This window comes from Pezoporus flaviventris, unplaced genomic scaffold (assembly GCF_033815535.1).
Source record: "Pezoporus flaviventris isolate CSIRO_AGI_PZ_B2104156 unplaced genomic scaffold, CSIRO_AGI_Pfla_v1 ptg000035l, whole genome shotgun sequence".
NCBI classification, from domain to species: domain Eukaryota; kingdom Metazoa; phylum Chordata; class Aves; order Psittaciformes; family Psittacidae; genus Pezoporus; species Pezoporus flaviventris.
In genome coordinates, this window is record NW_026892583.1 from 4273527 (window position 1) to 4344335 (window position 70809).

Genomic DNA, 70809 nt, shown 5'->3' on the forward strand with positions numbered 1-70809 from the left:
CCCGTTCTACTACCCAAACTGCAGCTCTTCAGGTAACACCATCCACACCACAGGTGCTGACAGAAACCTTGCAAAAGGGATTCCCTCCAGATCTACAAAGCCTTCTAAGACATCACGTAAGAGATTCAGCCTCCCCTCCCTTTGCCTTCTTACCCCCCAGATCCAGTCCCAAGCATGCCACGTACCAACTGAAATAATTTGGATGACAGCATAGAGCGGGTTAAAGACATTTATATATTAAAAAAAAAATCATATTTACAGACCATTGCCCAAGCATGAGGCTCTGCGAAGGACAGAAGTCACAACTTCTGTAACCTAAGTGTACAAAGTGCACGTCTTCTCCCTTTCTTCTCTCTGCCGCAGAAGGGGTGTCTCTATTTCTTCACAACTTTCTACCCCCAAGACAATGGGAGTAAGGTCTGGGTCAGAGTGAAAGGGACAAAACTTGTTGAGTACTGGGTTTTCCACCAGGCAGGCTTTATGAATAGAAGTTTAGAAGAAAGTAAGAGCAGGGAAAGTATTTACTTGGTCAATCTGCTCAATGGATTCCCTTGCAAAAAGGAATCTAGGGTCAATGCCCCAGGGAGATGAGTGGGAAGGAAAGGTTATTCAGCTATTCACTAAGTTAACTCACAGACCCAATTCAACCACTTCAGCTTTCCCAGACACATTTGAGTCACTTTCTATTTGCAGCCCCATTGCTCTGGGCTCAAACATGGGCTCCAAAATGGAATTTGATTATCCCAGTCGGAGTAGGAGATAACTCCTGTGCTCCCCAAGCTGTTCACTGAGCAATTCACATATAGTCCCATGTTATCTGTTCCAGGCAGGGATGAAAAGTTTTGGACAGCAAATGAAAACAGTGCCAACAGCAGCCCATTGCCTAAGACCAGCTACTTGATCTACTCCCTCTTTAGAACAGCCAGAAGACAGGCTCTTCGGCAGTACTACCCTCCCTTCCCCTCTCAGATGGGAAGGCAAGTAGAGGTGCTCTTCCAGCACTGTTTTGAAGTGACATGTAACAGGACTGGGCCAAGGAGTGTATGGTTAAGAGCCAGGAAAGCTACACAATCGTCCTGCTTGACTACAAAGCACCAGCACAAATGCATATGGCCATAAGGAGCAGTGTGCAGGGCAAGAGGGACTGGAGTATACTGTGTAGAAACCTGAAACACAGATGCCAGTGCAGGAAAGAGAAAACAGAATGGACACACAGAATGGATAAGGGACTAAAACTGACGAAGACTCACTTCAAGGAGCTGATGTGTAACACATCCCCTATCAGTACGAGGCACTCACAGGCTACACACCATGGTTGCTCCATCTGAGAGAGCTCTTGCTCAGGGAAGGAAATGCTCTAGAATACAGGGGCACAGATGTTGCTTCCTTATTATCTGGACCAGCAAGCTTCTGGGAAACTACTTTACTCCTATCAAGGCATGTTCTTATTCTCTCGAGAATTTCTCCTCTCAGACTCCCTCCCACCCAATGTCAAAGTGCTCTGAAGCTGCTCCTTCCAGACAACAGCCCATGTTGCAGCAGCGAGATTCTTCTGCAGGGAGAGTTTTAAGTGCTGTTCAAGAGTACAGACAGTTTGGTTCCCTCTGTTCTTGTGCTACAGTTGTCCTTCATTTTCTTTCCATCCCATGAGTACCACCTTGATTTACTCAGAAAGCATTTACATCTCCGCCAGTCTAGACTAATGAAAGAAAACCTGAGTTTCTCCTGCTCTCTCGTAGGATGGGTACTCTATTTTTAACACTGTAGCAGCTTCCTTCTCAACTCCTACTATAATTTGAATTAATCAGCGCCACTCACTGCCTAGTATTAGTGATGAGAAAGGACGTTCACTACTTGAGATGCGCAGATGCTGCTCCCTACATCAATGCATCAAGCCACTGTCAGAAAAGAAAGATACACCTGGGACTGCACAAGCTGATAGAAGGCTCTCCCCACCTTAAATGTGGTCAGATTTCGGACATGGCTGAGGAGACATATTTGGCTCTCTGGAGACCAGAAAGCCAAATAGTCCCAAGCACAAGTAACGCAGTGCCTTTTTGTGGCAGCTATTGGAATTACACATTTATATGAGACCCCGGATTTTCTGTTGCGGATCACAAGTTCCAGTCCCTCCATGGCAGCAGTCCCTACTCCTCTGGTCACCTCTTCAGCACTCTCCCTCTTCACTTGCAAGGTGCTTGTTGCTGGCTGTAGGAAAAAGCAAAAGAGAGAATTTGCCTCAAACTCACTTTTCATCCCGGGAAGTTGGCAGAATATGCAACCAGTTCCTTCCCTCCTGGAAGCATTTCAGGAAGATGACTGGACCTGGTTGCTCTCCTCCTGTAGCCTGTACCCTTGCCACATGGGCAAACCTGGCTGCAAACCTACCCTGTGGAAGGAGAAGCAGCCTCACTAGAGCAAACCGAAGAACTGCTCTGTGACTGTTCTAGCAATAGGGTACTGCTCTCTGCTGGACAACTGAGTTAACAGCTTGTCAAGCAAAAGCAAAACAACCTGAGGGCAGCCCACTGCCAAATTGCAGGGCTATAGAATATACAGTCAGCAGCCATCTCCCTCCATAAGCAAGTCCATTTTGCTCATTAAAATGCAGGGAGCAAATGGACTGAGCCTTGCTATCTGCCAAAACAAGGCAGTTTAAGCCAGACCACACTGGGGACTACTCACAGTCATAAACTCTTGCCAGGGACCTCTGGAGCGGGGAGACCTGTCACTTTGGCTCGTTTGAACAGTTCTTCAGTGCACGGCTCTTCTGCTCCCTCGTGTTTGCGCTTTGGAGAAGCCTGGTCTGCTTGCGACAGCCTCACTGCTGTAGAACAAGAAGAGTCATTGCAACAGTTCCCCTGCCTTTAAATCTCATGAGTACACCCTAGCCTAACCTGTCACAGAGGTGGGAGAAAGAACATGCAGCATACAAGCACAGACACGTTGCTACAACCTCCTTGAAAACTGTTGAAAGACCTTTGTTAAAAGCAGAATCAAGTCCCCCAGAACACACACAAAACTATTCTCCTTTGCTGGAGAACAGCTTCATTACACCTGACTGGCCCTACAGTAATCAGCACTTCTCCCTGAAGTGGCTGCATATGATCCCATACAGGCAATAAAAGGTTCGCTTTAATCAATTGTTCTTCAGCCCTTTTAGAAATGAAGGCTCACTGGGACTTCTGAAAAAGCCTAAAGGAAGGTGAATGAGATCTAGGTATTCCTAGCTACACACTCTCTTCTTATTAGAAAAGGATCTCTCCCTCCTCCTGCCCATAGCCTGTAAGTCAACATGAAACCATCTCAGAAGCACAAAACTCCACCTCACCTGTACTCGTGCTGCAACCCTGCCCTGAGGCTGAGTCTGTAACTGGGCCACTGAGATCTTCCACACATGAAGGGACTGATGCCAGTAAACCTAGAGAAACACAAGAAAAATAATAGTTAAGAAACACTTAACTATGGTGGTGGGAGAAACCTTTCACATGGAGACATCTTAGTGATGACCAACCAGCGCATCCATGTACCAAAGCAGGATGAATTCAGAGATGTGCTCACCCAGTGCTGGCCACAGACATAAATCCAGAAGTGTATTTATTTAACATTCTTTGCCTAGTTTTTTTCCCCACAAAGTGAAGAATGGACCATTGGTGGCACAGGGATGGTGCTGTGCCATCACCAACTCTCAAAACTACTCAGTGGTATCTATTTTAAACCACTACCTTCCCTCCTAGCATTTTATTTCCTATTAAACAAACAGTCTTTTGCAATTATTGGTACTTACAGAGCCCTCTGTAGCGTGACAGCTGCTGGTAGATCTGCTTCATGCGCTCAATGTTCAGTCGACTGGTCTCTGCGTGGTTCACCATGGGTTTGGGGTAATCCACCCCGATGATGCACTTGGCTGCCTTCTGCACAGACTCTGGGGCATTCCATGGTTCGTAGATGTAGCGTGAGGGGAAACCCTTTAGTTTTGGCAGATACCGCCTGCAACACAGGTAAAAAGATGCATAAGCATCACTTAAAGTGCAGCAATGCAATATTCACAATGCACACAAAGTGCTTATACATCCGTCAATCACTGAACAACTTAGGCTCAGAGATCAAGCAACAGAGAAGCTCTAGACACATCACTTACTTAACGTAGTCACCACTGGGGTCTGTGCGACGTCCGAAGCCCACAGGGCAGTAGCAGTGGAAGAACTGTTGGAAAAACGCACTGCAGGAAAGCCACATCCAGCTGCCTGCATTCACACTGAAGTCTGCATCCAGCAACAGTTCATCAAATACCTGCAGCAAGGGGAGGAAAAGGCACTGAGAGCTTCCCCACACAGGACTTTGTGGCAGGGGGACCCAAGATGCCAGTTCAGATGGCGGGTGCTGAGCTGTGAGCACAGCCCCTAGGAACCAGAGCAGCAGCAAAGAGGCTATGTGCTGGCTGAAGCCAGATGGCTGGTCAATAGATCTCACTTCATGATGCTCTCACATAGGGAGGCTCTGTCTGCTCACACCAATAAAGTGCTGCCTTATCTCTCATGCAGCTAGAGACTAAATCACTACCTAGTGTTGCAGCAAGCCGTGGGTATTGATCCTAACCTAGGAGGCATAACAAGTGCAAAGCACCAATCATGGGAAGCAGGCAGATGCTGCAAAGAACAAACACCAAAGCAAGAAGCGCTCTGAAGGTCACAGAGCACGCTGCCACTGAGAGGTGAACAGGTTTCAGCAGTAACTTATATCCATGCAGACACTGCACTTTTAGCATATGACCCTATGATGCACATTCTGCTACGTGCTCCTTTGTCACCTTTGTGACAAGACACCTCTCCCTCCACTTTGTGTAGGGCTGTGTGTACACTGGATAGGTTCAAGCTGTCTGTCCCTTCAGATGGCCCAAGAGGAGGGTCTTTTACCTCTTTCCTTGAGAGACTCTAGACTCAGATTTCACAGTCATGGAGCATTCCCTGACCGGCACGGTGATGGATTATACAATCCATTTCCATGAGGAAAAAGGTCCAGTCATAAAGTGACACTGAACTTGCAAAGAAAAGAGATGGATTGAGAGAACTTTTATAAATTAAAAGAATAACCTAAAAAGCCCCCAGGACCCCAGACCATATTTACCAGTGTGTCCCCGTAACATTCAGTTATGGTTACTGGAGACTCTTGATAGTGTCAGAGCCCCATGGTAGAAGGCAGAAAGAAGTCATGCAGTTGGCAGGCCAAAAGCCTCTTCCACACACAAAGCAAAAGCCATACCTGTGTACCCATCCTTGCAGAGAGTGCCAGGGAGACTTTGTTTTCCATATGGACTCCTGCAAGCCTCTGGAAATGCCAGACTCACCCTGACTCCTGACTCCCAGCTGATCCAGAGGTCGCCCCTGGTCAGGAAGCAGGCCACCGCATGCCTGGCCAGATGATGGATCCAACCTTCCTGCCTCAGTTGGGTCATGATTGCATCGATCCAAGGGAAGCCTGTCTTGCCCTCTGCCCACTTTGCCAAGGCTTCAGGATTCCTGTCCCAGGGGATTTGGATGCAGATGGGGTTCCCCTCCATGCGATCAAACTTTGGGTTGTTTGTGGCTGCTGTGTAGAAAAACTCCCTCCACAGCAGCTGTCCATAGAGAGAGAGGGGTGGTGTGCTGTTCCGCTTCACCTGTGGAGCAGGGAACAAGGTATTCGCAAGCAGGGGAGGACTGCCTTTAGTAAGTTGTAAAGTAAGCCACCCATGCATTGAAGTTGTAAGCCACTCACAGATTCATACGTAATTCCAAAGTCAGTTACTAGCAACTGCCATAAAGGAGCTCAATTCCAGATCATCCTTTACGAGAAACCCCAGGTGGTAAAGTCAAGAGTACTGCTTTTAGCTCAGTACACTGACAAGTGACTTGGATGACACAAAACTAACAGGAAAAAGCTCTATTTGGCTCATGACACAAAAATCCAGACTGAAGAACAAGGTGCCAGGAGATTTAAGATCTGCTTGACTGTATACAGGAGAATCCCTTTTCCTCACACCCAAGTGCCTCCTCTTTAGTGTCAACAGTAGCCCAACGATCAAACACAAAGGAGGCAACAGCAGCTTCTGCAGCTGTTCTGGCACAGACTGGGAACCAGCACCATGCTACCTATGCTCACATCCAACCTGCTCTCCAGATGAACCTGTTGTCTTACCTTCTTATACAGCTCCCAGAGACGATAGTAAAACAAGCGGCATGACAAGCAGCCAAAACGCAGGTAGGGACTGAGTCCTGTCGGGCTGGCCAGCAAGGAATTGGCATTCATCCTTGGTCTTTCGTAATTCGCAACCCATGCCTAGACACAGTCAGGAGAAATAAGCCAAAAAATTCCACATTTTGGGGACATTGCTAAGGGCAGGCCTCTGTGCAGGTGCTGAGGCCACTTAGGTCTGACAGCAAAGTTTCTTCTATTCTCCTCCAACCACTGTTGGGAGAGATGTCAAGTGGGTAGTCCCAAACCCTATAACCTTTCCAAGACATGCAAGACCTTTGCTCTAGGATCTAAACCAGTTACTTTGGCCAAGAAAAGGATTAAGCTTGCTTTGTATTCAGGAGCTAATAACCCTAAGAGCTCCTAGGGATACAAGCTAACACAGCTGTTTATGTTCAGGTACCTCTACCTTATTTTACACCTTAAAAATTCAGACCTTTTTGTGGAGCACGATGTTGACAGTTTATTCCCCTTTTAGCATAAGAATTCATACTCTGATTTCTACAACTGCTCCAAGTCACCCAACATTAAAAAGATACAAAATTCTTAAAATTGAGCTGGGTCATCTTTTCATTACTTTGAAACTGTTTGCCTTGTGTGTTATGATCAAGAACATGTGCCCCATAGAAAACATGTGAGTATTTCACCAAGGGGCTCAAGTAATGCCAGCCAGTGTGACAACACATTTAACAGGCTGATGTACAAGGGGAAGGCCTACTTTTATAAGCAGGTACTTGCACTAATCCCTCAGCTACAGACAAAACAAGATAGTGTGTAGCAGTGACTGAGCAACTTACAAGAGTTTCCAAGTTTGCAGTCCTCTAAAGGAAACTGAGGGGCAGAAACAAGGAAGAAACCCTCTGTGCTTCAAACAGCAACACAACTAATACACAAATATACTTCTTTGGGTCAGAGGAAGCCCAGGAGCTACCTGATCCACACACCACAAGACCACAGGAGCGCTCCAACAACACCAAACATTCCTCCCAGAGGTGAATGCTGTGACCATTGCTAGAAGAGCAGGGAAACCGAGTGATGGCCAATGCTCAACGTGTTTCATTTGGAGGCACAGGCTGCAGGAATTACCACTTAAATAACAGGGATTACCTTTCTTTCCAAGTGTTTATCCAGCCGTGCTAAGGCTTCTGTCTCCCCTCCTTGCCAAACCGCAGGGGCAAGACCATCTGTAGGAAAGCCTGACAGAAAGAACTTGGTAAGATTCAAAGCCATGCCTGACGTAGCGTATAGATGGAATTAAGCAATGATAACAGCAAGACAATACATACTGCAGTTGCCTAACATGGCTTGCCTGCTGCTGTACTCCTTGTATAGCAGGCAAATCACACGGGTCGAGGAGAGAACCTGCTCAAGCCAGCACTCTCTGTGCTGTATCAGCACTTACCCACAGGGCTCTGCTCCAAAGGGCAGAGCAGCTGGCAAAGGAACACCTGATCCACAGCTCCGCCTTACAAAATACTTGCCATGGACACCAGCAACACACTAGGTAGTCTGGCTGCTCCCTGTGAGGCTTTTACTCTGCTGGACGCTGGTGCTAGGGAAGCCTGGGGAAGTGCTGAAGAACTGATGAAAAGGGAAAGCAATAATGCAGTTTCCTTGCACTGCTCTATCCTGAAAGAGGAGCCTCCCCTGGCAGAAAGCACAGCCATGTAAGGTTGCAGGCAGTCTCATGTTAGACCAGACAATAAAGGAAGCAGATCTACCCAGGACTGCAACCTTAGGATAACTCCTGTTGTGAAGCCCCTGCTTTCACATGACTGCTGAAACTGTGCCCTAAGGTACAAGGTGATACCTATAAAGGTGGTATGGAGCCTCCAGTCACACACATGCAGACAGTATTCTGCATTAATCTTTTCTTCCCTTGCATTTAGATTCCCTGACATAGGCTTGAATTCTTCATCCCTGGATCTCTATTCATCCTCCTCCAAGAAAGATACAGCATAAGGCACAGCAGGATGAATGAAAGAATTTTCTGTCATAATCCTTTGTTTTGCTAAGCAACCAAATTGGTGCTGCCTGGCAATAACTAAATGAAATTATCTAAGCCTGGTACATAGTTAGTTTACATCTTCAGGTCTGTTACACAACGTGTCAGAGACAATAATAGGAGAAAAGCATCTGGAGAGGACATGAGACACTGGTACAGCAGTTACATGCTCAGTATAGCAGAGAACATAAGGACAGATACAGAGTGTTTCAAAGCAATGCTAAAGGGACAGCAGTCTGTCTTCATAAGGTCCAGCACTCATTAAGCTGCCTCTATGGCTACAGGCAGCCCAGGTCAGATGAGAACACTGGAGCTGTCCTAGGCACAGAAACAGTTCCACTAGATCCCACTTTCAGCAGGCAGCTAACCCTTGCCTTGCCTTCTGACACATACCCAGCTCTTCCAGGGATGGGACCCCATACACATCGTCATGGTTCTCCTGGATGTCCACTTTACATGTCTCCATCTGCTGGCTTATTACAGTGCTCACTGGCTTCTTCGGGAGCTCCATGCGGCTAATGATGGCCTGGAAACGCTTGTAGGTGAGCGGCGGCTTGTGGCCATTAAGCTCGATTATTCTGGAGACAAAATAAGCATTACAGCTTCATACCACAGAATACACAAGGAAATGGCAGCCAAACTCCATCCCACTTTCACTCTGGATACAGAAATCCTTATAGATCTACCTTCCACTCAATGCATCCCTCAAAGGGATACCAAAACCAACCAACAAAAACCTCAAAACACAGGAGAAAACAAATCCCCCATATTTTAATTCATCTCCATGGGAAAAAAAAACACCAAAACACCTCCAGCTAAATGAGGTTTAGCCTCGTATTTTTCTTCCAGAGCTCCTCATCAGACCCTTGTATGAAATCTCTGTCTGACTACTGCGTTTATCTCTCCCCCAGCAAATCCCAGACCTGCATCTGCTCCCCTGACACCTTGTGATGTCCTAACTTGATCCTGACCTTACTTCCCCCCATCTGACATGAGAAGTCCCAGCCTGTTTTAGCGACCCCTCCTTCCACCTCTGTCTCATGAAACAAATCCCACTTTGCGTCATTCCTCTCTCCCAGTGATTAGAGAAATCCTTCCCCACACCCGAAGGTCACGAGCAGACCTGGCTCTTGCTATTCCCCAGTGTCAGATCATGCTACTGGAAAAGACAGCCATAAATCCCCATTCCTCTATTTCACTAAGCATCTACAGCCTCCTAGTTCCATGCAGTCTCATTTATCCTGGGAAAGAGATCTCTGAGAAGCCCCCTGGGCCAGGTAAGTGAAAGATGCCCCTTTGAGCACGGTCTTCCGCAGGGAGAGGAAGGAGTTAACAGCAAAGCAGACAGCACAGGGCTCGCCAGCATTACATAAAGCCGAGACAGCCAAACCCACGGCTCACCCGGGAGCTGCAGCAGAGCAGCCTTCCCCACCCATCACAGTCAACAGCTTATGCAAGGGGCCGGGCTTAAAGCCGAGTGGTTCGGCAGACGCCATGTGCGCTCCCTGCCTCCCAGCACCGCACGTGTAGCGAGGAGGAGCGACATGCCCGCCCCGAGTGTACCGGCAGCCCGCCCCGGCGCCGATGGGGCCGCCGCCTCCGGGCGGCCGAGGGAAGGAAAAGGAGCCGGTGAACGGGCAGCGCGGCTGCAAGCACTCAACGTGAACCTCCTGCAGCTCCATCCCATTTTCCTGCTTATAAGTTGTAAACACCGGGACAAAAGGACGCAGAGGAAAAGGGCAATCAGGATGGTTACTGTCATCTTCACTGTGAGGGTGCTGAGGCGCTGGCACAGGGTGCCCAGAGAAGCTGTGGCTGCCCCATCCCTGGTAGTGTTCAAGGCCAGGTTGGACAGGGCTTGGAGCAACCTGGTCCAAGGTTGTCCCTGCACTTGGCAGGGGGTTGTAAGTGGGTGAGCTTTAAGGTCCTTCCAACACAAACCAGTCTGTGATTCTATACCAGTCTATGATGTGCACTGTACAGTTTCAGTGCCAGGCTAGACAATCACAGCATGGGCACAGCACACTGTCTTCTGTACAAAGATTTGTCCAAGGAAGCCCCCGGTCAGCAGTCCTTTCCTTCCTCCTACTGTCCTTCTACTTCAGGCAGTACAATCTCACACGACTTTCCCTGATGGCAGAAAAAGGGATGTGCTTGCCCGGGATTTAATACTCCCATTTCATCTGTCTCTCCCTGCGCAACCCACAGACTACACGTGGCAGTTATTCGGCTGGTTTTCCTGAAGCAGAACAGAGAAGACCAGAATCGCTGTCATACAGAACCTAACCTTTTTAACGTTGGTGAGCATACATGAAACCATCTGTGCTACCAGACTAGCAATACACTGCCCAGCACTATCTGACGGTAGTGCCTTGATGCCTGAAGTTATGAGGGTCTTTCTGACTATCAGTCACACTTTACCTCAAGAAAGCAAGCAACCAAAATCTGACCAAACATAGTCTGGATTACAGGGTATCCTAAAGTCCTACCTGTGACAGCAGTGTTTGTGGAGCCTGAATGTGTACTCCCACAGGTGCCAGCTTCTAACTCTCATCTCCATGGCAGTGCCTCAGTGGAATTGCTATAGGGCTAGGGAAAGCTGCTTGCTTCAAAACCCTGACACCCGAGCTCGACTGCAAATGACAGGTCTGGGTTCTCGCAGGGGACTGAACGTGCTCCTCCCTGCTTCCCTGCACGAGGAAGAGCTGGCTGCCAGCACTCGGCTAGCAGGCTGCTCAACAACGCGCCCCACTACCAATTCACACAGCTTATGCAATTGCTCTGATCTAAATCCTTGCTCCAGAGAACTCGTGTAGGGCTACGTGTATATAAGACAAAAGGGGTAGTTCTACAGATTCAGAGAGGAGATGGAGAGATATCCAAGAGGTATTCTATACATGAGGCGCTGGGTAAAGGACAAACAACTCTACTTCAACAGCATCGCATACATGAGCAGAGGAGAGATGAAATTACTTGATGACAGGTTAAGTATCAGCACAGGGAAAAAACACCTGACACCAGATCACCATGCCAGACACATGAGGATAACAAGATCTGGCAGGCACAAGTTTGACTTAACATTCTTAGGTGGCAATAAACCAGTTTTTTGGCATAGTATAATTATGAACTGCAGAACCTCCAAGGTCTGCACACTTCTTTAAATTACTACATACTCCTATTAAAATGTATGTAACTACCATTTAAGCCTTAGGCTAGAATATTTGAAGAAAAGCTGCTCCTGATGCCTGCTACAAACACACAAGCTCTCAGTGTTCCTTTTCTGCCCTAAACCTCTCCCCCTGAATAACGGAGGCCTGCCCAGGATTACAGAAACCACAGTGCTGACAGTCAGCAAGCAGACTACAGAGGATTTAGATCCTAAGGAGGAGAAAACAGGCAGATTCAGAGAAGAGACAAAAAAACCTGTCAGATGGAAGTTGTCAGATAGAATGATTGTCAAGTAAAGGCTGTGAGCTTGGTAAACTGATAACGCAAGAGATTATTTTTCTTGTCTGATTTCTACAATCTGAACATCAATAATCTTGACTGGAAATGCCTAGATTTTCTTAGGAGTATTTGTCAGCACTGATGCTGATTTTCTATATCCCTCTTGTTCGGGTGGAGGGGAAAGATGCTCTGATTATCACACAGCCATGCTGGCAGTGCAACAAGGAGCATATTGTAATCTTCCTGCTTTCTTTCCTGGGTAAAACTGGTCAAATTCACAACTTAACTGAACAGGCTGTTTGTTTAAAAGGAGCTGGTACTGGGAATAAACTGCAGGGGACAAGAGAAGGACTGCTGGGATCATTTATGTCAAAGTGAAAGATGAGTCTAAATTGTTTAAAACCAGATCTGAAAATCTTATGGGAAACTTGATCAAAGAAAGATGAAGAAGGATGCTAGCACCAGGTTACTAATTATGCAGGAAAAAAAAGTAGGGTGTGCAGAGGGACAACACAAACCATGAGTTAGAAGGATTGGAGGGTGATATACCCTGCAAGAGGCTTCCAGGGGAAATACAATATTAGAACTGTATTACCACCTGCTGGGAAATCTCACGAGATGCCAAGAACCAGGAAATGTCAGAGTTAACTGGAGACTTCAACTGCCTCTGCACAGGCTGGGTAGCTGTCACACCCCACCACCTGCCCAAAACCAGGGAACAACTGGTTAAGAACCCACAGGGAAAGGCAATTCATGATTTGGTCTTTGGCAGTGCTAAAGTATAAGTGAAAATGGTAGTTATCACCTGCCTGTTCTATCTGTGACTGCAGCTTGCATCAATAAAACAGCCTTCCAGGAGCAGCAATGACTTTGAATTCGAGAAATGCATAAAAATGAGGCAGGCTGCTAAGCAAAAAGAAGCAGCTGAGACGTAAAACGCCGACAGGCAACACAAAGATGGTTTGAGGATGATGTTAGGGGGAAAAATATTCAACAATTGCACACAAAAAGATTTCAGATCACAAGATTCAAAACAATTAGAGAACAGCATCAGCAAAGATAATAGAAGGTAAAAATCCTTCAGAAAAATGAAGGCCAGATAAAGATAGACAAACCCCAAGCTTTGGTATGTTAAATTAAAATCCACAAAAGCAGCTTCTTTCCACCTCCCAACTCACAGCAAAGTGTGAGAAACCGTTTAAAAAAAGCCTAAGTAGTTAAAAAATAAAATCCCTTTCCAGACACTCCGGATATTTATAGGGCCAAGAGAAGATCAAGTCATAAAAAAAAAAAGCAGTCTCTGTAACAGCACATCAAAAAAACCTGCATTTATTTTTACATGTCTATTCATTATGGACATATTCAGGGAGGTTACAACTCAATCTTTTAAAGGAAAATTTATCAGGAGATGTCACAGACTGGAAGAAATTAATTCTATGAGAAAAAGGATTCTATGATTCTATTCTAAATGCTACAAAGCAAAGCTATGCTTGAACAGCAACAGATTGCCAGGAGCAGCAAGCATTCACCCAGGAGCTGTAAAGGACATCAAGAAATACCTAAGCTAATAGCTGCTGCATGGAACGCTTGCCTTAAAACTGAATACAACAAGGAAAAAAGAAGAGCAAATATGACTCCAGATTTAAAACGCATCTCCAGGCATCAGAGGGATGACACAATACAGATTCTGGTATGTGCATTAGGCAGAGGGGTAGAAAATACTAATGGAAACACTGAATGCATGGGTATATGCAATATGCTGGAGGGTTAATTTGGCCTTGATAAAAGAAGTTGTGCCTCAAAATTTGGTAGCGACATTTGAGCTTGGGGCAAGGCAGATTCAGTTGATACCCTCTACTTGAATTTTCAGAAACCATCTGACTAGATCCCTCATTGAAAATTATTAAAGAAACCCTAATAAAAGGGATAAAGCAAAAGGTCCCTGCAGACAGGAAATTCTTTGAGATATGGAAGGAGAAACCCTACACAGAGCTGAGCAGGTGCTTGTGCTGCCCAACATTATTCATAAAATAGCTGTGAAGGGACAAAAAAAGAGGCGGCTGATAAAGTTTACTGACGCAATAAGCTATCTTGCATAGCTAAAGATGAACACTGCATGACCAGCTCTCAAAAATATCAGATGAAATGCACTGTTGGTCATGTTGTTTCTCCATATGCACAGCTATGCAATCTCAAATAGCTACGCCTATTCTGGAAGGAAGCCCTGAGACAACAGTTTAGTTTTAACAGCACTCAGAAAAAAGATAAAGAATGCTGGTGACTATTAGGAGAAGACAGAAAACATTACAGGACTATAAAAATCCATGCTGCTCCTGCAGTTTGAATGCTAGCTCCACTCCAGCTCTAGAAATACCCAGATGTATGAAGGTGACAAAACTTAGAAGATTTTTTAGAATAGAAATTCCACCTGAAAACTTAAGTAAACTAGGATAAACCACGGTGGAAAAGACAAAGATGACATGAGGAAGTATGTGAGGGGCATTGACACTGAAGAGGTGAGGATGCAATAAGCATTCAAGAGGTCTCTTCCAAGGCAAAATGAGAAAGCAGTGTCTGTTCATGAGACAGGATCAAGAAGAATCCCCCACACTCCAAAGACAAGCATTTCCACACAGCATATGCTAACTGCAAAGCTCCTTCCCATGGGAAATTTGGGATGTTAAAAGAGGAAACCTATATTCAGCATTACTGACAAAAGTCATATGCCTCCCCCCCTCCAAAAAAAAGGCAAACAACCTGTAAGAACAGTACTGAAACATGGCTGAAGTTAAGCGCACATTAGTCTTAGCTGAAAGACTGTTCACTCTTTAAGGAGATCACAGATATATGGAGATTGTATTTTATATGAGTAAATATATAAAGCTCAACATAAAGGCAAGGCTCCCCCACAGCAGATACACAACAAAGACAAGACATTCATGTTTTAAAATATGGTAAATTTGCCCCAGTCTACCTTGTTCTATTCCTTCCAGCTGTCCTGGCATGTCCATCAGTTAAAAGCCCTGCTTTCATAACCTGTTTGAGACAAAAGCTCAACTATCTTTAACAAAAGATAGGAAAAACCAGCAGTCCACACAGTGAGGACATGCTCAAGGGGAGCCATCAACAGGACACAACTTAAATGCCTGTTAAGTAGAGAGTTTAATAAGCTTGAGGCAACACCATCCTGTATATTCACGTCACTGCCAGCATTTTAACGTGCTCTAATCAAAAGCGCAAGTGCGCAGAGTAATCCTGTTGACACCTTCTAGGTTCACACAGGGTGACAGAGATCAACATGGATAATGAAAAGACTGGTCTTCACAGATGTGACAATCCCAGCCTAGCCCAGACAGCACCTCTGCCCTTGCTCTCCCTTTACCTGTCCAAGTCATAGAGGGTGTGGGAGTTCTCTATCACCACCTCCACGCCAGCCTCCTTGGCCAGTTTGATGATAGCTGCATCTCTCTCCTTACCGAACGGCTCCGAGTCATATTCAAAGGTGAGACGAGTGACTCCCCATTCCTGCAAGAAACACAAGGCACAGAGCTGACAAACAAGACTCTTTGTTACCAGCACAATTACAAATGAGGGTTTCAGAGTTCCTGGACAGTCTGGAAGCTTAGAGAAGGTTCCTGTGATAACCAGTGATCTGGAGTTGAGATAACCAAAGAGTCAACAATTTTATCAGCTCTAGCAAGCACCACATCAGCCATGCAAATTCCTACCTCAGGTGTAAAACACCTAAAGGAGGTTCAAGTTCTTCTCTATTAATATTCTTAGGTTACAGCTCAGTCCCCAAACCTAACACCACCTATTTTGTTACACATGCTGTCCAAAAGTAACCCTATTATTAGATTCAAGCACTTGCAGAGAAGGCCTTTCAGAGAACAAGTTCCACTCAAAACCCCATATTTTTATGTGGAAACTTTCATTAAATGAAACCAGTACACTCTAAATTTTTTCCAATGTCTCTTTAAAGCAATCATATAGTAGAGGACCAATGTCCAACCCAAACAGCAAAAAAACAAAGGTACTGGCAAACACAGGGCACAGGATGGCAACTGAGTGAACCTTTCTGGTCATCACGGTAGAGTATGATAATGTAATTCAGACTTATATTCAAGTTCTGCCTTTGTGGGGTTATTTTACCCTAGCCAAGCCATGCACCTATCCTGTATCTTCATGCCTTTAACAGATCTCTCACAGATTACATGGAACAAGCCTTACAAAATAGCATTCAGGCTTTTCCAGAGCACAGTTTGCTCTCAAGGACTATGGCCTAGTTTTTCTCAGAAAATGAATCCTATGAGAAGAGGTTTAATGGTTTCCACAGCGACCCTCCTGAGACATCCATCAAGCGGAGCAGCAGCCCACAGATCTGTTTAGCAAACACTTTAGTCAAACACATCCAGAAATCTACAGAGACACTTAAAAAACCCCTCACAAAACCAAGTTCCGAACCACATTCTCCAAGTGAGACAGTCTAAGTTACCTCTATATATACAGGACAGCCTTTTCCACTTTGGAACCAGACACAAAACACAAAGAACAGATGTGATTAGCTCACTAAAGACCATTGAAAAATAATGCCAAAGACAGGGAAGGGAATTTGGAAGCAGACAACTGTACAAATTCCCTTCTTTTCTAAGCTTTCAGATTCAATCCTTAATATTAGGAAGGACAGAGAACTGAACCAGTTATGTACTGAATGTACATCTCAAGAGAGGTCCTCCACTCCTTTTTCAAACTAAGAGCATGACACCATCCATAACTTGGAGCAGGGGTCAAACAGACACTTTCCAGGCCCTGCCCTGCTCCTATGTGATTTAACAGCTTCATTTTAGACTTTTCTTTCTTTTATAAGAAAGACAGTATCAGCTGGAAAGCTTGGAAAAGTTGGCTTTGGTCTTGGAAGAAACACACATTACTGTCTTGAAAGAAAGGAACGGAATAAAAAAGGCCCCAGCCATTTAAGGCTAGCAGAGATTTTAGGTAAGAATACAAAACTTCAAATTCAGGTATTTCCCACACTTCAGAGAAGCCCACCACTCTGTGTGTGGCAGCACAGCAAACCATGCAAAAAACAGTAAGCTGTATGACAGTAAATTGCTGCAGATATACAAAAGAACAACCATGACTGACTTGTCTGTTAGTATCTAGCCTATAGCAAAGCAAAACTGTAGAGAAAGAAACACCCACCAAACGGACTGTGAGCAAACTTTAGGGAACAAATGACTCTTTCTTTGATAGAAGAGGTAAAATTACAGATGTTTTTTCAGAGGCAGGGAGACAAAAAGCCTCTACAAAAGTTAAGACAGAGGTAACAAGCACAATTCTCATGGTATCCACATACAGAAGTGCCTTTGCAGCAACTGCTATTGCCAACATAGCTGAAGCTACTGGCAGGAAGAGCAGAAACTATAATAGGTCTAAGTGTTGCATTACCACACGTGACATAACTCTCCTCACCAAAACAGCTGACAGCAAGACATGAGCTGCTGCTAATTCACTGTTCAGTGCAGCAGCTCTGAAGAGGCTTGAATCCCCATGAAAGCCATACTTTTCCCACATAATAGCATAACACCTTCACACCCCCCTTTTCTCTGTTACAGCACATCCAAGGTATTCATTAACTCACTTGCCCCAGAAGACAGACTGCAGCAAAAAGCAAGTCTGGTGGATTCCACAAACATCTCTCCAAACCTCTGATTCTGCCAACTACTTTTTGTTCTTTGACCAAAGTGAGAATTTTTCTCCATCAAAGTTTTAATTATCCTGTGAATACCTTAAACTAATATAAGGGGAGCATGAACTGCTACTGGCCAGAACTTATTTGCAGATCAAAAAGCAACCCAGCCACTGAAAACGCTAAAAGCAGCACACAGTTTGTGTCATGTGTTAAGATGCAAAGGCAAAGTAAGTATCAGCGCCCCTTCTGACCTGCTCAGTCCGATTCCCCTCCCCAGTACTGCCCTCCTCCCAGAAACACACATCACAACCATTCACAGTCGGAGGTTATACATTTAAGTTTACGTCTCCATCTCAGCAGCTGGTCTATAGCAGCTGACACTAGTTTTGGTGACACTAGCTCTGTCAACCATATGTAAGGTACAGTCCACATGACAAACCCAAATCATAAGACACTTATGAACTGTTTTAGCTTTGTCGCTCTAGTAAAGATGCTGTCAAAAAGGTTCAAAGACAATGGAAAGTTCAGTCTTAGAGCAGGACAGAGAAAAATGATACTGCTTGAGGAACCTTAATATTCAAGGAGATGCTCTGGCCAGCCCTGTCTCTCACAATCTGCAGCACTGACACTTCAGAAATGTATCCCACTAATACATTAATGACCACTGAATTCACTGCATATTCCATTGTCCTAAATGGTACATCAGCAGGGAGCCTGGACCCAAGCTGTATTTTGCTGCAGTGCTGACCAGACTGCCGCCTTGAACAGAAGAAGAAAAGGAAGTCAGCTAACATAAAAGCTTCTGAATTTTTAAATTTTAACACAAAGCCCTATTTGTAGCTCACATACAGATCAATATATTTTTTCAGTTGTCTGTAAAGGTGTGTTGTCACAGCAGTCTTCACAGAGTAAGAGCTGCAGAAGAAAATACCCAGTACAAAAGAACCTCTCAACATAGAGGAGTGCAGCCCTGTGAGACCTGACATACAAAGATGAAGATCACCATCCAAAAAGACAAGCTCAAGCATGCTAGTATTAGGTTATACTCTACTACTAAATTTCTTTGCAAGTCTGAATTCAAGAGCGTATCTGGCTCCCAAGCCTGACCCTTATGCTAGTTGTAGATAATTGTAGTTAAAGAGATTTGTTACAGTGAAGATGTGTTATAGTTAATAATTAGTTACAAAGAGAAGCTGAGGAGATCTCCAACAGCTAGCAAAACATTAGAGTGAAAACAAAGATAGCACCAGGACGTAAGTTTTTCTTCATTATGCTCCAGAAAATTACTCTCTTACTTTAAAGAGTCTTGGGAAGACATCTGTTGGCTGCCCTCGCACAACAAACAAGCGAGAGTTGAGTTTCCTTAAACTGTTGTCCAGATCTTCCAGAGACTGGAGCAGAAATCTGCAGAGGAGAAACAAGAGCAGTCAGTGTAAAGACAACAGAGGAAAATTTGCATGGAACTCCAGCAAATCTGTATCACCAATCAAACAGGAAGTTAGGACAAGAAACAGAAAACAACATTTCATATTCATCCCGGTGTCTACTGACTGCTATGAGACTGCAGCATCAGCCAGCTCCCAGCCATTCATGTGCATGTTCTACTTGTACAGGTGCAGATTTCCAGGATTTCCTTTTTCCTGCAATCCCCTTCCCATGTTCTCTCTCAGAGCTGGCAGCACCTCCCACCAGCCACTCTTCCCACATAATGAGATGGCAAAAAGCATAAACCATATAATTACCTACAGTATTTTCTCTCACTGATTCTGTTCTGGGGCGGGAGGGATTTTGCTCAAGAAGTAGATGTCGGTACACTACTGCTCCAAAAAGTAATGAATTACTATAAGAACTGTGCAAGTGTTACAGTTCTCACTACAAATACACAATGCCACAGCAGAAAAATGCACGCTCCTGGCTCATCAGTAGCACAAGACTGAGCATCAGGATATCCCAAGGCAAGATTTATCTGTACCTAGAATTGCTGCAAACAGAACTGCATTTTGTCTTCCACCATGAAGACATAAAGATGAGAGAGCATGCAAAAATACCAATCTATTCCCTTCCCCCTCCCCCCCCCCCGAACTGTAAAAAAGCATTTAAGTGATTTTTGCATTTAATGGTGTCTCCCACTATGCTATAAAACATCAAATGTGTAATCATTGCTTTCACAGTCACGTCACCGGTTCTACACCATAAGGTCACTTTGTTTTGCCTAATACTGCGAAAGACACCAGCTCTAAAACTTCAGTCTCTGTGACAGCACGTGGCACTGCTGGCAAACTCACAACCCTCTGTGAGCTGCCAACCTCCACCTCCTCCCCCCATTCCATGCCCACTCTGCAGCGTGACCTGCAAGACATGAGTATCTGCATCAGCTCCCTTAAGACCACACGCAGCTCAGGGAAGCTAAGCTACAATTGCCCTGCAAAGTAGATTCTTTCTCTCTCCTCAGCTGCATGGCCCGTAACATAAAATGCAAGCTTTGCGATAGAACAAGCTCCCTCTCCACATCCTGAGGGAGAAAAGGATGTGGGGCTCATGAAAAGAAGGGCCAACTGTAACAGTACAGAAGACTCAGAACCACTTCTGGGTAACATAAACAAACCACCCCTACCCTCAGCCCACTTTCCATCTATTAAATAGGAATAGCAACTTTCCAAGGTGTTCTAAAAATTAAACAAGGGTTCATTAAATATGAATAAATAATAAGGGAATTTCAACATTTCTGGGAGCTGGGTAAAACACCAACTGTTGCTTTAGGTGCATGGACCTCTGAATGCAAGGAACTGCATTAAAAAAAAATAAACAGAGAAACAACGCCAAAGCTCTCAATGGGAACCAGTGGCAGTCCAGTAAATATAACTAACTTGGCAATGTTTTTGCCTAAAGCCAGTGGTACTAATTTCTGACATCTGCAGCAGGCACACTTCCAAGAAAACCTTATTCTTAAAAACTTCATCTGCTCACCTGTTCCATGACTACAACATAAATAAGATCTACTTCCCCTCCTATGGAATGTTGGTGGAAACAAACAAGGATTAAATGGATCAGGAATTAATCTTCTGGGGGCACTGCTTTGGTTGTTCCAAATGATGGCAGTTACCAACAGCAGCAGCACTTGAGAGGCTCTGTCTGCTGCTGCCTTTAGAAAGTCTGGTCTGTGCAAAAATCACTTCATGCTCCCAGCATATTAAGCTGTAAGAGAATCCAGAGTTTTCTGTAATGTGAACATCTACACTGTGGTCATTTCTGCACATTTACAGTTTTAAAGCCATCCTCTGATGAGGGTTCTAGAAATGCTTAAATCACCCTCACTACTTCATTCCTTAGAGTAAAACTGTGGTGCACAGCAGAGGCAGTCAGTTACAACTAGAGTTTCCCTAATGCCCCGCCACCGGGACATTTCAAAGAGCACTTGGAGCCAGGTGGCTGTCCTGTCCGCTACCCCTGATTGGGGCAGGAGAGGGCAGGGGGAGATCCTGCTTCGTTTGTATGCAGGGAAGCCTTACAGAGGAAAATCCCTTCCTGGATTGGGTTTCCAAACATTTAGACAGCCGAGATTTGGCACAACAGCATTATGTAATGCGACTAGCTCCCGGTACACGAGGTTTTGCTCTGCACAGACGTGACTCAAGTACTAACAGCTTCATGGCCATTTCCCCAGCAGCAGCCAAAGTGTAGTCCCATAAAAAACCCAAAGAGGGACTGAAGGAAGGCAGGAGTGCACACATGCCTGTGTGCGCTCAGCAGCCAAAGGGCAGATAGAAGGCGTGGGGCTGTCACGCAGCTCTGAGGATCCTTTGCGCTTGCTTTTAAATTCAGGAAAAAGCATTTTCTAAAGCTAAGCTGCCATCGGCTGCAGAACGGTTTGTGTTGGAAGGGACCTTAAAGCTCATCCAGTTCCAGCCCCTTGCCACAGGCAGGGACACCTTCCACTAGACCAGGTCGCTCCAAGCCCATCCAGCCTGGCCTTGAACACTGCCAGGGATGGGGCAGCCACAGCTTCTCTGGGCAGCCTGTGCCAGCGCCTCAGCAACCTCACAGGGCAGCAATACACAGACCGGCCAGGGCGAGGCTCCCGCTGCGGCCTCACCGACACGGCCCACACCCCTGAAAGCGCTCCGTCAGCCGCGGGAGCCCTCCCCACCGCCGGTCCCGCCCGCACCCAGCCCCTCACATCCCGTTTCCCTCAGCCCCCACCGGCGGCCTGAGGGCCCGGAGCCACCTCAGCCCACTCACCGCCAGCGGTTGATGCCCACAGCGGAGGAGGCGGCGAACCACGGGTCCAGGATGTAGATGCAGCGGAGGGACGCGGCGTCCCGCAGCGCTTCCTGCAGCGCCGGGTTGTCGTGCAGCCGCAGCCCGCGGCGGAACCAATGCACCGAGCGGCACCGGGCCGGAGCCGGGCCCAGCTCGGCCGCCGCCATCGCCGTTGCCTACTGCAGCCGCGGCCGCCCGCGTCCACTCCGCCCCTTCGCGCTGATTGGCTGAGCTGGCGTACGCCAACTCAGCCAATCAGCGCGAAGGGGCGGGACGGGCAGAGGCGTAAAGGGACTTTGCCGCCCCCCAGCGGCCGCGCCTCGCGTGTCCCCCTCCCCATGGCGACAGAAGCTCAACCGCGTCTCCCAGCACTCATCAGCTCCAGAGACCCCCGGCTTTATTAGGCAGGTTTGGCCGGTACAACAGTGAAAATGTCCGCTCCCATTAAAAAAAAAACTAATAAATCAAGGACTTTTAACCAGGGGAAGCCCAGGTTAGATGTCAGGAACAAGTTATTTACTGTGAGGGTGGTGATGGACTGGCACAGGTTGCCCATAGAAGTGGTAAATGCTCCATCCTTGGGTAGTGTTCAAGGCCAGGCTGGACAGAGTCTTAGGTGACAGGGTCTAGTGTGAGGCACCCCTGCTCATGGCAGGGGGTTGGAAGTGCATGATCTAAGGTCCTTTCTAACCCCAAACATTCTGTGAGTCTATGACTCCAAAAGGTAGCCTGCATTGAAAAGGAGATGGTACCTGTTGTCAAGAAATCTGGAGCAGGAGGCCACCAGAATTAGACAAGAACATATTCTGTGCAGAATCGCAGTGTTCTTCTGTAGGAGTGGTCAGACATCACATGCAAGGTATGGTATGTCACATCACATAGGATCCACCGGATAGAGTACGAAGCAGTCACATCAACCACCCAGGATCGATATCCAAATAACCCTTTAAATATAAAGGGGTTTAAAAAGTTGGTGCAACAGTACAGAATGTTGCTGCTGACCCGTTATCAGAAATCACAGCACAGTATAACCTCAAGTGGCATTTGCACGAGACCAGATGCAGGGCAGAGATTTCTACAGAAGTACGTGTTCGGCAGCAAGTTTCAAGTAAAGGGAGTAATGCAGCTGAGCAGAAGATGTTACAGCTGAAGGATTCACTGAACTGGCCACAGCAGGGTGTTTAAAAGGAACAAAGAAGACAAACTGCAAACACCAGAGGAAACTCAAAGTAGATACGGACAAATTCCCCCAAACAAACCTAGTAACCGCATTTTCAAACACAAACCTACCCCCTACACATTAAAAAGGACAAGTTCCGTGAACCCCATTAACTGGGATCCCCACTCCACAGAAGCAAGTGCTTCATAGTGACTTTCCCCACCTCTTGCTGGGCACTGGAAGAGGCAGAGTCCAAGCTTGCTCCTCCCTGAGAAAGGCCACTAAAGAGGGCATGCTCTCCCTTCATGGGACATGGTGCAAAGAGAATGAGAAGTTCCATTCCTGATTCTCAGCATGATTTCCTGAACTAAGAAACCAGGTGGAGTGAAATGCAGAAGACACCTCAGCAAGATGTGCTACCAACTCTTTGAAAAGGAGATTTGGAGGCACTGCTGCTGCTTGGGCTTGTACAGAACCAGAAGGGAGGGAATTTCCCATCCCTTGCACTGAATGGGGCAACAAGAAGAACGACTGTTGCCAATCCTTTTACAGCAGAACAGATTACTGGAGTCTACCCACAACAGCCTGGCTATCTGCCTCTTCCTTAGGTGGAGCTTCAGGATTTTATAGCTTCAGACTGCATTCATTCAGTTAATTCTAAAATCCCAAGTACACAAAGCTCCCATCTGAGCTTCTGTTACAAGCCCACCCTCCCCCAGAGATGCAAATTGCCCAGAGTAGGTCAATAGCAACATTGATTTTAGAAAATGATCACAAAAAAAGATTGCTGTCTACAACACATGCTCTCGCCAACTCTGACACAGGGTGAGATCCCACGGATAAAACTTGATCCAGTCAGGTCTTTGGCTCTGGTTCCTGACACAGTTCCCTGTACACTTGGCAGGTCATTTTTCTTCCTGCTCCTTGCTCTTCTTCTCCCCAGGAGGAAAGGACCACCAAAGGGTAACCTTCCGGGCACAGAAATGGAGGTGCAGGAGCTGCCTACACACCAGTCTCATTTCTTTCACCGTTTTTGACGTTAGGATCTTCTTGTACCTTTCTCATCTCCAGCCCTTTCACCCAGGTGTAGGCAAAGGAGCCCCCCAGAACCATCAAGTTACTCGTCCACCACAAGAAGCTCTTTGTCTCCTCAAAGTAGATTACAGCCAGCACTGTTTGGGCACAGGCCTTGGCTGTTCCAGACACATTGTGGGTGAGTGGGCTCGTGAACTTAATCTGAAGTCCAGTCACATAACCGATGGCAAAGCCAAATACTCCCCCCAGGATCATCATTCCCCAAAAACTGGGGCTCCCCAGCTTGTCAAAGTGGTAGAGGGTGCGAAACTCTCCCAGTAGCAACATGAGGGGGAAGAACAGGACGCAAGCGTTGACATTGTTGTAGAAGGTCAGGCGCCAGATGCTACCATCCACCACAGGCAGCACCTTCTTGGTGTAGATGGCATTTAGTGAGACACACAGGCTTGCCAAGATCCCAAAGAATATACCTGTCCATGACAGAGTGCCCTCTGCTCCTTCCTGGTCAACACCCAGCCAGAAGCCACCTGCAACCAAAAAACATGAATAATCAGGCACCACCTGAACTACTGCTGAAGGACTCAAAACGCAGTCAGCAATTCATCACCTACCTTACACTGAACAACCACAACCACAAGCAGAGACAGGCTTAAGTGTTTCCCCTTTCTATAAAGCGAACCCACAAGGTGTCATAACTAGTGTCCTGGGAAGATTTATTTTGGGAGCATGATTTATTTTGGGTAATTTACTGTGCTATCATTCAGTCTCAGAGGACTGATTCCCACACTGAGCAGGCAGCATGAATTTAGCAGCTATTATTCCAAAGAGCCAGGAATTAAAGCTACTCTCAGGCTATCGGTAATTTTTAGGAGATAGTTGTTTTAATTGAAAAGGCAGCACACTGACACATAGCAAAAAATAATCCTCAAGGTTTAAGAAGAAAAGGCCTCACAGGCTTTGCTGTTAACAGGAAGGAAAAGATAGGTCAGAAAAGAACATGGAAAGATAGTAAACACACAGATGTAATATTAAGAAGCTCGATAAAAAAAAAGATCACAAGGGAGAAACTGAGTGCAGTATCTTCAACATATTACACTTTGATGGGTAATGCACTCTTTAACCACCTCCAGAACAGGAGCTACAGGCTTTGCATCCTCAGGACAGAGGAGACCTCTTCCAATCCAGATCATAAGCAAAACTTAAAAAGGGAGATGAACTACTGAAGGAGCACAGCACTGCCTTTCCATTAGCTGCTTCGGGTTGGAGGCCATCTGTGAAGTTGCCTGCAAAGTAGCTAAAGTGCTTTAAACCAAGCCCAACTACAAATGGGTTCAATGCACAGACAAGAAAGGCTTTGTGTCAGGCCACAGAGAATGCTTGGCTGTTCTGTCACAGGCATACAGGCAATGCTCTCATTGCAAAAGATAGAGCCAGGGGTCAAAGTCTTGGAGAAACCCCATAAGGCTGGCACACACCATAGTCCTGGGCAATACCTGAACACAAAACTAGCTGGAGTCAATTGCTGGCATCACTTGGATGAACCTCTTTTATGAAGAGGAGATTCTCTTCTCTCATTTCCATCCAAGTCCATCTGCTTGTCTAAGTACCAAAGTGAACACGTCTACCTGGAATGAAGCCAACATTTCACCATTCTTGGCATCTAAATGACCCTCCAATGGAAAGCAGCTTTTGGCATTACCGATGCCTCTGGAACAAAACACTCTGAAGCAGTTCCTATTAAGCCAGTCCATGCCCCACCCAACACCCTAACCACACAACCAGATCTTCTGGTGGTATTTTATGCTTGGCTTGATCGGGTAACCTTTATCACAACACATTCAGCCTGTTTGAACTGGGTGGCTCCATTGTATTGTTCTGGTGGCACCCACTGATTGTTACAGAAATTAACAAGCAAGCACTTGAGAACAGGGAAAAGTGCACCTGCTGTTTTGTGGCCTTTGGAGGAGCAGTGGGGAAGGGAAAGCAAGTTAAAATTAACTGGAGACCAGACAGGTTTTAGTGCTCAAAGGAAAAAGGGAGTCATGGTCAAAGGAAGAGTAATGCCCTTTCTTTATGAGTTACCTAGATGTTCCACACATGCAAACTGGGTTGCCAGGGGCAGTGCAAAGAACAAGCCCTGAGCTATCCCACCTCAGGGAGCTGCCATGCAGGGCAGGATGCCTTCCCAAGGGGAAGGCAATCCACTTCCATCTGAGCCTATGAGGCCATAGCAGTGTGGGTGCAGCCCCCTCCCGCTCCCCCTCACCTATGATGACTCCGCAGGCCAGGAGGGCGTAGAGGGAGGTGGTCTGCTTGAGGAGCAGGTAGGAGAGCAGCACATTGAAGACGGTGGTGAGGGAGCGCCCCACGTTGTAGAAAGCCACACCGACATGCTTGAGGCAGAGGTTGTTGGAGGTGACCATGCCGATGAAGACGATGGAGAGGGGCAGCACGCTGCGGGACACCTTGGGGTCAAGGCGGAGGGTGGGCAGGCCCGGGCAGAGGGGCCCGCAGGCCGCCCCCAGGCTGAGGCCCAAGCAGAGGGCGGCCGTGAGGGCGCACTGGAAGAAGGTGACAAAGAGGGGCGCGTCGAGGCGCAGCGAGGGGCTGTCCAGCAGGTACTTGTTGAGGAACACCATGGCGATGGAGGTGAACCAGTACAGGCACACCACCACGGCGATACGCAGGGCCCGCAGCAGGAACGGCGCCCGCAGGCCCTCGGCGTCCTCCTCCGCCGGCAGCAGCGGGTCGGCGCCTCCGCCACCGCCGCCCAGCGCCATCCGCAGGATCCCCGTCCGCGTCCTGGGCATGGCGGGCGCGGGTGGTCAGTGACGGCCTAGGGCCCTCCGCCACCAGCCCCGCTCACCCGGCACCGCCGCCGGCCCCGCGCTTCCCGGAGCGCCGCGGCCCCGCCCGCCGCCCTTTATTCACGCCCCGCGGGCTCCGCTCCGCGCCTGCCCGCCCGCGTCGCCACGTCGGGGGCGGGCCCGGCCCGGCCCCACAGCCCCGCCCCACCCCGGGCCCCGCCATGGCCTCGCGGCGGGGTCTGGGGCCGGTGGCAGCCGGGAAGGGGCAGCTGAGCGCGGCCGCTTATGCCAGCAGTGAAGGGCTCTGGTGCGGGGGCCGCTGGGGAAGGGCTGCGGCGCAGCAGGAGGTGGTGGTGGTTAACGGCTCGTACCGGTGCCCGTTATGTGCTGGAGCAGATGCGATCTGCGTCTCGTGCAGGGATTTGCTAATGTGGATGTTGCCCACAGCCTACCATGGAGTGCAGGCCTGTGCTCTCTTCTCTAACCCTTATAACAGAAATAAAGCTTGCGGTTTTGTGGAGGTAATAAAACCTTTCCGGCACGACCTGAATGATGCTGGTGTGACACCTGCGAGCAGCTCATAAGGATGGTACAGGCAAGGGCCGGCTGCTTTATCCCCCTTCCTGCAGCATTAACTTTGAAACCTAACCAGGAGAATGTCACTGCCAATGCCATCAACTGCTCTGGTACTGATGTGCAACCTGTGCTCAACTCTACATCACCCTGCTACGCTGCAAGCAATGCAGGAACTACTTTTAAGGTATCCTAGGTAAGCTGCACACACTCTTCTGCTAAAGCAGTTATCTCGCAGTCCCAAATCACCATTACAGATATAAAAGACCCATCTGCCCATATTCACATGCCAAAAGGTCCCACCCTCTCTTAAAGGTGATTTATAACCAAGGAGCCTTTTCAGTACCAAACTCTAGTGTGTTGTGAAACCGAACTGCTGGACAGGATGAAATAAACTGAAATGAATACCAGATTCCACGTGGCAGGGGAGGCTGCAGTGAACTGTGTCAGACATTGTCAGTACAATCCCCTGCTCCTTATTCCTGCTGAGACTGCTGCAAAGAGCCCAGCAATTCGCAGGGGGCACAATTAAGGGGGTTTTGGAGTCAAGGCCAGTGATATTAATTGCCCTCGGAGCAGCTATGGTCTTGCAGTTGTGAAGGACAGAAGCATAGGTTGTAGGGAGACAAGTTACATATTTCATTAGACCAGTTGCAGCTGGAAGATGCTTTAGCATAATGTGCTTTTCTCAAACCTCTGGTTGTTTTTCCTCCCAGCTGCATCAGTGATTTAGTATAGGATGTCACTTTCCCTCATAACCCTTCCTTTGTAAAGAGCACCTGGGCGCTGGTGGGAATCGCATTCCCTCTGGACAAAGAAAGTTGGTGGCTGGGTATTTGCTCTGGACTGCCCAGGTGCCCTGCAGTGCGATCAGTATGTGCTGAGCAGCATCTCACCCCTGCATCTTGTGATGGGCTATCAGGTGCCTTTTCAGCCCTTGCAATCCCAAGTGAGTTCTGGGAGAGCCACAGCAGTGCTTAACCAAGTACACATGGAGTGTGAGAGCAGGCCTGCACCTCTTGCTGTGGAAACAGCAAAGATCCTGACTCTGAAGAGAGGCTGGCATCAAGGCAGGGAAAGCTGCTGTTGATGTCCTGGAAATGACTGGCCAGTGTACCCTCCAGCTCAGCTGTGCTTTGATCCTGATGCTAGAAGTACAGCTAGCACTTACTCCTTGCAAGCTTCCTATACTGCATCCCTACCCATCTACCTCCTTCCAGCGCCTGGCCCAGCTCTCTGCATCATACATTTGTCTTGAATTTCAAAGAAATGACCTCTCCTACCACTAAGGTTGCAAGTATGACAGCGCCTCTGGCAGAATCAGAGCCAGATATAGATCTTTCCCCTCAACTCCCCCAGCACTTGCTAGTGTCGTTCAAAATGTCTTCTCTAAACTAAACACAGAAATTAAAGATGGCAAAAAATCTCAACCCTCAATTCCATCTTGTCCGCTCATTTAGCACACAGAAGATTGCTTTGTCCTGCACAAGTTTAAAGTATCCCAATCAATAAAAAGTCCATTGCTTCTCCTGGGGGATTATTCTCCAGCCTCATTACACATGTATAGCACGTCTGTATGGGAGAATTGACCAGAACAGCTCTCTCAGCTCTGCCAATATAACTCCCCGGTGTTGACAGTGTATTCCAAAATAAAAGTGATTTATTCTCGAATAATCAGGTAGTTCTGTGATAGTTGTGCTGGTCAATCTCCCTAGCCAGAGCTTGTCCTACAGCATGGCAATGGTTCTGACAAGTGCTTGGAGTAAAGGCTTCCCTAGGTGCAAAAGCTGACTGGCAGAGTTACTCTGCCGTAGCTATGCCTGCTTATCTGCCTCGCAGGGATGCTGTGCTTTGGAGGGTGGGGGATTTAAAGTTGTAGGTGGTTTAGAAATTTCAGAGTAAAGGTGGTAACAGACAGGTTATAATGCTAATTGAAGCTTTTGTGGCAATGTAGCCTGGCCTCCTGCACAGCATCAGGCTTGGCCTTCCCTGAATTTATTCCTGCTTGAATTAAAGTGATCTTTTCTTTCTGGGAGGAAAAAATCAGTCTTGGTTAAAAACACTTCCAGGGACACTGAATTCAACAGAGCACAAGCAGTATTATTCCAATGGCTGGTTATTTCCCACTAAATAAAGCACATTTCTTTCTATGCTTGGAGTTGCCTGGTCCAAGATTTCAACCTCTGGATCTTTTACAAACAAGTGCTTACAGGCAATTGAAGTTACCTTTTAACCTGTTCATTTTGAGAAGATAAATACGCTTCACTTCCTCACAGAACATGTTCATTATGCTATAGCAGCAGCAATTCACTTCCTTACGTGCACAAGACCTAAGGCTTTTCCTGCCTGGTTATATATTAACGCGATAGCAGGTATTGTGAAGAGCTAGCAAAGGATTATTTCTGGCTGAGGCGTGTGCTGCTTTATGTTCCCCAAGTGCCTTCAAAATAAACAATTATCACTAGTGGAGGTCTGAAGCAGGAAAATAAGCAGCCTTGATGGATGCCTGTCTTGGGAAATCTGTCTTGGTGGTAGTGTCCTTGCCCCCATGTCCTGCAAGGTGCCTGTCTGCCTGCTGGCATCACAAACACATGCATGCACTCCTGCATCTTATTTAATCCTTTCCCATGTGAATAGGAAACCTTTTAAAATATGCTCCTCTCAGGGGAGAACTCTCCCCTTCTCCCTTAAATTATGTGACCTACTTGAAAGCAAGCAAATTGGCTGATAACAAGCAGCCTGGCTGATGAGAGAGTAATAGGCTTTGGGGTATAGGTCAAACTTAGTGGTGAGACAGCATAAATTGCACTTCCTGGCTACACAAGAGACCAGGATGTACCTGCCAGTGCGTTAGTGTGATAACAGGCCCTTTGTAAGTCATGCAGGATAGCGAATGAAGCAGCAGAAAACATTGCCAGGTTTTAGTGTTTCTTGGTCTTCAGGAGACCCCTTTGGGGTTAGAAATAGGGCTTATTCTACTACCTGGAATGGGACATCAGAAGAAACCAGATCAGCAGTGAGGTCATTCCAGTGTATTTAAGGATTTATTGTTCCTTATGCATATGGAGATCTCATTTCCAGTTAATAGAAGTGCCCCTGATACAGACATATGAAGTATGGGGTTTATGAGTCAAGACACCAATCTAGCTTTACATATGTACACACACACATATATACAAGCACACATATATACCCGGACCCATACATATATGTTGTGTCTGTTGACTCAGCCTACATGCAGACAGTGTGACCCCACAAGGGCATCCAAGAAGGGACCAACAACCCAGGAGGGTTCTCCTGTCACAACAGTATTACTCTGCTGGACCTACTGGCAATTCCTCTGGTTTGCTGTGTATCTCAGCAAAATTAGCTTGAGCCTTCAAGGTTTCATGTTTGAACTGCAAATACTGCCTGGTAACAGCAGATCTCAGCTGTCACACCATATTTGCTGATAATTAATATAGGAGAAGGAGGCCAATGCAAAATCTAAGCCTGATTTACCAGATCATAACAGCCAAATCGTGTCTCTCTCTGCTGATAGTAAACACGAATTAGGGTGAGAATAGAGAAATCTGTTAATAATGTCCCCAAATAACACCCTTTTCAAGCACCAGTACGTCCCATTATGATTCAGCATCTTTCCAGACTCTCTCTGGTTCACAGAGAAATGGCCATGGCAGGGTAGTGCTGCTGTAGCTCTCTGTTGTGCAGGATAATAAATGTCTCTGCAGTCTCATCGTGGAAAAAACATGGAGCACCAATGCGGAGGTGGCCTGGTGTCAGTGCAAAATGGGAACAGTTTTGGTCCAGGTGGTTCTGTGCCAGCTATTTTGGCCCAAGCTGCTGCAAAGATGCTCCAATACTGCCCCATGTGCCATCCTCCATCACCAAATGGAGAGTGCTTGGATCCAGCTGCACCCAGCTCAGGCACCTTCCAGGACCCCAGAACATGGGGGGCTCATGCAGAGTCTGCTGGAGCTCAGCCCAGAAGGGGCTAATTCCCAGATGGATCCAAATCAGCCCTGTAACTTGAGCAAAGCCAGCAGTGCCTGGGCTCTTCAGCCTCTGCTTGCCTGGTGCCAGGGTGCTGGAGCAGTCATGCTGACTCAGCTGTCTATAGAGGCAGCAGGGTCCATCAGGACCTCTGCGAAGGCTCTGTGCCACAGAGCACATCAAAGCCTGGGGCTTTGTAGAGCTGAGCTGTTTCTGGAAGCAGTGCAGGTGCCCCATCAGCTAATAAATTCAGCTACATCTCAGAATTCCTCTGCATCTGGGGCATACTTGGTCCCCAGCCTGGATAATCTGACTATGGGGCGTGTAAGTGGAAGAATAGTGTGTAAGAAATAGCTAATGAAGTTTTCTCCTGGCTCTCTTCTTCTTTCCTGGTTTCTTTGGGATTTTGGCTTGGCTGGGAGCCTGCTTTGACCATGGGCTTTGAGTGGAGGTGAAGGACAAGTTCCTTCCACCCCCAGATTACAGCATCACACTGGCAAATATCTAAGCCTGGATCCTTTCTCTGCCCCGCTCCCCCGCTGTCGAAATAGGGCTCTGCCTAAAACAGACACATTTTAGACCCCACCGAATATCTGCACCAGAGGTGCTGCGGAAATGGGATGGATCATAACGTGTGGTTGTGGCAGAAGTGACACTAGAGGGCAGGGCTCGCACACGGTTGGAGCCTTCGCAGGCAGGGCTGGGGACAAGCTTGGGGCTGGACTGGAGAGTACTGGGTCGAAGCTGGGACAGGACTGGAGCTGGACTGGGGAGGACTAGGGCGAAAGGAACCCTGGCCATGCTGTCCCACTTCGCCTGCCCACTTGCAGCCGTGGGAGGCAGGAGCAGGTGATACCACACAGTGAATGCTGTAAGCTCTGCAACTGCTGTATGGGGTGTGTGAGGATGCTGAGGCATGGAACCTATCTCCAGATGCCCATGCTGGGCTTTCCTGCTAAGCACTTGGCTTCTGACACCATCCCAGAACGGTATGAACAGACCCCAAGGGTCCTGGTGTCAGGAAATCACATATAGAAATCACAGCATGGCACAAAACATCATGGATAATAGACACTGCACAGTTCCTGTGTGTTTCCCACGCACGCCCCACTCTCCACCTCATCCCTGTGGGATGCAGCAGCCTCTGCTCCCCACCCACACCAGGCAGAAGAAACTGGCAGGGACCTGACCACCCGCACAGCAGAAATGACTCAACAAGGCAGGAGCAGAAATGACTCAACAAAGCGGGGTGAAAACTGGCAGCCTGCGGCAGCGAAGTGAACAGAGAGCTAGGTGTGAGGAAGCTGTTGCTTTGTCCCTCTGGCTCTGTGGGAAAGGGATAACCTCAGAGGAAGGTATCCCTGTGCCCTTCACAGGGTGAACCCAGTTCTGAGGAATGGCTCCAATTGTGATGGCTTGGGGGCAGCCTGGCCACAGCAATGTCTGCTGTGGCCAGGTCAGGCAAGGGAACAGCATCCCAGCTCCCCAGGAGCAGGGCTGTGATTTATGAGGCAAGTCCTTGGAAACTCTCCGAACCCAGTGCTTAAGTGCTTCTGAATGGCAGCATTAATTACTATTAAAAACACACATTTATATCTCTCTCACCTGCTTTAAATCCTGTGAAATTAGATTCCCTACCCATCCCTTCCAGCCTCAGTGGCAGCTCAGGGTGTTTTATAGGCCTATAAAGCCCTGCAGTACCTGCTGTCTGCATGGGCTTTTATTTACGAGGCCTTTAACAGGCTTCCTGGCTGCATCATCTGAGCCCCCTGATCATTCTGTGTTTGTGCACCTTGGAGGGATTGCTCCCCTCAGCCACCCTGCCTGCTCTTCCTCCCCATGAGGATTCAGAGACTCAGCTACCTGCGGTGGGATCAAGGCCGTGCCAGGGATCCTAATCAAACCCATTTCCACCGTTTGGCTCAGCCTCTCTGGTTTTATGCAGAAAAGGGATTTAGCGAGACAAGCACCTCGTGACAGGGTTGTGAATGTCCTCATTTTCTTGTCCTTTACAGCAGAGTCATGCCAGGCATCACCAAAAGTTACCCGGCATCTCCCAGGGCTGGGAGCTGAGCAGCCCCAAGTGCCAGATTTACTGAGCACAGGGACAGTAGTTTGTGTATATGTAAAGTCACGTTTGTGTGGGTAGGTCTTACGCAAAACCCAAATATTATTTCCATGGTGTATCTTTTCTTCTTGGAGGATGGAGGTGAACTATTTAGGTGTACCTTAAAATAACCATCTTTTCCCTAAATGACTGCATCCAATTTGCAGCTCATCCTACACTAAATGCCTTGATGGTGTGTTTAAAAATATACTGTGCTTTTAGACTGAGATGTTAACCCTATTTTCTTGGGGCCCCCAGGTCACAGAGGACGGGGTGGGATGGAGACGGGAGCTCCATTCTTTTCCAGGGCTTTCCCATGTGATTCCCCTATTGCTCTCTCTGGTCCGTTCCCCCCCCCCCAGCACTTCTGGGTCCTCAGACCTGCTGGAGACTGGCTGCTTTGCTGGGGAACTGGCCAAATTTGTGTGCTCGTGTCAGCTGCTGGGGGAGGAATTGATAGGTACCTCTGCCTCCTGACTCCCAGGCTGAGCATGTTAATTTATAGATTGTATCTGTCACTCCTGATAAATGATATCTTACTTCCCTAATGCCACCTTCAAATTGAGTTTTTAAGGCTAGGCCAGGTGGAGAAACCAAAGGGTGGCTCTGCTTTTGCTGTGCTCTGGCTTCGTTCTCCGCGAAGCTGGCTTTTCAGGCAAGAGATGGATATGATGAGCAGGTTGCCTTGGTGGCCAAGCAGGCAGAGTGTCCACCCTGAACAGAGCTCTGAGGCCCCCTGCCTGACTCCCCCAGATGCTCAGTTGGCTCTGATGTGGTTCTGGGGAGGGCCAGATGGGGCATCTCTGTGGGATGCCCCATCAGTGCCCTCCGTGCCTCCTTCCATCCCCACTGTGCCCTGTGAGTGCAGGAGCAGCCGGGTCCACTGGATCAGGGTTGCCACCATAGCAGAACCCCTCTATTCAGTACCTGCTGCTCCCCTCAAAGCATCACACCAGGCCATCCTGCCCTTTCTGCTTCTCTAGCCAAAATGCAGGTTACTCATGGAGCAGCATCCAATTTTCCCTGCCAGAAGAGCCATTTCTTACAGCCCAGCAAGGCTCAGGGCACATCAGGGCTGTACCCATGGGCTGTAAAGTGCTGTCTCACCTCCCTCCTGATGAAGACAAAGGATTCAAAGCCCCTGCAGGACCTGCCCTGGTCCCTGTGAGGGGCAGGCTGTTATCCTCTGCCCATTGATGGGATAACAGGAGGCAAGGAGGCTAACTTGCCTGGTCTCAGGAAAGAGCAGAAAAGCTGCATTTTCCTCCTTCTCCCCAGCAATGTGAAGAAAACCATAAAATCCTTCTCCCAAAGCAATGCCCAGGAAGAGGGGAGGATGTTTGAAGCCTTCCTTGTGCCATAGGTTCCCAGCACATGTGAGAGGGGGGAACTCAGCAGGTAGCCGGCACTTGTTATGCAGTGGAGCTCATCTCTCCAATGTTTGGCTGGTGTGAGGCACTGGGCAGTGGAGGTGGGAGCTGCCTAACAGGGATCGATGGCTTTGGATTTCTGAAGGAGGGTGCCAGAGCAGCTGAAGCCAACAGTGTACCCCTTGCCACTGTCCAGGAAAGTGGCATTTCCCTTTTTCTGCATGTTTTAGGTGGGCTCTGCTGAGCGTTCAGTGATGTGCCTGCATGAGCACAAGCAAAGCTTTGGTGAGGATCCTTCTCCAGCAGCAGAGAAGACTGTTTTCTGGAGCATAGCCAATGGCTTAGAGCTGTACATATGTGAGTAGCTTTGTTCCTTCTCCAGGGAGCTGACTAACGAAGTTAAGAGTTGGCCAAACAGCCAGGATTAAGCATATCATTGCTCTAACCCTCCAGGGGTTACAGTGGGTAAAGGCATATGCGTGAGACCTGTTTAGTTTGTCATCATCAAGCCCTGGCTATTTTCTTGTTTCCCAGCACGGAGTCTGCTGAAGCCACCTCTTTATGTGCGAGTGTCATGGCAATAACACAAATTAGATCAGCCCACTGAATACCTTCCATAGGTGATGAAAGAAGAAGGCAGTAATATCTCACAGAGGCATAAACCTTTGACTCAGGGCTAACTCTGAAGCCCAATAAACCACCATCCAAACTACACCACATCCCTTGCCTGGTTTCCAGCAACCAAAACACTCAAAACTTCCCTGCACAACAATCACAGCCGCTTGGGATTGCAAATCCTGCAGCACATTGGAAACTAAAAATGATGGAGCTGGGAACAATAAACCACATTTGAACTTCCAATTAAAGAAACGCAGAGGAGATGGCTGTGATTTGACTCAGATTTAATTCAATCCAAGCTTCCCCCTTTCAAGGTTTGTTTTTTCCCCCAGCTGCTGCAGACTTTCCCATCCGCTGCAGTGCAAGCTGCAGAGCAAACCTTGCTGCTGAATTTAGGTCAAGCTTGCCAGGGAATAGTACAGGGCCTTGGCTATTATGAAACGAATATGGTTAGCATGAAGACCACATTGCAAACGCAAGAGGAGATGCTTTAAAGCCAGCACACAGCTCTGTGGCACCTGAAGGACCTGTGTGCAGTGGACAGGGTGACAGGAGCTGGCATGGAGCACAAGGGAACAAACATGCTCGTAAGCCATGTCTCCCAACAGTAACAAGTTGAAACTTAGCATCCCTTTGGCCTGGGATCTTGGTACTGAGGATGAGTTACCCCAAACAGAGAAGAAAAATACCTGTTTAGAAGAAGCCAGGGCAGAGTAGAGGCTGAGGGCAAAGCCCTCTCCAGCCATCTCCTCTCTGCTGTTCCAGCTGGCTGCACAGGAGCATTTTCACCACAACTGTATTTGTACTTTTTAACCTCTTGCTCCCGATAGTGTGATGCTGAACACTCTCACACCCAGAGTGTTAACAAGGGGACTGCAGGATGCATGGGAGCCTGAACAAGTGGAAGGAAATGGAGCAAGGAGCCCCAACCTCCCAAACCACTCAGAGCAGAGGGAAAGCAGGCGAGGGCTGACCACAGCCAGGAGCTGCTTCTGGATGTCCAGCCATGAGCCTGGGGCAGTGAGGAGGAGAAGCATCTATGAGGCTGAGAAGCAGGCTCGGGCCATGCACGGGGCTGGGAAGGTGGCTCACTGCTCCTGCTGCAGCACAACCAAAGCAATCCCCTTTATCTTCCTGTGGTTATCAATAATATAGAATACACAAGCAGCAAGAGGGCTGCTGGCAGAGCTCCAATGCACGGAGCAGCTTGGACACTGCAAATTATCCCATGGATTAAGGCAGAGAAGGGCCAGTTTATGCCTCACAGAGGAGCTGTTGCCTGCTGTAACGTAACTCAGGAGCTGCAGGGCTCCTCAGAGCAGCCTGTATTCTGATGGCGGAGGTGCATCTTGGGGCATCACTCCCCACTGCTCTGTTCTGCATGTGTTAGCACAAGGTTCATATAGTCAGAATCAACTGTTCTTTCTTGGTTTTAACCCATATGTATATCCTTTCTGGTAAGAAAAACTCCCCCTCCTCAGCAAGCATCCCTTCTTTCCTTCCACCTATTCCTCACAGGGCATAAAGACCCTTCCCAACAGCTCACTGGACACATGCACTCAGATAACTTCTGCCCTGAGCCACCTCCCTGGTTCGCCAGCTGGGGCAGACAGGCTGAAGAAAAGCAAGTACCAAAGGCTGGCAGGGAATTATCTCATGGCACAACCAGTCCTGCATTAACTGGTCCCACTGCAGGTGGCTGGAAGGGAGAGGAATGAAGCCTATCAGTGTGCATCTTGTCCCCATCTCATCCCCTGCCTATGCTTCCCAGAGCATTGGGAATGGCATCACCCCAATGCCATGGCATCACCAGCCACAGCCCTTGTTACTCACTCAAAACTGAACTCCATGCTCCCCAGCACATGAGTCCACAGTGCTCATTTTATGCTAATGAGGGCTGCTGTGATTCTAACTGCCTGATAAATGTAATTGAAGCCTGTGGCTTACCCTAGCATTACTACCTGGAGCTGTTGACCAGAGTTAATGGTAGCTGAAGCACAGCTGTGGTGCCTCCTGCCCTTGCAGCACCAAGCATATGGGACTCCTGGGCAGTCAGTGCTGAGCTCTGGATTGCTTCTGTGCTGCATCTCCAACCTAGGCAGATGCTCTGCCGTGCAGCCCTGCTCATGTAGTCCTTTAACCTGCATGTTTGGTTGCATAGAATCTTTCCCTCACACCCTTGAAGGAGGCTCTTTAATGCACTTCTGCTTTATTACTTTTCCTTTTCAATTTACTTCTAGGTAGTTATGCTGTGTGAGACCAAACTCTCCTGCACTGCTTGCCATCAATACTGTGTTGTTGCAGACAGTTAGACAAAGAAACCACTCAAAGGATGCTCCAGGTAAGGCTACATCTCAAAATTCGTCAGTAAAACAGGAGGTCAGAACAAACACAGCATCAGTGAGTAGAACTATGTGATTGCAGAGCCAATGGGTTTGGGTAAGTGCTTCTTCTCCAGCATCACAAGGGGCTACTGGTAAGATTGGGAGCATTACTCTGCAGCGGGATCATTTGAGCATAGATTTCATTGGTCATCAAGCTGAGCAGCAGCCCTAAAGTATGGCATAAAGTGTCCAGATCCCTGCAGGGAAGGGGCTGGGCTGGGGGAGCAGAGTGATTTCCTGCTGATGTGGAGCCAGGCACTGTAGAGTGGTCAATCACCTCCTCAGGGAGTACTCTGATAGAAACCCAGTGGCAGCCACAGGCTCGGGCAATTAGCATTATCCCTCCTTATAATTGCAAGCTCTTTTGTTTGAAGTGAAGAATGCCTACAGATGAAATTATATCAGCAAAAATTGAGAGCATCCCACACTGAAGATACCCATACACTATCTGAAGTGAGTCTTTTCATCTGTTTTGTTGAATAACTGTTACAGATTTGGAGCCCCTATGTTTATTCACAATGCAGCTGGGGCAGGTACCAACTACAGCCTTTGTCAACAGCTCATGCCCCTCCAAGAATGCCACCTCTAGTCAAGCGGCATATGCCAAGAAGAAAGAAAAGCCTTTTGGATGATCCTTGCAGAGATCCTGTAGCACCACAGCACACATGACCCAAAGCAGGTTCAGCATTGTGCAGAACAGAGCTGGTGCCCAGCCACACTTGCTCCATCCCATCCCATCTCATCCCATTCCATCCCATCCTAGGCAGATAGGCTGTCATTGCTGCTCTTGTGGGCAGCTGGCCCTTTGCTGTCACATCAGCCATGCACATGCTGCCACATCCCAGTCTACAGTCATGCTGCATGCTCCCGGCTGATGTACTAACCCAGAGCTCATGTCTCACATCCTCCCATCCCTGGGAGGTGTGGAGCCAACAAGCCCTTGCAGTGGGGATGTTGTGGGGCTGTCCTCCCCTTGGTAGGGAAAGCAAGGCTGGCAGAGACAGAGCAAGAGCACATGGGTTTCTTTGCCCCTTGGCTCCCACCAGGCTACTTGTTCCCTGCCCTCTCTGCTGGACTTGACCATCTTATGGGCCCAGCTAGCAAGAAGAAACCCAAACAAAACACATGGGGATGGAAGGAGGCATGATGAAGCCCCTAGGCTGCAAACCACTGCTCTCCCCACTCTTCCTGCCTCACAGGGCTGGCCCCAAACCCTCTCAGGGGTCCCAGGCTCTTCCATTAACTCCCTAAGGAGGGAGCTCAGTTCAGTGAAGTCCCCACCTCTACGGAAACCTCCTTTTTTAAAAAAATTTTATTTTTTTTTTATAGAGGCCTTTGAAGATGCTCGTTTCCATGGAAACATGCTTTAAAGGGTGCCTTTCCCCTTCCCTTTGTCTTGAGAGCTTCTGTTGCCATAACAGCCACATAGAACTCCTCCCTTCTCCCCACCGGCTGCCCCACTACAGGATGCAGCAGGGCTTTGCCTTTGGGGTCGCTGAGCCCCCCATGGTCACAGCCAAAAGAGATGCTTATACTGTAGGTGGTTGGTGTCCCTCCTTGTGCCTGTACATGCTGGGTATGGAAGAGGCAGCCCACTAGAAGAGCATTCCTGGGCCATGCCACTGCAAACCCCTTGCTCACACAGTGGAGGGGCTCTGCCCTCATGCCTGGCCCTCAAGCCCCATGGTAATGACACCGTGTGGCTTTTCTGCACCATTTATCCTAAAGGCCTTGACCAAACAATTCCCCTGCAGCTCAGTGGGCAGCATCATGGCTGAGCTCAAAGGAGCCTCTGCATTTAGGGTGTCTTTGATCTCTGCAGTGCCCAGCATTGGGCAGCCAAGGGTGTTTTCTGTCTCCATAGAGGGCAGGGTCCCTCAGCTTGGTTGCAGCCTTCCCCAGGCAGTGATGCAGGTAGGCTGGATACACTTCCTCCAGGAGTTCCCATCTTCAGGGTACCCCAGCCCATGCCACCCAGCAGGGAGGATGGCACATGTGGTTGCTGGCTGCTGCCCACCCACTGGGCACCCTGTGACAGCCCTGATCATCTCATTGTCACTTCAGACAAACACAGCAACTGACCTATTTCTTTCCTATTTGTTTTGCAGCCAGCAGCTGCTATGGCTGCAACCCTGGATCCTCCCCAGTGGCTGAGCAGCCTTGGACTATGCTGTGAATCCTGCCCTGGCAGGCTTGGCCTTTTGGAGTGGCAAGTCCAAGTTTACCAGTGGTGTCTTGAGATGGAGAAGTGAGCCATAGCATCCCTGCTTCAGCAGCTTGGCAGGGTCTGGGGTCACAGGGAGGAGACTGTGCAGTGGTAGAAAGCAGGACCTGGACCACGTCTATCTGTGCCGCACTCCTCCATCCCAGTGTGCCTTCAGCCATCCAGGTCTGGGGGCCACTTTCCACCTTGGCAGCCTGGGGCTTCCCACTCAGCTCCCTTAATGCCCCTCACTCCTGCCCTGCATCACCCCCCTCTTCTCCCACTCTCACGTGTTGCCTGAGTAACATCTTCCCTTTACGTCAATGTGTTGTTTGGGGACAGGGTGCTGCAACCCCCCTCCATGTCCTGCAGTACCTCCAGGCACGATTCTAGCACAGGTGGGAGGAGAGGGGGCGAAAAGGGGGGCTGCAGCTCCCTCCCTGCTGGGCACGCACATGCCTGTCACAGATGGCTGCCTGCCTCCCACCCTGCGGCTTCGTCAGGCTCTTGCATCTCTTGGCAGGATGGTCCATTGGGCAGGGATCCCCCAGTGCATGTCAGCAAAGCTGGTTCCAGTGCTGGACATGGCCCAGCCCACACCAGCGTGGTGTGGAGCCATAGGGAATGGTACAGTGCAGCTAAGGAGTGTTCAGAGCTTTGGGGGCAAAGGCAGGTTTCTCTCCTGCCCCCTTGCAAGCCCTTGCCTGGAGCATCACTGTAGGAAAACGGCCCCTGGCTCTTGTCCCCCAGGGTTTGCTGCTGCTGCTGCAGAGCCAAGACTGATGGAGAGCACATTGTTGGCTGCCGTCATCTCAATTAATGCAGCCCTGCTTGCTTTAGCAATTACCTGCCAGTGGCTTCCAGCCACTCCAGCAGGAGATCTCCTGCCAGCGTTTACAGCTGAAAAGGAGAAGCGGGGAGCAGACATGGAGGGCACCTTCATCCTGCCTGGTCTGGATCCTGGGGACTCTGAGGGATGATTCCCTCCCTGCCAGACACCTGCATGCCTGGGACAGACTCCCTGGACAAGGATGGGGATGAGCTGGGCACTGGAAAGCTCGAAGTGAATGCATTAGCCCCTGGCTAATGGCTCCAAGAAGCGCAGTCACCCTGGCCAGAGAAGGGTGGCAAGGCTTTCAGCACAGGCACAACTTCTGTGGCTGTGTCCAATGCTCAGGGTGAAGCTCTCCGTCAGGAACGGATGTCAGTGACAGCAGTGCTATGGTCCCCCATAGCCACCAAGTGCTGGCTGATGGGTGACAGCATTAGCCAGCCACCAGGAGCGATGGAGCATCCTCAGAAAGGGGCACAGAGGCCACACTGGCTTCTTCTACACCAGCACCACAACCCCAAATCTCCCAGAAGCACCAGCCTTAAAAGAAAAGAGAAAAAAAAAATTAATCTCCTCAATCAGGGCAAAAAGGGTTAGGAAATGCTGTTGGGGTTTTTACTTAAATGTGACTTTCTAAGCCAGAAGAGAAAGCACTTTTTATTTAGTTTCTGCTTTTAGGGTGCACCGGGGTCAGGTTTTCAAAGCGTTCCTCTGAGCATTGAGGGACAGAGGCTTATTTAGAAGTGAAGTGAGGTGGGAGAGAGAGAAAAACAAGCCAAGCATCTCCTGCCACCAGGAGCTGGGTTTGCAGAAGCAATAGCAAGTCCTGAGAAAGGCACAGCAATGGGGCTATCCATGTAGGATCTTTGGCCAGATCCACCCTTAGCAGCTCTCCAGCTCGCTGCAAGCCTCAAGACCTTGTCCCAGAATCCTCATGTTTTTCCAGTTATCTCCTACTACCTTCCTTCCCCATTATGGCTTGCCTGCATGGGCTGCAGCATGCCAATCCCATCCCAAAACCCCTTCCTGGCCTGGAGCTCAGCTCTCTGCTACCCCTGCATCAGCTGAAGTAGTCACACAAAATAAAGTCAGGGAGCCCAGCGTTATTCCAGAAGAGGGAGAAGTATCACCGGCCTTCTCCAGAGGGCAGCAGCAGCGGGGATTTAAACGGCCACAATGCAATTTCCTCAAGATGCTGAAAACTGTTACCAGGCTTCTCTTCTAAACTAATTAGAGCTCTTTACATGGCATTAGTATTTGCTTCACACCATGGCAAGGTCTCACCACACTGAACTCTATCAGCGCAGTTTCCCCTTTGGATGTACACACATGAAGGCTTTGCGTATATGTGCGTGTGCACCGAGTCAAATAAAACACCTCTGTTGCTAAAAATCAGAGCTCCTTATTGCTACCCTGTTTACTACTGACCACCATGACCAGGAAGCTTTAAATGAGAGGTTTTCAGTACCTGTACAACACAGGATGCTCCTGTGCCATGGTGTTTTATCGTCCCCAAGCCAGCCTGCAGGCTGGGGAGCAGCTAAGAGCAAGCTGCTGATGTGCTGTCCCGCTCCCCATGCCAGGCAAGGAATGGACTTTAAGAAATAGCTGTATTTTCACCAAAAGCTGTCATGGGGCCATTAAGCAATAGCTCTTTGAATGGTGATGCCTATCAGCTCTCCTTGGCTTTATGGGGATGGTGGTCCTATTGGCATGTACCTCCTTTGGGGTGGAGGACAGTGGGTGATAGGGCCAAGTGTGGTCCTGCAAGCAGCCATGCTCCCCTCAGCCCTGTCCTGGCCCATTGGTGAGCAGAGAAGATCCAGGCTTGGCTCTGGGGATGTGAGATCCCTGCAGCAGACAGAAAGCAGCCCCAGAGACAGTGCCAGCAGCTTCCATCCTTGTGGTTGGTTTGCTCTACCCCAGAAGAGGCTGGAGCCAGCACTGGCCACAGGGTTCCTGGGAGGCAGGTCACATCAGGAGAGGCAGCAGCCGAGGGGATGCTGTGTGGTTTTGCTATGATAAATGAGTACCAGGCCCCTCACACAGGTCAGAGGTGCAGTAGCTGAGCTTCCAAAGCAGGGTTTGGATGGAAGCCCCAGAAGGTCAGTTTATAGAAGCACCTGGGTGCTTTCCAACCAACAGTTGTACTATGTGCCTTGCCTCTACCCCTTATCATGCCCAGAACCTAGATCTAAAAAGGAAACGCCAGCTTGTCCATCTCTGAGGGGTCAATGCTTATCGCTGCCAGTGCTGTGTAAAGTAATGCCATACATTTGGGGCACCAGAACTGCAGAGGGACAGATAAGCAGGGGACTAATTGTGAGGCATTGAGCTCAGGCTGGGGTTCACATGGTGCAGAAAGTCAGGGTAGCCAGCTATGTGATGCTGCAGGATCAACCACACCAGAGGCAGCTGGGACTCCAAAGAGGCTCATCTCCTGTTTTGTTTTCCACATCTTTCCTGCCAAGGATTTTCTTGGCCAAGGGTCTCAGTGCTGCTGACCCAGGAACGCTGAAGCAGAGCTACCCTGTTTGGGGAGGAGGGTCTGACAGCAATGGATGTGCCTTGCCAGCCTTGCTGGGCTGGCTGCTGAGTGTGTGGACGCATCTGACAGGCCTGTGCTGGCACCAGATTGATGTCCTTTTTGTTCCTGATAAGGATCTGAAGTCTCCTCTGGGTTCCAGCAGCAATTCTTTTATCCTTCCTGATTGTGGCATCCGAGCTTGCGGAGTCCCCGGAGATGCATCAATCGCAGAGCTGCAGGCGCCGCGGCCGCTATCGGCAGAGATGATGGAAAAGCTACAGGAGCGGCTGTCATTTCTCCCTGTTTGCGTTTTGTTCTTGGCCTATCAGTAGGATGTTTTGCACCAGACACCTATCAATCTGCTGCGGCAGAGCCAGCCTTGTCTGTGTGCCTGATGCTGCCGGTGCCTGCCTGCCTGCAGCCTGCCTGTGGCCAGCCTGCAGTGCCTGGGAGCTGCCTGTCCTGAGAGCACAGGGCTCCATCCTGGGGACAAGGGAGCGGGCATTGGGATGAGACCAGGGAGCTCTATGCCTTGTGCTAGCCCCACATGGCTTTTACTGCTCCCTTCCTCAGGACTTTGTTTCCTCAGCTCCCTTCTTTGGGCTGGCCCAGATGTGCCCTGCAGGTCCCAGGAGATGATGGGAAAAGGGCACTGACAGCAGGTAAATCCATCCCATCCTCTGGATGAGGGGCAGGCAGCATGGCAGCCTAAGTTAGCCCCCCAGGACAAGCTCTGCAGAGCCCAGCGTTAGGGCTGGCATTGAGGATTGCACTGGGGGTTGTTCCATTCACCCTCTGTCACCCCAGAGTACTGCCCTGGGAGGAGCTGCAGCCCTATGCAGGGTGAGACAAGCCCGTCTCTGATGCATCAGGTCTGATGGCACTGGGGAGAGGGGGTCACAGGGACGTTAGTGTCAAGGGACACTTTTAGCTCCATGTAATGAGATAGAATGACTCAGAAAAACACCCCAAAACCCTAGGTTTGATTTGCCTTCAAAATTCTCAAAAAAGAACACTCATGATTCAGGTTTTACTCATCCTGAGCAACAAGACCTCCAAACGCATTTCATTTCAGAAGGGAGCTTCCAGACCATCATGGAGTAAAGAAGGGTGTGGGGTCTGTGATGCTCTCAACCCCTCCTGGGCTCTGCTGCTGGCATTACCTGCCCCCAGCCCACGAAGGGAGCAGCTCCCAAGGCCCCAGTGCTCAGCATTCAGTTCACCCTGCTCTGTGATGGGTAAAGACAAGATAAAGACAGGCACCGAGTCCCATTTAATGCCACTCTCTATCCATCACTGAGCTCACTGGCGTATCTTGCCTCATTACTTAAAACCCTCAGGGCAAGACGACCCGTCTGCCCATTCCTGCCCTCTGCAGGAGTCAGCACAGAAACCAGGCACCTGCAGAAACCCAAGTCCTCCCTCAAGGTGGCCAGGGAAGGTCACTGTCCCCTTGCTGCTCCCTGTAAACAACTGGAGGAGGATTCAGTGCTCATCCCACAGCCAACAGGCACCAGCCATTCAGGACTGGTGTCCCTTGCCCTCTGCCTGGTCCCGTCAGTGCTTCCACCTCCATATGAACTGCCTCCCTTCCTCTTCCCAGCCTTGGCTGTGCTCCTTGCCACCAGTGCCCCTCACCAGCTGCACCCAATCCCATGTCCCAGGCATCCCACTGCTCTGCCAGCAGGTCTGAGAAGGTGTCCCATTTCCTTCTGCAAGGTCCCAGTGGTTGGGCCAGTTGGCACATCAGTGCTAGGATGGAGGGCACTCACCTTTTGCTCCTGCTCCTAGTTCGGTTGCGGGGTCTTCACGAAGAGAAGAAACACAGGCTGGGAAAGCAGACTATTTTTATGTTAAGCCTCATTTAACTCAACTTAGTGACATATGCTGCTTTTGGTGACAAGCCTCTGCTTCCTGCCACACTTGGGCTGGGATTGCAGGCTGCCCCTAGCTTTTCTTCCTCAGGCTAAAGCATCTCCTGTCAAAGCCAAGAGCTGATTGCCCTGCCAGGTACCACATTGGAAAACCTCTGCTGGCTGCTGGTGCAGAAGTGATCAAGCTGTCCCAGCACAGCAGGCACTTCAGCTGCAGCCTGTTCTCCTGGGGCACCCAGAGTCCAGCTCCATGTTAACCTGACTCCCCAGTGAAGCTTTTCTATCCAAGCCTGTGTTACAGTGGTGCTAATTAAACAAATACATCTCAATTCCAATGAAAATCTACATGTAAATCCTTGTGATGCTTCACAGCAGGCTGCATTTTAGCAGTCAGCTCTGCATCTCTTATGTCTCCTCAGAGAGCTTTAGCTACATGGCCAATGAACCTTAATGGGGGCTGAAGCCTCCCAAGCTCTCCTGCCTGGGAGACAGCACTCTTGCTGTCTTCACACCCTGCCAAACCCAGCTCTTCATCCTTGCCTCCCTGCACAGGGCTGTGTACCAGGGCAGGTTTGAGCATCTCATTGACTGAACCTTGCTTTTGCCTTGTGCAGGAGCAGGAGCTGGACTGCCTGTTCAGCACGGATGAAACCCCCAGGTACAAGATAAAAGCTGAGCTGTGCCAGTCAGGCTCCATCTGCAATGCCCAGGGACTCCAGCACAGCACATAGTATTCGCACTACACAGCCTGACTGTGCCATCCAGACTCCTCTTATTGTGCTTATTTGCTTTCCTCTCTTGCCTGGTGAATGAGCAGAGAGGGAAGAGAGAGAGGGCTTTTTACGTATTTACAGATTCAAGGTAATTAGAAATAGAAAGGTTCCCTACCTTTTCTTGGTGAAGATAAACTACTTGAGAGATGGCCTTTGTACTTATTCTGCTCCTGCTCAGCATCTTTGTTGGTGACATGGACAGTGGGATTGAGCGCACCCTCAGCAAGTTTGCCGATGACACCAAGCTGTGTGGTTCGGTTGATATGCTGGAGGGAAGGAATGCCATCCAGAGGGACCTCGACACGCTTGTGAGGTGGGCTGATGCCAACCTCATGAAGTTTAACCATGCCAAGTGCAAGGTCCTACACCTGGGTCGGAGCAATCCCAGGCACAGCTACAGGTTGGGCAAAGAAGAGATTCAGAGCAGCCCTGCAGAGAAGGACTTGGGGGTGTTGGTCGATGAGAAAATGAAGATGCGCCGGCTTCATGTGCAACAGCACATGAGTACTAACAGGGACTTCATTAATGTGCATTGCCTGCTCCTGCCATCTCCAGGTCCCCATATGCCAATAAATCATTCTGTGCTTAAACCCAGAAAGCCAACTGTATCCTGGGCCGCATCAAAAGGAGCGTGACCTGCAGGTCAAAGGAGGTGATCCTGCCCCTCTACTCTGCTCTCTTGAGACCTCACTTGGAGCATTGTGCACAGTTCTGGTGTCCTCAACATCAAAAGGACATGGAACTGTTGGAACAAGTCCAGAGGAGGCCACGAGGATGATCAGGGGACTGGAGCACCTCCCGTATGAAGACAGGCTGAGAAAGTTGCGGCTGTTCAGCCTGGAGAAGAAAAGCTGCATGGAGACCTCACACCATCATTCCAGCCACAGCCAGCTGGGACCCTGAGCAGCAGTCATCATGATGGTCCCTTGCTACTGCGCTGTACCACGCTCACAGCTGTGGTGAGACTTTGCAATTACCCACGCAGTAGCTGGGCTCTGCCCTTTCTTCCTCCTCCTACCATCACCACTTACTCTCCCTCCTCGTGCTGTAAGTAAGGAGCTTTGTCTCTTGCCGAATCCCCTTTCTGTGTTGGGGGATTGGGGTGAGCCAGGTGTAAAATGAAAATAAATCACTAATTCCTCCTAATAATGCCTGATTTCCTGATTTGATATCCCACATTAATTCTAATTACTCACCCAGAGTCAGGGCATTAATCAACGCGTTAAAACTTTTCCTCGCTTAGCAACACTGACGTGCCAGGCATCTGGCACAGCCGGGGCGATGGGGATTTGTCTGTCACACCAGCCCCATCTGCAACAGTGCTGCAAGGAGGGGATGCTTTCCCAGCTGGGCACAGTGAGGAGTACAAGGGACTCTCCTTTTGGGTGCACACGGATGGTGGCAGGTGGCAATCCTTCATTGCAAAGGTGAGGGTATCATCATCAGCATCATACAGCTGCTATGGCTTCCTCTGTTAAATGGGAATGTCCTGATAAATAACCCCTCCTCTGGAGAAGCACTCATAGATGATCCACTCGTCTCATAGTCTTAAGGGTTTTTTAAATATAAACAATATGAATCACCTGCTATGGAGAAAGGTGAAGAGGCAATAAGAGGGAATCACACCTGCAATAATCCCTGATCCACCGCCGTCGTCTTCCTGAGCAACCCCCTTCCAGGCAGGAAGGATGATTTGATTTCAATTCAAGTTGATCTAAATCTGTAAACAGGAAGCCTTTAAATAATCCACTCTAATCTTGTTTCACATTTGAGATACTTCTTTTTATCCTAAAGCAAGCTGACTGGCGCTGGTCAGCAAAGCCCGGTACTTGTTTTTCACCAGCTTCCATTGTAGTTAAACCAGCTTATTAGAGCTATTATGCAATTAACATTTATTCAGATTTTTTTTCCCTTCATGATGAAAGGCTTAATATTGCATTTATTCACTAGCTGATTTTTTTTTATTTTAATTCATCAGTTGAATAAGCTTTAATTTGGATGGTAATTAACTGAAACATGTGCAAACTCAGAATCTACACTTGGGTTTATGAGCCTGCCTTACCTGTCCTAGATACAGGACAAAAAGGTCTCTCCAAATACGTTTGCATTTAAAAGCCATACTGTTTATTAAAGGCAGCATTAGAGGTAGTTAATGAATTTGGCTTGCTTTTTGGCTCTAAGGTCCTTGAGGATTTTCAGCAGTATAGATTTCAACCTTGCAGATGTCACTGCTAGGACAAGGCTGGAAAATGAGCCTTCCTGCTTTTTGGGGTTTGCAGCATCTTAAATGTGACCAAGCTTATCCTTGAACTGAAGACAGTCCTTTTGCTGCACTTACAGAGCCCACTGCTGCCAAACTCTGTATTTCATCCCAGGTTTTGGGTGCCTCCTGAGTTGCTGGCTTAGCATTAACTTTTGAGCAGCAAACGTGGGTTTTGTGAGTACTTACATTTACATGGGGTTTATTAACCTACGGTAATTTTATGCCTCTACTTACAGTTCCAATTCAAGAGAGTTAATTTTTAGGAGAAATAGAGACTTAAAATACTCTCAATTAGCAGTAATATTTAAATACATCCTGCTCCTAGGGCTCAGGCAACAGCAACCATCTGAGCTCGAGGAAGAAGCAGTCTTCCCACGCTCAAACCTAAAATGGTGTTGTAGCTTGATGGCATCAAACCTCACTTGTTTCTGTCCCCAAGCCCAGGCTGCAACCCCATGGTTGTCCTTCCAGCAGTGAGAAGATAAGCTGAAATCCATGCTGTAGACAGCATGCATGTGGATCCTACCACATGCCAAAGCCTAATGAGATCAGGACATCTGCTTGCTCTCCCTTGGGATACTCCCAGCATCCCAGGGACCACGCAGCCTTTTTCCTAATGGTGTCAGGCTTATAATGACAGGCAGGAGGTTTTAAACTAATGGCCCGGCCAGCACTTTCAGTGTGCATGGCTTTATCTGGGTGGAAATCACAGTGCTGCCCTCTCATTTCCCTCCTCTACATGCTGCAGGTCAGTGGTTTGCAGCTGGGGGTCAATAGATCCCCAGAGTTCTGTGGGCTATTTCTAAGTGTATCTAAGAAAAGCAAGCCTCTTGTTAGCAGCCTTACAGTTACTCTACAGGGATTTGTGGCTCCATGGGAATATTTTTAGGAGGCATACAACTGGGAAAGCTCACAAAACTCAAGCTAAAATGGATGCATTCACCCAGGAGAGTTTTACAGCCTCCGTGTTCTAACTCCCCTCTATCTCCCGGGTAGTGTGCAGGATTAATTACACTTCAGCAATGCTGGCATCGCCCCATAGCAGCTGAATTGCTGTCATCCAGCCTGCCTGGACAAACTTGTACCCCAGAGTCCCTCACCATCTGCACAATGAGAGACCGCAACTTGGGTGAGATGGTTTAGTGTGAGGTGTCCCTGCCCATGGCAGGGGGGTTGGAACTGAGTAATCTTAAGGTCCTTTCCAACCCTAACTGTTCTATGATTCTATGACCACACACAGTCCCACCAGGCAAAGAGGAACTGGGGGCTTGAGCTGTGCCCGTGCCCAGGCAACAGCACATGAGTACTAACAGGGACTTCATTAATGTGCACGGTCTGCCCCTGCCTTCTCCAGGTCTCCACGTGCCGATAAATCATCTGGTTTGGAACAAACTCACTGGGAAGAACTATAGCAAGTCAAGCAGAGGTCTTGGGCATGGGGAACAATGGCCCATAAAGCAAACATGCAGCAGTGTGCTCAGCTGCTGGGGATGCTGCTGGCACATGTGCTCAGGAAGATTAATATGCACTGAGCAACCAGGAGTGGGGAGGGAAGCTTGCAAGGTTCCTCTCATTAGTCCATCGTTCCAGCTGAATTAATAACTCACAAGTTGTGCCCAGCCCTTGCTGGGTCTGCTATTAAATGGCACCATGGATTAGTGGAGAGCTGAGTGCATGTGTATGTGAGTGGGGGCTTAAAAGCCTCTTAGACATTCTGTGGGGAGGGTGAGGGAGAGATCTGCTCCCAAGATGCTGTGATCAAGTGCAGGGAGGCAGAAAGGGAAGCCCCATGCTCTGATAGAGAGTCCTTTGTCGCTCTCTTCCCTCTCACGAGGAGATGGAGGAGGAGAGTCTGGGTGCCCCAAGCTGCAAGTGGAAATCACAGATGAATTCAAAATGAACATGCTGTGGGAAAAAGAAAGGGAGCTCAAAGGAGAGTATGCATGCAGGAGTAGGGAAGGAGTATGGGAAACATGGGTAGTAACAGCCAACAAGCTCCCTGCATGTACAGAGAGACTTTAGAGGGACCATTATCAATGGTACCACACTTGCAGCCAGCTCCAAGAGAAGGCAAGGTCCCTGCTGAGATGCCCCACCAGGACAGCAGCAGCCCAGCTAAAGGTCCTGTGTCTCACTCATGCTGAGGGACACACCAGGGGAGTGAATAGGGAGGACCTGCATGGACACAGAGCGTGCCAGGAGGGCTTCTGCAAAGCTCTGATTTCAAGGTGCTTTTATTGAGGCAGAGATTAAATCACAGCAAAGCAGAGCAGGGATGAAGCAGATCCTGCAGAAGGCTCTGGGATGCCTGGTGGGGCAGCAGCTCGGAGCTGAGCCAAGTGGGAGGATTACTTCTGCGAAGGGTATTGTGTGCCAAGGATATTTTTCATACTAATGATCACAGGCCAAACACAAAGAAGGATCTTCATGGGGGATTAGGAATAACACATTGACCTTGTAACCCAAGGTAGCACTGGGACAGATCCTGCTCCATGCCCAGCTGCTTGGCAGGTACTATCCAGGGCCAATGTGACTGTTCATCCAGATAACCTGGAGCATCCCGTATCTGAACACTTTGATTCCTGCGTCAGTCTCTGTGAGCTGGGAGGAGAGGAAAACCAGTAACTCACCTGCACTGGTGGAAGGAAGAAATCAGCTTGTGCCAACTCTATTGGCCAAAGGGTCAAAGCATCTGGTTGGAGGCTCAGCAAAGCCAACCAGCTCCTTCAGCCCTGTCCTGCCAAGTCCTGCTCTCTGTTGGTGCAAAGGCTCCCACTGGGGTCCACAGCATATCCAAGCCCCCTGCAGCCCCTTTGTTCACCTCCTGTCCATTATTTCTCACTTCCACCCTTTGCTTTCCAGTACCAAGCAGCTGCCCTTTGATTGTCCCCTCAGAGAGGGCCACCCCTATGGAAAAGCTGTGAGCAGATGTTCTCCCTTATTGTCCTCTCTGAGATTCCTTTCCTGCCTCCTCTCCCCCACCTTCTCCTCCTCCTTTATTCTTTGACTCAAGAGCTGAAATGAAAACACCTCCTTCTCCGACAGCCCCCAAAAACAGCAGGAGGGAAACCAGCTCCGTTCTATTGATTTGCAAAAAAAGAAATACAGAGAAACGTCTTGATGGCATTGTATCAGAAAGCTGATGCTGTGCTGCGCTCAGATGTCCCAGGAGACTGGATCTCAGCTCCTCTGACTGTTTGAAGACTCGCTGAGTCTCCAGGGATCTTGACAGCTCCAAAGCTGCCACAGTAAAGTGAGAAAAATCAGACATATCCACTGCTGGCAAAGGCTTCCTCTGTAGAAATCAAAAGAGGCAGCACAGAAATGGTATATATTCAGTATGGCCAAAGAGCAAGAAAGCAGTGAGGGGAAGCTATGGGAGCTAAACTTGTACTCTTTGGGAACAGGGCTGAGAGAAGGCATGCCTTCTCCCTGCTGCCTGCAAGTACGGTCCATGTAACAGAGAAAGGAGGGAGAAGGTGAGGTCAGCCTTGGCTGATCAAAGGCATCGGATAACAGCTGGGAAGCAAGAGGGAAAGCCTGGACATCAGAAACCTTGACCGCCAGAGGAAGGAGAGGGAGGCGAGTTGCATGCTTTGGAGGCACAAAAGCAGGGATGTTGAAATACACTGTGATGGGTAAATCTGATGACTTTCTTGTTCCTCCTTTGCACCATTCATTAAGAGAAGTCCTACCGAGTGCACTGTTTTCACCATGTGTTTTCACGCTGTTTCCCAGCCCTTGAGAAGACAGTGATACAGGGACATCACTCCCCTGATCCACAGATTTACTGCAACCTCAGGCCAACTCAAGAGTGCAAAATCACCCTGCAAAAATACCCAGGGCACCAGGCCCTGTCCTATTCCTATTTCTGGTGCTCTTAGCACAGAGAGCTCCATCTAAACTGCAGTTGTTCATATTCAAAAGCTCTTGCTGAGGTTTTCCTACCAGAGAAGCAAGCCCTTTCCAATCTTCAGGTTCCCCATGTTTCTGACCTCTCCTGGGCTTAGAGTAGAGCACAGTCATTAGATACTTGAGCAGAGCCTTGTGTGACACTCACCTTCAGCATCCGTGTGTCCTGGCAGCAAACCAAGAGCACTGACCCCTGCAGGGTTGCACTGTTTGAGAGAAGGAGCACAGGCAGCAGGAGCACAGGGATTTATGGGGAAGAATTAACCACCCTGATAAAGGCCTTTCCTCCCTGCACTGAGCCCAAGCATGCAAGGGACTAGGTGAATCTGGGATCGCTGCTGGAGAACTCCTGCCTTCTCTGTTGCTGCTGTGCCATCCTCCTGCCTACGTTTCTGTCATGCATGTTCTCCACTCCACTACATCTCACCTTATTCCCACCAGAGAAGTGTGAGGTCAACACAAGGCTGGAAGTCCAGAAGTCAAACAAGGTATGCTCCAAACCTGACAGTTTCTTTACACTGTCTGTTCATGCAGGCTAGAGAGTTGGTGCAGATGTGAGGAAGCAGGACATCCCCAGTGTCTTCAGGAGGAAGGTGATGGGGCCGATTTCTCACAGGTTAGGGTAGGCATCCCTGTGCTGCTTATGGAGTCAGAGACTTGCTCTCCTCAGTGCCTCACTAGGATCAAAGATGAGACAAATGAGTTAAAGACTGGATCTCCTCTCCTGGAGCGGCTGCATTTTCTCCTGTTCACTGCTGCTCATGGGCTGTACAGTGGCCATGCTCACTGGGAGGGGGAGAAGGACTCCCTCTCTCAGTCCTAAATAACCACAGCAGATAGTTCAGATCAAGGCACAAACAGATGAAGAGAATGAAGGAGGCAAAGATGCATCACAACTCCTTCCTCACCCGCCTGCACTGTGTTGTCATGCTCCATCACCTGGTTCTGGCTTGCACGGTGGACTGATGGATCACATCACACCCTGCCAGGCCAGAAGTATGGAGACGATGGTTCTGCCATCATGCTCAAGGTTTTCCAAAGCGATGCTATAGTCATCTACCATTGCACACATGCTGTTATTACACTTGGAAGCAAGAGCATCAGGTAATCAGCCACATTCATTAGAAGCTCATTAGCTTTACAGAAGCTTCCTCCTCATTGTGGACTCAGTTGTGTCCCCTTACAGTCACATTATGGCTCCAGCAAAATCAGTAAGAGCATTCCTGTGGCAAGATGCTTTGTTGAATGAGGAAAGGTATTACTGCCTGCCCAGAACGGAGCACAACACAGAGCTCTCAGCTGTCAGAAAAGCACCCCCTCGCATTCAAAAGCTCAGCCACCAGCATCCTGAATTGCTTGAATTATTAACTCAACCAGTGCTACAAAGGCAATAGCATTTAACGAGTAACACACAGAGTTCTTTGCTCTTCTTCACTGTACCAGCTGTAAGGCTTGCACTGCTGTTTTCTAAGAGATCCCATTACATTTCCCTAAGTTGCCTCAAAAGCTGCTCTAAGACCTCAGTTTTAAACAAAACACAATTCTCTCTAGTGCTTTGATCCTCCCATCACTCAGCTCTTTCCAAAGGGCTCAGGATGTTGCTCCCTTTGAAGCCACATGTTTTTAGCTTTCATGGGTATGCTGCCACAGCTTCCCCTGGACTGGCATCCTTCTGCTATGTCAAGGTCTTGGTCCACACCCCCAGCTTCCAAAGCCTTAGAGCAGAACTGGTGGCCACATAATGACAGAGCTGAGCTGCAAGGGACGATGCTCCCTGTGACTCTGGGAACCCTGACTCTCTGGAAGCATTGGGTGGTCTCTCCTGCTCCTACTGCAAAGGCATTTTTGCCCAGAAAAGATCTAATGTTACACAAAAGGGAGCTGGGGGTAACCTGAATCCTTTGCTTAGCTTTGTAGGCAAGAAATTTCGTTCTGAGAACACTACAGATGCTGAGAAAGGAGAATACACTGCGGTAAATGAGAGGGCACAACCATAGAGGATCTGTATGGCTCCTGGGGGAGCCCTGCTGCAGGCACTTGCCCCGGCTGGCAGGAGCACAGGGAGGGAAGGAGGAAGGCCCCAGTAAGCCAAAATCAAATCCTTTCCATTTTGATACATTTTGGACAAGGGTAGAAGAGGCACATTTTGTGCATGTTGAGAAATTCCCCACGTTTCTGCTGGTGAGCACTGCAGAGGCTTGCATATGCCTTGACCTCAGCATTAATCGCTATCTCCCATGGTACCATACCCCATCCATGTGCACCCCACGCATCACAGCCACTCAGGTGGCTGAGCATCCCACCATAGGGGTACAGAGCTGGGCCAGTGGCACCATACAGGGACAGCCTCAGCCCAGCTATCGCCAGGCAAGCCTGGTCTCAAGCTGGAAAGCCAAGCCACTGGGTCAGGGTGCTTGTGCTGGTGCAAGCACAGTCCGAGGGCTGAGCTGCTTCTAAGGCATCCCCCTGCCTCCCTCCTCTCCCCTGTGCCATGGGCATGCCAGGCTAAACTGGAAGTACACCGGGTGCTACAAAGGCCTGGCCATGCCTGGCAGGGATGCAAAGGAACCAGCTGCTTCCAGAGCCACACGAGAGACACCTTGTCAACATGCCTAGCCATATGTCTGCCCAGGATTAGCGAACGCGCTGCCAGACCCAAAGCACCATCATTTTGCTAGCAGAAAAACACTCAATATTCTCTCTCACGCAATTCACTCAATGCTACTTTATTAGCATGACGAGCCAAGCCGCGGCTGCCAGCTCTCAGCTATTTGATGCTCTACGCTCATGTCTAGGGATGACGTGGGCTGCCCTGGCTGCAGAGCAGTGCTGCAGGGAAGAGCTTCATAGGGCTGCAGGTGAAAACCTTGTCCAGTCCCTGCTGATAGCTCCTGTCTCTCTCTTGCTGGACCAGGTCCTCATCCTCCCCTTGGCACAGGGATGGCCTCAATGGCCCCACGATGATGCCTGCACCAGACCCCTCCGAGCCAAGCCAGAACCATCCTGGCGGCTGTTGCTGCTGTTGTTTTTTCTCATCCTCTCGATTTTTCCAGCACTGACATCCCTTTCCCTGGTGTTGCCATAACAACTGGCGTTAAGAGCTTGTTGACATTGCCCCGTTGTACTAATTGCACAATTTCCTGTCACTGTTACATGCCAGTTATGCCTTTCAAAGGGCTGAAATCGCTTTCGGCCACCTCAGCCACTCGCTCTCTTGTTGCCTCCTTGGGCCTTGTTAGGGAGCTTGAGCAAGTGAGCAAATGATCCTGAAATGTCATTTAACTCTGTGCAGAGCAGATGTTGATTCCGTAGCTGAAATACAGGTAGTTTCCAGTATCTTGCCTACACTGATGCTTTCACCATTGTGCTGGCAGGGGTGCGATACCTGCAGCAGCAGCAGGGGGAATGCTTAGGGATGGGTGACTGCTGTGTCATGGCCTTTGTGGCCACGAACTCTGGGACAGAGCTCAGGTAAGATGTCATGGCTATCCCTTCCCCTGCCAGGACCACTGCCCCAGGCTGGGAAATTCATCTTGGGGATAGGGGAAGCAGAAGATACGCTTTCCGCAACATAGGGAGCAGCCATTCACACTGCCTTGTGCTCCTTCCCTAAGGGGTGCAAGCTCTGGAACACCAGCAAGGAGCTGGAGGGGTCCCAGAGGTCCTCATCCACCAGGAAGGGCTCCCCTCTCCTGAATGAGATCCCTGGGACACTGTGGCATGAGGCTGATGAGCTGGGTGTGAGGTCATGGATTTTAATCCATGCCTTGATGGAGACAAAATGATTAGGAGGATTGATTGCATTGATCCAGCCCAGTTTTCAAAGGATGCTCAGATCACCTTGAGACACTTGTTGTCTTAGCCCATAGCAGCCTCACTCCACCCAGAGCATGGTTGCTCTCCAATCCCACTTGGACTCCTACTTTCCTTGCTCCTGGTAGGTGCTTCAGGATGCATGGAACCCCCTTGTGACCCCAGTCCAGGGTCTCTCACAGCACTTCATGGCTCGCAGCAGACAGTGGGAGGTCAGCCCCTCCCCAAACACAATGGGAAGAGAGAAGAAAGCAGCTCAATCAGAGCACCATGAAGTTTGGCTGGGAAAAGTGGGAGCCTCCTTCCCAGCCCTGTTATCCCTATCAGTCCCACAAACCCAGCTATCACCTAGGGATGCTGAACAAAGGACACAGGCAGACTGGATGCAAGGAAAGCTCCCAGTCCCCATTGGGCACTCCTACATGAGCAGCGAAGCTGCCCTATTGTACTCCTTAGTAATTCATCACCAAGACGTTCACTTTATAAATATTAAATGAAGGGCTCCATAAATTTTTAAAGCAGAAATAAAACTGCATTTGGTGGAGAACCCCCCCTCACACACACGATTCTCACCTCTTCCTGTTGTCTTTCCTCCTTTCCATGGCCTTGTCGATGGTGGAAAACAGCACTGCTCTCAGCCCCACGGCTGCTAATGTGAGAACAGAGCTGATATTTCTGCAGGGTGCTTGCAGGTGGATTTATCTGTGCAAGAGCACATCATTAGCACATCTTCCCAACTTGCCAGGTACTGAGGAGGTCACGCTGCAGAGCATCACTCTGTTATGTCATTAAATGTAATCATAAAAATGCCATGTCCTGAACTAGTACTGTTCAAAGTACTACTGCCTGTGTAACATCCATGCCCAGCACCATTCTCCAGTACTTATTTCAAGCCAGCTGACACATTTTTTGGTCAAAAAAAATCAGTTTTGTATAGGAATAATCAATCCCATCAAGGTGGCTGACCCACGTGTGTAGTGCACAAGTACAACAACAGGTCTCCAGAATTCTTGGAGAAGGCTTTGGCAAAGGATGGAAAGGGTCTCTGTGCATTTGGGGCAGCTATAAGTCCCTTCCCAAGGGTTCTGAGAAGTGATCAGTTCCTTCCTGCTCACCTGGGTCACACACAGAATCACAGAATCGTTTGGGTTGGACTTTAAGATCATTCAGTTCCAACCCCCTGCCATGGGCAGGGACACCTCACACTAAACCATCTCCCTCAAGGCTCTGTCCAACCTGGCCTTGAACACTGCCAGGGATGGAGCATTCACAACTTCGCTGGGCAACCCATTCCAGTGCCTCACCACCCTCACAGTAAAGAATTTCCTCCTTATATCCAATCTAAACTTCCCCTGTTTAAGTTTGAACCCGTTACCCCTTGTCCTGTCACTGCAGTCCCTAATGAAGAGTCCCTCCCCAGCATCCCTATAGGCCCCCTAGAGATACTAGAAGGCTGCTATGAGGTCTCCATGCAGCCTTCTCTTCTCCAGGCTGAACATCTTGGACCTAGCAAAACCAGGAGCTGTGGGTTTCACACTGCATTGGTGCCACCACACCAGTATTCCACATTCAAAATAGGATGCAACAAAACCAACCAAACCCAATGCACAGGTCAGCATGTCATTGCCTGTGATAGTTTCTGATTGCCTATCTGAGCTAGGGCTTGCTGCTGGTGTGCTCTTTGGGCTGGTGCCCCTTGCTGTGGCTTTATACTGAGCCACCACACTCTTGGTCCTCTGGACATGGAGGAGGAGGTGGCCACAGCTGATCACAGCCATTGAACACAACCCTTTAGAGGGGCTAACAAGGGGTACAGCACTCCAAGCACAGCCTGCACACCCCTGGGAGCTGCAGAAACACCTTCATCCCTCACTGTCAGCCTGCTGCAATGAAGAGCACAGATGAATCATTAGGACAAGTGCTACTACAGCCCAAGTGCAAATCAGGGAATATTGGACCTTTGGCAAATAATAGCTCTCTGCTCAAGTGTGCTGCTCTTCTGTATTCGACTGTGGCTTCTTGTGCTAACCCTGTTGCAGGGGATGCACGGCAGAATGGGTCACATTGCCACCCCTTTGGCTCCTGCACATGTGCCTCTGCAGTCTGGCTGCAACTTGGTCACCTCCAATGGGCTGCAAAGGAGTGCCCAGCGCTCAGACTGGCCCTGGAAACTTATATCCTATTAGTCACTGTGGTATCTCAGCATCACTACATTGCTTATCTAGTGGAAAGCAGAACTTGGCTAGAAAAGCCTGATGCCAGATTACCCCATGCCTGTTGTTCTCCCTGCACCCTCTCAGCTTTCTCCCCTCAGAGCTCTCTGTGAAGGGCAAATGCCAGCTCCTGCAGCATTATCTGCAGGGAGGAATAAAACCTGTCAGCAGCTTTCTGATCAGAGTGGCTCAGGTGGACTTTGCCTGGGCTCTCCTCAGCCAGACAAGGATGAAAAGGAATCCCACAGAGCTTTCTCCTTGCTGCTGAGTGCTCCATAGTCATCTTGGGCCCTTGCACTGCAGAGGGACTCTTAACTTTGCAGCCAGCCTCAAAAACACCTATAAGAATGCATCACTGCTTTGATGATCTTTTGGCAAGATTTTGTTGTTTCTCTGCAACTGAGAAATGTCAGAGTCAATGCTTACAGTGCTGTGTTGATGCAAAGGGATTCATTGCCCCAGATCCCTTACTGAGCAAGGTAAAACCGAGATGCAGCTTTCCCTTCAGTGCATCAAGTCCTGCCTGCTGCAGTCACAGGGAAACCTCTAAAGCATGAATGATGCTTCCTAGTGCCTGAATGTCTTCCAGGCTGAACCAGCCACCCTGGCCAAGCCTCTCCTTCCCAGCCATGGGCTGCTCTCACCACAACTCCTGGTTGCCTGGAGCATCATCCCTATGGCATGGACTGGGTGGGAGGATAGCAGAGCAGGTCATGCTGGATGGTGGTGTCTCTCAGGCCAGCAGGAAGAGGAGGATTCCCAAGCTTCCAGCTGCCAATCCCACACAACAGAGCCAGGCATTAAACAAGACAGAAACTCATAAAAGTGATCTTAAAAATAAGAAGGGCACCACAGGTTATTAAACCCTGCACTCAGCTGGGTGTGGGGCTTACTGAGTATTTTCCTGGCTTGCCGTCAGGTGATGGGATGGCCCCAGACATCAGGGCAGGGTGTATGACAAGGGGAGACAACGATCAATTTAGAATATTGCATATTTAAGCAGGCTTGGGCTCCAATCCATCATATCCCCCAGCTTCCCTGAAAATTAATCTTCAATAGCTTATCGAGAACTTCAGAAAATTAATATCCAAGCATTTCACCTTAAGGGAACAGCGCTTGCTCTGGCTAAATGTGCATGTGAGAGCAAAAGAGCGAGGGATGAGCTGTCTCCCTGCAAAACTTCAGGTTCAAAAGCTGGTTTTAGCAGAGCCACCCACCACCTCCACAGGGTTCCAGCTCTGCGGGCACTGCAGGAAAAGCTGATGGAAAACAGCTTCTTGGGAGCCATTCAGAGAGGCACAGGACCCTGTGGTCCCTTTTTCCTTATGGCCTCACTCCCACTGATAAAGGGATGCAGGGTGATGGGCAATGTAGAAAATATACGGCCCTTCCCAGGCAGTTCAGGAAACTTCACCTTTCTGCTTCCTATTCAGGCCCCAAAATGACTGAATCTGCCCTTAGTTTCAGCCCAGGGAAGCATGAAGAGGAACAGGAACAGATTGTTTGCCTGTTATCTGGATCCAAGGAGCTGAACATCTGCGCTCTCACTCCCAAATGCAGCAGGGGGGAAAGGCTCCCGCTGGGAACCTGTGGGGCATGGCAGCATCCAAGCTCCAGGAACCTGCTGGAGGAGGACAGTGGGAAGCTAACGAGGGAGTGCAGGCTGTCAGTCAAGCACAGCTCACGTCCCCAGAGGACCATACTGCTTGACTGCATGCCTTTCAGGAACAACTCGTTCATGAGCAAATAGCTTTTACAGCCACAAAGGTCAGAATCCTCCATAGGCTGGCAGCAAGCCCTGGCAAGTCACCAGCAGACGTGGCCAACATCCCCCGTCTGAGCTAATGCAGATCCCTTGCAAAGGGATAACCCATCCCTGAGGAGGGTTTTGAGCTGCAGAGCTCTCACGGGCACCCTCAAGTAACCCTCGGTAGTGTGAATGTGTATCTATCTGCACCATCAGGGTCAACATTTCCAACCCTTGGTAGTGCAGACACAAATACACGTGTGCAAGTAGCAGAGAGGAAGGGCTGGAGGGATGGATGTGTTTCCAGTTAACCACAGTGAGAAGGACCCAGCCCAGGGGGCTGTGCTCTCCTGTAGCCCCAGGATGGGTGACCTGCTCACTAGCGAGGATGTGCCAGCAGTGGGGCTGCAGCACAGCACAGCACAGCATGGCTTATTCCTGTTTGCTCTACAGGAAGGAAGCAGAAGACCACTCCTACCAGAGAAAAGATCTATCTGGAAACCAGCTTTTATCATTTGGCCAGAGGAACCCCGGGCACACAACAAGGGCTCAGTGACCAGCATCTCCTCTCCTTCACATATACCCAGTATTGACCCTGAAGACACAGCTCGCAGTGTCCATGAGTCAAGAGAGGCTGAGCATGGCAAGTCAGCCCTCTAAGAGATTTTGTTCCATAAACCCACCTCTCTTTCCATCACTTGGAACTTTATAAACCCAGTTCTCTCCCAGCTATCCCCTTACCACTGCTGTCGAGGTGCTTGCCCATGCACCAGCCTCCTACCCAAAAGCCAGGGCACAAGGGAGGGCTGCTCTGCTCTCCCCCTTCCCACTGTGCCCATCACAGCCACCCCTTTGCAAAGTAGAACCAGGCTTGGAAAACTGATGTCTATCTTGTATTTCCAGATGGATCACCTTGCAACCGCCTGGTAAACGTGAATGAGAGCTGGATCCTCCTCCCCTGCTTACTCCTAGCTTCTGGGCAGCTGAAGGGCTCAGCTAGAGGGGAAAGAGGAGAGCTAGGAGGAAGCCACACATGAGAAAAGGGGTATTTTGGTACCAGGTTTGTGCCAGGCAAGAATGGAGAAGCAAGAGGGGCAGATGAAGACCTGGGCACTGGGGGACTGCCCCAGGCCGTTTCTCAGAAGCTCTCACCAGCTTCCCCATTAAACAGGCACTGAGGCAATAGGATTAAAGGGTCAGGGAGCATGGGACCACATCCGAGACTGGATTATCTGGAAGAGAATTAAATGAAGATTATCTCCAGCCTAGCATGCACTGCCAGTGCCAGGTCGCTCTGCTTGTTAAATCCTCCTCTCCAGCAGCCCCCTCCCCTGTGCTGGCAGCCCAGGTCCCCCATCATCACAAGGACTGGATTTAAAGCTCCTCCATCTCTCTCTCCTTTCCCCCATATGGGGGACCCAAGGGGCTATAAAGTCATCTGCAGCTCCCTACATCAGAGCAGGGCTGGAAGGATCTGTTATTAATAATTAAGCACCCATAGAGTATAAGCAGAGGAGGGCTGCAGCATCCCATGGGACCTGGGGCATCCCAGGAGTGTGTGATGAAGCACATCGTGAAGGATGCCGGTGCTGAGCATCAGTGAGTTGTGCAGTGGGGGAGCATGGGGAGGGCTGCATGGGGACGGGATGTCCTGGGGACATAGACACAGGGTTGGGATATGGAGAGGCTTTTCCAGGGGCATGGCCAAGCCCGGGGATAGCTGGGAGATGGGTCTGGCACCTGGCCCCATGTGGAAGGTGCCCCAGGCAGCAGAGCAAGCTCTCCAGCCAGATGCAAACCCCTTCATCTCACTGTGTTCCTTGGCTCTGTTGTCCCATTTCCAGAGAGGATATTGTGTCTCCTCAAGGAGATGCAGACGACTGCCCCACTCATCACAGAGGGCCTGGCTCTGAGCTGCCTCCACCTTGCTCCAGCAGCTCCCTGAAGGGATGATTACATATCTCCATAAAGAGGGCTCTTATGATACGTTCATCTTCCCCAGAACCTCCTGCCTGCACTCTACAAGTGCTAATTAATTAAGCCATAGACCCGGAGCTGCAATGGGATCTGTGTCTGCCTGCTACAGCGGGGAAACCCAGATGGGGTTATAGCAGGAGGGGTTTGACTACAGAGTAAATCACTACCAGAGCCCAGAGCAGACTCTGGGTTCCCGCAGCTCGGTTGCGGCACATGGGAGTACTCCCAAATGGGGAAATCAAAGCCTTGCCTGGCAACAAGAAATGGTAGAAGGTAGCCAGGAAAAAAAATTGAGCCAAAATGGATTTTTGGGAAGCAGATGGCTAAAGGTGTGAAAGCAAAAAAACAACGAGAAGAAAACCTCCCCCCCAAAAAACCCAAACAGAGTCGGTAACAAGTGTTACACTGACAATAAAAATGAAGCCTCCAGGGGTGATTTGGGGAATTACAGATCAGTAAATTGCACATCTGTGTGCACCAAATTGATTGGAATGATAATTAAAACCAGAACATCTCATAATACAGCCCCGTGTGCACGTCTCAGAAGAACACCGTGTCTCGCTCATCTCTCCACTTTCTTTGAATGGGCCAGTCCAGCAATGGATGTAGAACAATGAAGCAGTGATTTGTTTAGAGCTCCTTTGATAGGAGATTGCCCAGAGAGCTGCTAAAAAAGCTAATTAGCCATGGGGCAGGAGGCATTGTCTTTTCCCGCATGGGAAACTGGCAAGGGGTCCCAAAACAGAGAGGTTAAATGGGGGTTTTAATGGCAAAAGATTAGCAGCGGTGCAGTTGGGATGCGTGGTAGGCTTCCTGCTGCACGAGGGTGTTATTAATGGCCTGGATGGAGGAACGGAGGCAGGAGATAGGAGCAAGCACAAACTTCTTCAGGTGATTCATGAGCGCAGGAAACAGCAAGGAGCTTCAGAGAGTCCCGAAGGTACTCTATGAGTGGGTACCACAGTGCCAAATTGTACTGATGCTGATAAACGGAAAGAAATGCACTTTACAGCATAAAAGTTACAGGGTTTATGTTGCACCTTTCCCAGAGGAGGCTGGGGCTGTCCCAGGAACAGCTCAGTCCACTCTCCCTATTGAAGGCACAACAGCAACCAGGGAAGCCTCAATGCAACCAAGATGGGCTAGGAAACGTGTGGCAAATAGTGCGGAGAGAGGCATGAGGCCACAGGGATGGGCACTGCAGGGCTGTGAGGGGGCTACTGAGAGGAGTGGGGAGTCTGAGGGATGGGGACCCCAATGGTCAGGATGGGAAGGCACAAGGCAGACTTACAAGTGGCAGAGAGAAGATGGGAAAGCCCAGTTTTCCCTGCTGCCAAGCAGGAGGCTGGGCAGTGAAACGCAGGGACAAGGCAGGAAAATGCTACATGACCTGATGTAAGATTAAATGATGGTTTTTTTTTCCCCAGGAAATAGCTGTTTGACACCACTCTGAGATTCGGCACCGGAGTAGATGTACATACAGATATCAATGAAACCCAGAGCATTGCTATTATTGGTGACATTTTGTGATGGGAAACCTTGTGCTTAGGGCTCCAGCTCTGCCAGACTCCCAGAGGACCATGTCATCCCATGGCTGCTGTGCCAGCCCCACTCCTTACCCTGCCCCAGCCACTGCTGGGGGCTCAGCATCAACCCAGAGGCAATGAGACAGCTCCTGCCCAGCCAGACCTTGCTGGCAAGACTTAATATTGCTCTGCTGAATGGGAGGATGTAAGTCCAGGAGGGTGGCACAAGGAAAGCTCTCAGGAACAGAAACTCTCCTCCTTGGCATCCTGCACCTGCAAGCTTTTGACGGTCTTTAGGCCTGTCTGTTCTCCAGAGAAGCTGTGGCTGCCCCATCCCTTGCAGTGCTCAAGGCCAGGTTGGATGGGGCTTGGAGCAACCTGCTCTAGTGGAAGGTGTCCCTGCTCATGGCAGGGGGCTGGAATTGGATGGGCTTTGAAGGTCTCTTCCAAACAAAACCATTCTATGACTCAGCGCAGAGCAACCCATAGCAGAGGAACTGCCCCAAACTTGGCCAACGTCACCCCATCCAGGCTATCCCACCCCTGCCCAAGTGCCAGAGCGTACCTGTCAGTGCTCCTGGCAGTGCCAGCCATGCCAAGCCCATATTCTGCACCGGGAATATCTTCCATATGCACTGGGAAGAAACCTCCCCCCCGTGAGAGGGCAGGCAGGTGCTTCAGCCCTCACGCACACCAAAAAGGCTTCACAGAACAGGACAAAACCTTCAGGTGGAGACAGAATAGGAAGTGGAAAACCTTAAGGAAACACTGATCCGGAGGCTCCCAGTGCTGCTCCAGCCCCTGCTGGCTCACTGCAGCCCTGGCTCCCCACCCGTGCCAGCAGCTCCTCAGCCAGACCTGCTGCTCTCCTGGTTTTTGTCTCCTTCCAAAGCCCCATCTCTGCTCACAGACATGGAGTTTCTCAATGCCAGCAAACAGAGCCTGCATTAAGCAAAGTGAACCCCACAGTTGCTCTGCTTCAGGTGAAACCCAGGTTCGGAGAAGGGCTTGCAGGGGTTAGAAGAGAGAGCATCAGCCCCTGGCACCTTCCCCCTCTCCTTGGTAAAGGTTGGAAGGCTCCTGGCATTTCTCTTTGGCCCCTATCAGCCATGCAGTTATTTCCCACTGCAGAAGCAGTTTTTACTTCCCTCTTTCCCACAAGCCTGGCGACACCAGTCCCACGGCTCACCTTGCCAGACACAATATGGGACACTACAGGAGTATATTCCCAGGTTATTACACCATGATTATACTCCTCCAGCCTCCCAGTGCTCCTTTCACATTCATCTTTAATCAAAGGAAGAAAGAGCCCACTTGTGCCCCAGGCCCATGGCCCTCATACATCTGTGTCTCTATCTTTGAAAGAGGAGAAAACTTGCCCTCTACTCCCTTCCCAACTTCTCTCTCCTAGATCCATCATCATTAGCAACTATAAATGTCAGAGCTGCAGCCATTAGGCTGCTATTCCTAGATAAATAATGCTTTTCATATTTAATTTACAAGTGGTTGCAGAGCCTCTTTGGGGTGCACGGGGTTAATTAAGAGCTGGATTAGGTGGAAATGCTTCTCCCTGAGGAAACCCAATTAAACTCTTCTGGCAAAAAAACCCAACAAGGATGGCCAGGATTTCTCCCCAAAGAGCACTTCTGCACCAGCCACCCTGAGCACTGTGTCCCCTCTGCCTGGGGAAAGAGCCTCTTCTCCCACCTAATGCCACACCAACAATATTGATGGGCACAACCGGCTGTCCCTGACCCCCATGGGAAAGGAAATGGGGCACCAAAGCAGCAGAGGTAAGAAACAGGGAAGGATGGGGACAGGACTAAGGAGCACCCAGCACCTGCATTGGACACGTACTGTAACAGCTTCTCCTTTTGAGTTTGAATGTTGAGAGTCCCTGTCATGCCAGTGATGCTCATGGTTAATCCTTCCTCCTGCTGCACAAACAAGTTGCCAAATGCTCCTCAGAAAAGTGATTTCCAAAACAGAAGGTACACCAAGACCTTGCTATGCAAGTGAAGGAAGCCCCTGGCTGCCTCCTCCTCCCAGACATCTGCTCAACAAAGCAATGCATGCTGCGAATCATAAACTACCACGGGCCCTTGTGTGAGTTATACATCCCTCCTGCGGTGGTATATGGGCAGCAGCTCCTTTCCTTCCCAAGAAAAGGAGCTACGGACTGAGCAATGTTGTTGAAGAAACAAAACAAATACAAGAATCCTTTTAGAGAAGGAAGCGAGACCTTCTGGGATGACAGGGAAGTTTGTTTACATGGACTTTGTGCTCTGATCCCAGCCAAATGAGGAAGGCAGTGCATCAGGGAGCACATATCTGGCTTGCCAGACAGGATGAAAAGGCTAAAATTCAAGTGCATGATGTCCATACACAACACCTTGTAAAGACCTGTCAATCCAAGAAAGTGTTTGGTGGCACCAGTCAACAGCTCCTCAAACTTACACCCATTTAAACCTATGTTTACTCTTCTGCATGTGTCCTTTCAGCAGCCAAATCCAAGAGGCAAATGGTCTGGTGGCATCTCCATGCCACCCCATCCTGAACAGTTTCAGCTTCAAGGAGGTGGAGGACTAGTGCCAGGAATTGCCCTTAGCAGCAGATGCTTGATCCTAGGGGCCTGCATGTCTCACAGCTCCTTCCCTGGCTCCATCCCTGCGTGATGCTGGCTGGAGCCCCATCTGAAAGTGATTCAGCTCTTCCTTCAACTCTCACAGTGCAAGGAAGATGAGCACCATGTCATCCTTTCATCAGCCTCAGTGTTTGATGTGATTCCCTGCTGCGTTCACTTGGCACTTGAACATTCAGGCCTATCCATTTAATCTTAATTGTGCCCTTAATTTGATCATTGTGTTGTTCCACCTCTAACTGGCTTAGAGGAATCTCATAGGAAGCTTGCCCTGCAACATGCCTGACAAGCATACATGTGCTTGGTTGGCCTTCGTAGAACATTTGCGAGGCAGAGCACAGAAATCAGGTTATCCTGTTGACTGGCAGCATGGATAAAGAACCTGGGGGGCACAAGTCCCTTTGGTAATGTGATCTGCTACCAAACCAGAGCTTCTGTACCCCACAAAGCCTACCCCATCCTTCCCCTGGCCATGGACAGGCTCAGACAGAGATGCCTGCTGCTGAACCAGGCAGCGACAGGGGAGGCAGGCAGCTCAGGGAATGCATGTATTTCTGTTTAGATGTGGTTATTTCCTCCAAAAGCATTTCCAAGTGAGGCTGCACAGGGAGGAAGAGAGATGGGTGTTTGCTACACCTCTACCAACTCATTTTCCACCCCTGGTCTTTTAGCATCCCTGCTGTTCAGCTGCCTGCAGCCCCTTACAGTACCTATCAGTGTGCGATATGCCCTAACTAGGAGGATGACGGGAGAAAAATCAGGCTCTAGAAAGCCTTCAGCCCCTTCCCCAGGGCTGCAAATCCTCATCTCCTTGAGGCCACCAAGGTGAGGTGACGCACACAAACCTGTGCAGAAGCAGGAGAAGCTGAAAGTGGGAGCAAAGCAGAAGAAATCTTGGCAATCACATGGTCCTCATCCTAGGACTTTGCAAAGCCCACAGAGCCTTCCCCCAGCTCTGCAGCAGGGAAGCCAAGAACCTCCCACACCAGTCCTACCTGGACCTGCCTGCTCATACTCTCTGCCTGAATGTAAGTGAATGGGTTAAGGACTTGTTTGGTCCTTACCCAAAACAAGCCTCCTGCTAACAAAAAGCCTCAGGAGCCTGGCAAGGACAGGCTCCCCATAAGCATACAGGGAGAGCCAAGGATGCCAACGTGCCATCTCCCCATCCCTTGGGAAGTTCTTGTATTTAATTAGAAGTTAAAGCAAGAAAGAGGAGTGCATGTGTAGGAGTAAACCATCACCCGGGTAGCCGATTTCCCCCATGCAGGAGACAGAAGCAAAGGAACATTTAATCCTGCTGGCTGAGCATGGCCAAAGGGAGATCTACAGGGACTTCTCTGTGCAAATGCCGTACGGTGACAAACAGCCTGGGTAACAGGATAAGCTTTATCTGAACAATCAGCCACTTGAGTGCAGCCTCCCAGGGCCACTGGCACCGGCCAGAGAGGGGTCGGCTGGGGACAACTCCTCTCTGGCAGAAGAGGAGCTGCTGCAGAACAGCCTCCGATGGTGCTGGATTTGGGCAATTTAACCCCAAATCCTCACTGAGCACCCCCTTTGCATAGAAACTGCCCTGTTACACACACCCCATAGCAAAACCCTTCTGCTTGCTGCTTTGGAGCAGGAGGGTTGGGCTTCATACACCTACCAGGGCTTTCAGCCCCCAGCACCATCCCTGCTTTCAACCTGCCTGCTTTCGGAGAGCCCTTGTGAGCAGGGGGATATTAATGATGCTGCCTTTTGATATGCAAACAGAGCGCTCATTACGCCTCTCACCCCACATCCTCTGAGCTGTTAATTAAAGAGTGTGCAGCAGGCAGAAAATTATCATCGTCGCCTGCAAAATAAACCAACAATGCTCGGATGGCTGCACCCCCCCCCCCCCCAAGAGTACACACAGCAAGACCTGACAGTGGAAGGATGGATGGATGGATGGATGGATGCATGGTGCCCAGGGCTTGGGCAGGTGAACCCCAAAGCTCCCATGCAGCCACAACCTGCAGCATGGAAAGATGCAGCAGGTTGGAACTGGTCAGGTTGAGGGCAGCTGCGGCAAAGAATCAGAGTGGTTTGGGTTGGAAAGGACCTTAAGATCGTTCAGTTCCAATCCCCTGCCATGGGCATGAGGGAAAAACGCACAGCTCCCAGGCTGCAAAGTTATCAATGCTACTAGGCAGAGAAGCTCTTTGCCTAACTTTTCCATGGATCTAGGGGAATAGGAGAGATCCCTTTCCATCAGCCCAGGGAAGGAGGGCTTTCCCCTTCCCCAGCCTGTACGTTCACTGCTGGAAGTAGAGATGGAAACAAGTTATTTTAGTTCTGACCTTCATGGTGCCTCTGCTTCTCAGGACAGAGGGAGACCTGGATACACCACAGGGCTTTTCAGGGCAGGTAGCAACACGAGGTGCTCTTGATGGGGAGCCCTGGAGAGCTGCTGCTGCAGCCCACAGGCAAAGCTGGTGGGGCTAATGTGCACAACAAGCTGATGCTTTGGCTTTGATGGGCCTTACGGGGAGAGAGGAGCAAGATAATGGGAGCCAGGTGGGGAAGGATGCCCTGACTGCTCACAGGAACAGGACTCCTGCACCACAGCTGCCCTGCTGAAGGAAGGGGCCCATCCCCAAACTGCCTCTCCCCCTAGTCCAAGATCTTGCCTTGCAAACAACCAGCAGCTTTTGGGGGCTCTGAATCCAGCCCTTGCAGAGAGAAGAGAGCCCCTGCAGCAATCACGACAAATCAAAGGGAAGGGTGGGAGTCGGGGCCCGGTATTTCCTTCTGCTCTGACTAAACGAGGAGCCAAGTTAACCTGTTAGTGAGCAGAGCCTGCCCCACTTTCCCTCTCAAGGGGATTTGTGTCTAATCCAAGAGCCCCAGGGGCTGCCTCTCCCTGCTTTGCTGGACCAAAACCTCAGCTGTGACTCTCTAGAGCAGGACGATGCTTGAAACTCCACGTTCCAACAAACTCCCTTATCTAAATGGAGAGGACAGCATTTGGCTCTTGGGTGGGTTTGGGCACATTCTGGGTGACCCCTGTCCTTCCACGGATGCCCTATGGCTGAGAAGGGAGCTGCTTGGAGATGTAGCACAGTCATTTAGCTAGAACATGTTATTTTTTTCCCCTGCTATTTTTTAGGATACAGCCAGCATTTGTCTCTGCTGTTGGGAAACAGGGATTACTGCAGAAATGAGTCTCTCCCACTCACTCCTCTGATGGAGCTGGTTAGAAATGACAGGAACAGCAGGTGCCCTGTGGACAGTAATGGACTCACTGTCTGCCTCTGCACCTGACAAGCACTGACTGATTTGTAACCCTGCAGGAAAGGGAGAGCTCTCAGGCTCAGGAGCTGACTGATGCTTTGGGGAGACGCTGCTCCTTTGCACTTCTTTTGCCCATCAAAATAAAAGCAACCCCCTACTCATGCTGTAAGCACTAAGCACATCTAAAGGTGTGCTATATGGGAGCAAACAGCACCTCACCCCGGCCTCCCAGGACAGGCTGTAATTGCAAAGGAGTTTCAGGTCCCCACCTCTTCCCTCTTTCTCCTCCCTCTTTCTAAGCTGATGCTTCTGTACCCCAGGGAGAAGGCTTCTCCATGGCAGGACGTTGCTCTTTAGAGCTGGTGATGGGGCTGACGGAGCAGTTCAGTGCTTTAGGGCAGAGCCTAACCCCCTGTTGTCTCCCATATTTCCAGTGAGAAGATGCTGGGAGTGGGATCTAAGCATCCCCTTGGATATTCCCACTGCTCCCAAGTGTTGCTGTACCCAGATGCCATCATTCCTGCAGAGACTATGGAGGCACAGACACGGGGTCTGTGCAGAGAACTGATGTGTCATGCTCTCCTCTGGGATTTCCTCCTGCCTCTATCAGCAGTGGTGCTGGATGGTGATGAAGCTAACCTTGGGATGACAAATGTGGCAATGATGACCCATGGCAGCCTATTTCCCTGGGGAAGTGGGCACAGCTCAGTGATATTTCTTCCTCTTCCACCCCATCCTGCCCCTCAGGACAGGGATGAGCTGGAACATGCGAAAGGCAACTGAACCTAAACAACTCCACCTCTCTACCTCCTCCCACCCACAACCATGTCTTTGCCCCACACCTCCAGCCTCCAGGACCCTGCTGCAATGCAGAGGGTCCATTCTGCACAGCTCCAGTGACCATGGGCTGCCCCTGCCCTTCAGCCTCCCTCCCTCTCCTCCCACAAGTGGCACCATCTGTCTCCTCATCTCCAGGCTCACCCTGCCATCCATCACCGACTGCCTGAACGCATTATCCTTCACTTCTCCACACAGCAGTCAAGGGAAGCAGCTGGGACAAAGCAGTTTCTCTGCTGAATCCCAGATGCGTTCGCACCTTGGGCTCTGCAGGGCTGGAGCTTTGCTGATTCAAACTCTGCAAAGGCTGACAATGTCTGCGGAGCTGCCTGGCACCTTGGGCACCACCTGGGACCCTTGGGATGGAATCTGAGACAATCTGAATAGCACCATGCTGGACCAGAGGCAGCTAAATCCATCCTTGTTGCCATGTCCTGGCTGGCTGGCTGCAGTATGGGTTATAAGGTGCTGGGAGGGAGTGTGGTACCCTGTCTTTGCCCAGGGGCAGGGGTGAGGATTGCAGTGCCCAGCAGCCCAGCATGGAGGCACAAGCATGAGGGAGAGGATGGGATTGGGGTTTGCCCATTGCTCGAATGGTTTTGCTTAGGACCACAGTGCTCCTGAGGCTGAAGCCTATTCGTTACTCTGGGATTCTCTTGAGTTTCCCTCCCACTTTTGTACTGTTTCCACTCCTTGAGGCAGGGGCTTTGCCTGCAGCATCCCTGC

At 49.5% G+C, this 70809-nt stretch overlaps 2 protein-coding genes across 3 annotated transcripts; both read right to left on the reverse strand.

The window, feature by feature from the left end:
• Positions 1-217: 217 nt before the first annotated feature.
• CRY2 (cryptochrome circadian regulator 2) lies at positions 218-21858 on the reverse strand. 2 transcript variants are annotated; one of them, XM_061462276.1, is made up of 12 exons: positions 21618-21858; positions 18674-18782; positions 15069-15211; positions 8633-8817; positions 7342-7430; positions 6178-6318; positions 5348-5659; positions 4142-4293; positions 3788-3990; positions 3332-3421; positions 2686-2824; positions 218-2208 (listed from the first exon to the last, which is right to left on the reverse strand). In XM_061462276.1, the coding sequence occupies exons 1-11, from the start codon at positions 21803-21805 to the stop codon at positions 2688-2690; spliced, it is 1749 nt and encodes a 582-aa protein (XP_061318260.1). In that variant the 5' UTR covers positions 21806-21858; the 3' UTR covers positions 218-2208; positions 2686-2687. The 2 variants fall into 2 exon arrangements, with proteins under 2 accessions (XP_061318260.1, XP_061318259.1); XM_061462275.1 differs by having other exon boundaries at positions 2686-2827; positions 21618-21856.
• A 1349-nt stretch (positions 21859-23207) lies between these two features.
• On the reverse strand, positions 23208-26704 carry SLC35C1 (solute carrier family 35 member C1). Its single transcript, XM_061462277.1, has 2 exons — positions 26099-26704; positions 23208-24359 (listed from the first exon to the last, which is right to left on the reverse strand). The coding sequence occupies exons 1-2, from the start codon at positions 26640-26642 to the stop codon at positions 23800-23802; spliced, it is 1104 nt and encodes a 367-aa protein (XP_061318261.1). The 5' UTR covers positions 26643-26704; the 3' UTR covers positions 23208-23799.
• Positions 26705-70809: the final 44105 nt, after the last annotated feature.

Excerpts from the sequence above, each read along its gene's own strand:
- SLC35C1 (XM_061462277.1), bottom strand. The coding sequence starts at position 26,642 with ATGCCCAGGACGCGGACGGGGATCCTGCGGATGGCGCTGGGCGGCGGT. Across the intron at positions 24,360-26,098 it reads GGCCTGCGGAGTCATCATAG|GTGGCTTCTGGCTGGGTGTT; the intron begins GTGAGGGGGAGC and ends TTTTGGTTGCAG.
- CRY2 (XM_061462275.1), bottom strand. The coding sequence starts at position 21,805 with ATGGCGGCGGCCGAGCTGGGCCCGGCTCCGGCCCGGTGCCGCTCGGTG. Across the intron at positions 8,818-15,068 it reads ACCCTCTATGACTTGGACAG|AATAATCGAGCTTAATGGCC; the intron begins GTAAAGGGAGAG and ends TTTTGTCTCCAG. Across the intron at positions 6,319-7,341 it reads ATAAACACTTGGAAAGAAAG|GCATGGGTTGCGAATTACGA; the intron begins GTAATCCCTGTT and ends GACTGTGTCTAG.